The sequence below is a fragment of the Python bivittatus genome, unplaced genomic scaffold (genome assembly GCF_059951505.1).
Source record: "Python bivittatus isolate LINGU-HERP-01145 unplaced genomic scaffold, Pbiv_v1 ctg000350_np1212, whole genome shotgun sequence".
Taxonomy (NCBI): Eukaryota; Metazoa; Chordata; class Lepidosauria; order Squamata; family Pythonidae; genus Python; species Python bivittatus.
In genome coordinates, this window is record NW_028277074.1 from 40374331 (window position 1) to 40446419 (window position 72089).

At 42.0% G+C, this 72089-nt stretch overlaps 1 protein-coding gene across 2 annotated transcripts; it reads right to left on the bottom strand.

Moving 5' to 3' along the window:
* Positions 1–14427: 14427 nt before the first annotated feature.
* SHOX (SHOX homeobox) lies at positions 14428–36444 on the bottom strand. 2 transcript variants are annotated; one of them, XM_088144437.1, is made up of 5 exons: positions 36126–36444; positions 31905–32113; positions 22847–22904; positions 22680–22768; positions 14428–14673 (listed from the first exon to the last, which is right to left on the bottom strand). In XM_088144437.1, exons 1-5 carry the CDS (start codon positions 36442–36444, stop codon positions 14428–14430), a joined length of 921 nt encoding a protein of 306 aa, XP_088000563.1. The 2 variants fall into 2 exon arrangements, with proteins under 2 accessions (XP_088000563.1, XP_088000562.1); XM_088144436.1 differs by having other exon boundaries at positions 22677–22768.
* Positions 36445–72089: the final 35645 nt, after the last annotated feature.

Consider the following 72089-nt stretch of genomic DNA (forward strand, 5'->3'; position numbering starts at 1 on the left):
CATCAGATCTACAGTGGTACCATAAAGGGGAAAAAAGAAATCAAAACAAATCTGTATTAGCGTCAAAAGAGATAATATGGGAAGGAGGGGGGTAACAGCATCCATGCGTGCAGAGATCTGAGAAACCAAAGGAAAGGCATGGGGACTAATGAGAAGGGAACAGACCCCCAAAGGAAAAGGCAGACACTTATAGTCCGATCCACAAAGGAACCAGCCTACAAGGTTTGCATTCCCTGCGTGGAAGAGAAGCCAAGAAGCAGGAGAACCACCCGTCAGGTCTTGGGGTGGCTACACTCCGGACTGAGCACCAGCCTGGCTCAATTGCCAACTTCCTGCAGTCCAGATTGGAATTTCTGAAATTGGCTTAAGAAACAGCCGGGAGCAGTAACTGCAGCACAGAATTGCCCTTTGATGGGTTGTTATTTGATGGGCTTATGCACATTCTTTGTGCATTAGTCTTATTTAATAAACATCAGCTTCCCATTTGAAATTTAGCCCATGAAAGTTGCTTTTGCTCATTAGCTAAAGCTCAAATTGTACTTTGCAAATGGATTTGCAAAACTTGTAATGTGCATAAATCAATAATTGAAAGAGCATGTCCTTTTCCAACTGGGCTGCTTGTGTTTCTTATTTAAAATACAATTCAAGTAGGTTGCCATAGTTACAACGAGCTTCTGAAATAGACTTTATTCTACTGTCAACCCTTTGCATGTATACAAATAGCTAAAGAGTCCTTATTTCTTCAGCTGCTGATGGTGTTGATAGAACGACAGCATAAGATTTCATTATTATGTTACTACTTGTAAGACCACCATATGTTTAATATCTTGCTGAAAGCACAAGTAATATAATGTTTTTTGAAAACTGTGTTTAAAAACTACCAAGTACCTGTAGAAATAAGAGCTGTGATAGTCATCCTAAATGTTATCTCCATATCACAATTGTATCAATGATGTTTTCGTATGAGTGGGTTACCTATACTTTTAAAGCAATAGACTGAGTGATAGTGACTTCTGATCTCTCCAAATTATAACTTGAGATAAAGGAGGAAGAAATAACAATAATTATTTAAGTAATGGTAGCATCAGATTGCCAGTACTTAAATTCAGTTACTGGCAATATTTAAACTATTCCTCGAAATAGGCTTTTTTTTAATGCAATACCTAATGAGCTATCATCAGGGAGACAAAATTTAAGTGCGGGTAGTCCTCGTGTAGCAACCGCAGTTGGGACTGGCAGCTTGGTCATTAACTCACCTCAGCAACAAATGCCATCTTCTTATATACTGCCCATGACGTAGTATAACCACAACTAAGCACTGATCACCACATAGATGAGAGCTCATCATGCTCCTTCCTATTTAAATTATTTGTATGTATATGACTTTCTATTGCCTATCTAATAATTACAGAGAAATATATCTTTCAGTGCCCCAAGATGGTCACATTCTCCATGTCTATTTAGATATTGGCAATAACTGATGACAATGGCAAACCATAACTGCTCCATATTTCTGTTCACAGTGTTCTCTGTTCCATAAGAAATTTGGACAGAATTATATCAGGTATGTGATATTTTTGAGTACTGTACTCTTTCCAAAATGCATACCTGGTAGGTCATTGGCAATCAATCTTCCACTATGACATTGGAGAATAATGATGCAACAAAACTCACTCATCCATTCTCAGTTTTCATAAGGTCAATAAAATGCTGCGAGGTTTTTTTAAACAAAATATGCTTCTTTTCCAATGTAAGATTGGAGACATTTCGTAGCCAGTCTCTAGGTGGATGTTCCAATGCTGCTGACAAGAAGGTACAAGATTTCATGTTTATGAATCTTGGAAAGATCATATAGTATGTTTTATGCTATTATTTTTTAGCTGATGTTGTTATTTTGTTTCTTGAATTGGTGTTATTGGTATTTTATATGCTGCCCAGAGCTACATTGTCTAAGTTGGGCAGCTGGAAGGCAGGCAGGCAGGCAGGCAGGCAAGCTCATTGTTACTCTCTTAGAATGAGTAATGTTTGTTTCTGGATTGTTGCACTAAGGCCCTTTTGTCAGGATTTTGTTAATGGCAAGAAATTCTCAGAGCAGGAATGCAGAGAATGTAAATACACAACTGGCACTAATGACTCAGCATGAGAAATACAAGGTGAAAAGTCTGTTAAACAAGCCAAGCTGTTGGAAAAGAGGGAAAGTGAATTTGAACTAGGAAAGGGTAAATTTTAAATCAGCCACAATCTGCTCAGTTATTTTCATCTGTTTGAAATGGCTACCATTCTGAATTACAGTAAATATTTAGCTCCTGGTTATGTTAGGTTCAAGTCTCTGGAAAGCCTCTGCCCAGTTCATGTCTGCCTAGTTCATGCCAACAATCCTTGGGGATCCCAACACCTTTGGTATTTTTTTGTATAAATCAGAACTCAGCAAGCTCTACATTTTATCTCTGTAATTTGTCCTATCTGTTACAACTGTGGTGATTCCTTTGTTCTGAGAACAATAACATTTTCATTTTTTCTCAGGTCTCTAATGATATTTGCTTCTTCCTTGGTGATATTTGATTTTGGTGATATTAATCTTTTTAATATTTGGCAAATCTCTAAACAGACTTCCTCTGCATCAGCAGTTCAAATTGCTGTCTCCACAAATTACTTCTTCCTTCCAAATTCTCTTAGGAGCCATAGCAAAGTTTAATCCTTTAACAAATATAGAGATAAAAATGGTTGGCTTAAAAGTCTGATTACACTGTTTTTGATATCCAAATGGCATTTAATAGTCTTCTCTGTCTGAGTCTTCATTAATGTTATGCCTTTTTTTTTCTTTTGGGTAATCCTTGCCGATTCAAGTTGTTACTCCAATTAATTATAAGTTGTCTTTTGTGATGTTTTCCAACACATGTGGATTGAGTATCTAACTGAAAAGCAGATGTAAACTGCAAAGTTACTTTGAAAGTTTGTTAATATCAAATGTTTGAGATGCTGTAATCATTGCTGCTTCAGTCCATCAGCTGATCCTATCCTTATCAATGGATTTCAAATAGTATTTTATCTTAATACATTTGGTATTATATCTTGGTCTCTGCAACAAGGTAAAATGGGTTGAATTTTGGTTTCTTGGTTCCTGTATTTTGAAGTGTGTCCCTGGTATGCCACTTAAAGACCTAATGGAGCACTTGGCATGGGAAAATCATGCACCATAACTTGTTCCAGTTACACATAATTTGAGTAACTGGCAGTTTACATTGGTACCAAAATGCCCTGGCACTACCTGTGTTCCCCTAAATCACACTACATTGGCCTTAATTTGATTCCAAACTTTATTTTAAACTGCTTCATGCCAGTCCTTCAAGTTAAAGAATATTACCCTGAATTAAATATTTAATCCATGACAGAGTGTAAACTTTACCCATTCTCCCTGTTTTAAGGATGTGTGTTCGCGCAACCAATCCATTCTTGATCATCAGTGGCAGATTATTAGGGGATCTAATTGGATCTTAGGAATGGAAATATATTTCACTGACTATTTATTAGTAGACAGCATCCTCAAAACATTCTCATATACAGTACATGCTCATACTACAATGAAAGAAATACAATTTGTTTAGCCAGCTAAGACAGCAATGAATAACAGGATAGCATATGTAACAAGGGTTACATTACAGTAAAGGTTGCTAGTTAAGAAAGGCTGCTCAGTATTAAGATTTGGGTGTACAGGTTATGTACTGACCTATCTGATTCAATTTGTTCTTGCCCCCTCACATCTGCTTCAGGGGTTCTGAATATATGTAGTGCGTTTATATCACTACATCTCTTGAATGTGGCTTCATGACACCTTGATCCTAAAGGGGACTTCATAAAAAAGTTGAATAAATAAATGAATGTTATATTAAGGACTCTTTTTTCAGAATGCAGGTCAGAATGCAGCTGCTATAAGTGATGGCGAACAATTTCAAGGGAAAAATTGATGGGTCAGAGAAGATGCTAAAACACTTCATGTTCCATCCACTTCCCTCCCTATTTCTAAATGCTTTCTAGATATTTCTAGAAGAGGATGTAAGGAGCAATTGCTGCTTTCTTGCCCACTTACCACAACAACTCTTGAAACACACCACATCCCTACTTCTATAAATATTCATCAGCAGTCAGCTTTTTAAAATACAGGATATTCACAAGATTATGTGATGTTGTTTGAGCTTAACTGCAGTGGTGTGCCACTATTGCTACTGTAGGAACAATAAGAAAGTCAGAGAGAAAAATTCTTCCAGTGATGAAATAATGTGATTTTTTTAAAAAAAATTGTCAACATATAATGGCTGTCTTCTGTTATTGTATTTATTTGTATTTAATTTAATGCAAAATCTACAAGGTAAAATAGAGAGATGCCTACCCAGATTGCTTCTGGCATATGTTTTTGGAATGGAAAAGAGATTCTCGCTTAGAACAGAAAACATGAATAGATAAAATTGCAGGAATGAAAAGCCTCAAAACCAACAAGCTTCTGAAAACCAGAGGAGAAATGTAACCCTTGGCAATGGATGCTTATTTCAAAGTATAAATGAGGGCGGGAAATGACTTATTTATGTGACACAGTTTTTGTTTTAATTGTTAACATTCTTGTGATTACTCTTTTCAGCCATGCTCTTTTCCATATAATAAATGAAATGTAATGTTATTAATCAATGTGTAAATTAATTTTTCCCATAGCTACTCTTTTCCCATTTAGGCTACTCTTTATTTTAATGTTTATACCAATGAGATAGGCTTCGATATTATTACATGGAATATCTATAGATGCCATGTTAATGTTGTTATTTATCATGTTTTCTTGTTTGTTTGTTTGTTTGTTTGTTTGTTGTGTTTGTCTTCCTAGTGACTGCCTGGACAAGTCCCTGCAGTTTTCTTGGCAAGATTTTCAAAAGAGGTTTGCCTTTGCCTCCTTCCTAGAGCTGAGAGAGAGGGACTGGCCCAAGGGCACCCAGCTGGCTTTGTGCCTAAGCCTAGAACTCACAGTCTCCCAGCTTCTAGCCTGGTACCCTAACCACTTCACCAAACTGGGTCTCATTTACCATCCATCCCTACCATTTATAACAAGGGCAGACTGTTAGGATTTATTTGTTTCTTTTTGTTGAAGGCTGATTCAAATTAGAATTCCTAAGAACTGTAAAACAACAGCCAAAAAAGATCTCTGAAAATTTGACTGCATACTGTATATTTTGCATTATGTCAGATTGCCCCATAATTTCACTGAAAGAAAGTAAACATGGCAATCCAAGAGATTTCAATATATTTAGATATATTCTGATCCAGAGTGCTGCAGCCTCACTATTGATTGAGGTTGTTACTAGAAACATAAAACTTTCTTTCAACTATTTGAAAGACACTTCTCGCTAACAAGCATGCCCGGGTTTAAGATTTTCAGAAGAGGCATTTTTCCTGTGATGTGCCACAGTTGTCAGGAACAAGTACTGCTCATGACTTCATGTTCTCCCATGTCTGGCACTTGGCTCTAGTATCAGAAAATGCCATTTTTTATTAAGACGGACTTGGGCTTTAAAGCCGACTTTGCTGAAACTTGGCAAAGATTTATTCCCTATTCATTCTTTTTATTATTTAATGAAAGAATTTTCATTTATGTACCACACCAGGTGGTAACACCCACCAACCTTGGCAGGTCTTTAAAAAAGCTAAGGATAGTCCGACCACATTACTTCATGAACAAGAGACCAAAAGAAAATTCCAGGGTTATTGATTTGACTGGAAATTTAGGAGGCATCCTGGGACAAGGCAATGGCAACCATTTCTCTATTTTTGCCACGGTGAAGCCCAACTCAAGGGAGTCTCTTTATCTTTTATGGCAGAATACGGGGTTAATAAATAAATAAATAAATAAATATTTTTTCCTGGATTGTATCTATCTTATAGGATTGAAAGTATTAAACATTTAATCAGCTTTGATTAAGTAACTCAGGATTTCAAATATGAATTATGAATGGGATCTGATTCAAGTGAAAGAATATGAATTGCTTGTGGCGGTCTAGTTAATCCTCTTTGTCACTTTAACTTAATTCAGAAGCTATTTTTAGATTATTTATATGAGACAGTATTCATCTTCAAGCCTAAATCAAAAGAAACCATTCTCATTATTACATTCCCTCAGGAAATCACCTGTTTTCAGAATCTGTAAATATTAATCAAAAGATTATTATCTGGTTAAAAACACTCCCAGTGACCAACCCAAAACTTCAGTCCATTTGTCAGTTGTATGCTCTGGTGAGTTTTCAGATAAATAATTAGGAGAGACAGAGATTTTACCATGTTTTGATCTGGTTCCTGAGACAGCTGAATCCATATGATATGTTCAGTTCACACATATTTTGAAACTAAAAAGACCTCCTTGCAAAACCAGGAAAACCAGAGGACCTTACAGTGAGAAAAGCCAATTGCCCAGCCTTAATTAAACTAAGTTAATATTTTTAAATGCTGGTTTTCAAGGTTCCTAGAAACTCTGGTTCCTTGGAAGCTTCTTGACATTTTCAGTCATGGTGGCCAAACACCTCTCCCACTGCTGCTATTTCTGAGGGGAGCTATTAACTGTGTTTCTAGCATCCACTATCATATTACACGGAACCAGAAGGAGATCCAGCTGTGAGAGCAGGCCAGAACATCTGGTGACCAGGCATCCTCTCGGTGTGAAAAATAAAGTACTGTGTTGAGAATTTGGTGACCTTTAACTTTGCTACCTAAGATGAAGTTAGGTTATACCTATTCATAGATAGTATACATTTTTTTACCATTGTTCAGAGATTCTTGAATGAGAAGGGCTACCTAACATTAGAAAGTTTGAAAGCCATTATTGAATGGAATGAAAGATAGTCTTCTGAAGATGCTATTAAATTTGGCAGATTCTACCTCAGCTGTAGTATGCTGCATGCAAAGAATCTTTTAGGTATGAGTTTAGATTTCTTTTAAAAAGCATTGGAAAGAGTGTGATGTAGGGCTATCAGAACTGAGCTGCAAAATCTAGCTAACCACTAGTTGGCAGCCAAGACGAACAGAAAACTCTTAATTCTTTGCTGCCACCTAGCTGTTCAGAGTTTTGCAACCAGATATGTTAGTTTGAATGTATGTGCATAAGACACATTGAAACAAGTGTAATTTTAAAGCTGGTCTTGGAGAAGGCAAGTGACATAGTATCCTTCTACTGGGAAGTAGACTTGAAGGCTTTAATGGAATTTTCAGACATCGTGATAAATACTCTCTGAAAATTACAATTCTCAGGGTGCCTTGGGAAAATCTTTGCTGCCTTGTATTAATCTTTCCACTTCTTGTATCCCATTTCTTGTATTTCTAGTTCAATGTGTTCCTTTGGTTCTGTGGTATTTAAAAGATCGATTCACTTTATGCAGCCCTTTAGAGAGGCATTTATATTGACCTCTATATTACATCATATGCTGTGTTCCTTCCCTTTCACACAAGCACACAAGAGAAAAATAATAAACAATCTGTTTATATATTGAATGAAAAGATTCCCATTATGAAAGATTTCCTTTAGCATAATTCTTTTCAAGTTTCCCTTTAACATACTGTAGGATTACAAATATTTATAAGTTTATTCATATCTCATTTTTACAGGATGTACATTCATATGAAGTGAATCAACATAATAACACTTTGGGACTAAGATTCAATCTGTCTGATAAAGAAGCCTTCTGACATATCTCAAATTGTAAAAGGTGTCCATCTTTCTTTTTTTCTTTTAATTCCACAATAACACTGGGCCAAAAAATTAAAGAACCATTGGTTTTAGATAGGATTCCCATCACTGCCACCCCTTACAGAAATCCCTGATACATTCGTAAAATGTGTATACAGAATCAATCCAGGAAAAAAAATGATGATGTGAATCACACAGGCTGCTCCTGGTTCAGGAAAAGCAATTTCATTATAACTAATTTGAAAAATAGAAGGCATTCTCCAGTTTTTACTCAACAGAATTAAAACATTATATGCTTAGCATTTAAAAATAAATAAATAAAACATTCACCTATACTAATATTAAAAAACAAAAAATCAGCTTGCCTGTGATAATCTTTCACACATATTATAAGCTTATATTTATTAAAATACAGCATTCAATAAATACTTTTTCCAGTCCTAATTTGATATTTTCTATGTTCCTTGTCTGCTTCTTGTTAAATATACCATATTAATGATCAATGCACCTAGAATAGTTTTGATGCTCCATCTTCTGAACTTCACCACAGCTGTAAGGGTGACTTTGGATAAACAACGCAACAGTTGATATGTACTATAGATCTTGGAGTTCCCTACCCACACTGTTTTCCACATATATTTCAGAGAAATAACCCACAATTGAATGGAAAAGAGACAGAATATGTAACCAATGAGAGTTGCTTATTTTGTAGGATTTTCTCAAAGGAAGGTCACTATTACAAAGAAAAAATACATTACACACCATTGGATATATTTGAGGTAAAAGTTCACAAGAAAGGTCTAACAGCACAGTACTGCAGGCAGAATAGTTTTAAAAAGGAGGGAAAAAGTAAGACCACAATCTAACCACAATTAAATGCAGCTGATCTGATTCCAGTCTGTACTTACATCAGGGGCAGACAAAAGCAGGCCTTCATGGCCACATCTGGCCCCAAACTTCTCTATATTGCCTAGAGCTCTCTTCAGCCGCAACTGGCCAAAGTAAGCCGCATGGCTTCCCCCCATTTTGCAGTCAGAAATGCACAGAAGCTGTAGTGTACTTTCTAAAATACATGCAATGCCTCTAAAAAAGAAATCCCCCCACAAGATAAAGGGGGGAATCAGAAAATCCAGGCCCCATCCACGTGCCTGACATGGCCCTCTCACTTTGCATCACCACATCACTTACTGGAACTCCTCTTGTCCTCTTCCACCACCACCCAAAATGTTAAATGTAGCTTTCCTTCAAATGAGCATTCCACGGTCAGTCTCTCAGAGATTTTAATGGTCCCGCATGGGATAAGTATAGCATTACCACCAGTACTTGTGTCATTCTAATGCAGGATAAACGTAGGGCCCACATCGCCCTCCAGATATGGTTAGACTGCAACTCTCATCCTTCCTCACCATTGGCCATGTCTCCTTGGGCCACTAGTAGCCAGTTCTATAAGTATATAGACAGTAGATTGCCCATCCCTACTAACACACTGACAGTAGTAATCAAAAAGTGACTGTATGACTTGCTCTTATCCTGCCACCACTTGACTTTGATAGAACCAGCCAATTCACAAAGCAAATTGCAGCCTGAATGACCTGTACAGACAGTGTGCGTTTGTGTGTCCCTCAAAATTGAAGGGAGTGGGTTCTAAAGGAGCTGGAATAGTCCTGGAAACACGCATCACATTCCAGCAGAGGATTCAGACATAAACTAATTCAGCCCTAACTTACTTTGATGCAGCTGTAGTAGATCAAAGGACACGACCTGCTCAAAGGGGAGTTGCTGAAACCATCATAGCAAGAGATTCTAGAACCTTTTTAATATTCTCCATACTAGCTCAAGCTGGCAAGCTGGTAATAATTATTTAAGTAACTGAACCATTTTAAACAGGAAGAGGAGCATGTAGCAGAGTCCTCTTATATGCAGAATCATCTCACAATGTGTGTCACAGATCACTTGCTTGAAAGTTTCCTAACTGAAAAACATGGCTGCATGTGAAAAGCTATTGGGATGTGGCAGGATTCAATTAACTCTTCCATTTGTACCAGAATTCTTGTTCTAACTGTAGCAGTGACTTCAGTTCATTTCCTTGTCTAGTAATATGAGCATTTAACTTTCTTGCGCCTCTTGTGCAATGGACAAAAGACAAGAAAGAAAAAAAATATTATTATTCCTAAAACAGAAGGTGGTTAATTGTTATAATTCCATTAGCTGAAGGACACTTCCCAATCACAATTATTCCTATATTTTTTACAAATCATCTGCATTTTCGAGGCTGGCCACCAAGAAAGGAAACTGCATGTGCAATTTTTAAGCATTCTGTCTTGTCTCTTTCTTCATATATTGAGGCAAGAGAAGCTGAACCAGAATTGTCATCTATAAAAACAGATTTTTAAAAACACTAAAAATGAGCCAACGGCAGCTTATGGGTTGAAACTCAAATTAGGAATATTTAGAATAGGTCACTAAAATTAGAATTAAAGGGAATCATTACACCCTTATTTTAACAGGTCTACTTTAAGTAAATCTGGCTGTAATCCACTGTCTTCTAAATGGCGCCATTCTCTTATTTTGATCAAATAAGTTTTTAAAGCATTACAAGAATGAGAAAACTTGGAATGGAGACAATACAAGGATGAATGGACCTTCCTCAAGGAACATTATCATTTTCACACCATTTTTAACTCACAGGCATGGGGTCCTATACGATCTTTCTCCAGTCTTCATAAAAGTAGTATTTGCATTTTTGTTCCTTGTTAATCCAAAAATCATTTCAGGATGTCTTCTCTGGGAGCAGGGGAAGCCTCTCCAAAATGAATGTCAAAGAGGCATTTCACACTGGACATTTTTTTCTCACACAGAGATAACCAGAAGTTGGCAACATAATACTTGTAGATCTTAGAGCATTTGCCAAACTCACCAAAATTCATCCATTGACTGCCTCAAACTGAAGTAAAATAATATTGTTTTTTTAAAAAAGCACAAAGTACCTTGCCTCTCAAAAATGTCAAAATATGGGAACTCAGAAAAATTTTGTGAAGTCTTGCTGACATTTTGTAAGCTTTGAAAGATCTCCTCCAAGAGCTTGTGAGAGCCAAGAGTGGACCTTGTGCACACAATTCTACACCAAACTGCCACTATTTCTCAGAAGATCCAGAGTTTAAAACAAGTCTAAGCAAAGTATGGCACTCCAAACATTGCTGGACAACTCCCAGCAACCTTCACCATTGGTCATACTTGCTAAGTCTGCCCAACAACATCTCCAGGTGCTAAAGGTGGCCTTTCCTTGCTTTATAAGCAGGATATCAGTCAACTGTTAATCTTCTGGATACAGAGCTATTAAAGTTCCAATTGATTTTACTAATAAATATACCTTCACATTCAGTATCATTTGTGGTCTTAGGCAGTGGCTTCTACTGTTAGAAAGTATAAAGAAATATTAAATTATATGAAACTGTTTATATGGCATGGGTACATATTTTATGAAAATAAAGTATCAATCAAATGTAGGAAAATATTTCAAAATCTAGTAGGCCAAACAAAACATAACAGAATCTATGTTATAAGGCTAGTTATGCTAAAGAAATTATAGTGTCTAAGCATTTGCCGATTAAGAGAACTGATATGTATACAAAGAGATTTTGAAGACACAAAATAGCAAGTAAGCACAAGTCCATTTCACTTGCGCTAAGCACATGCTTTTGTGCTTTGGAAAATCTCTCCACTATATCTGATTTGAAGATATATAGAAGTCATAGAAGTCCATTAAATAATCTGAAAGTCCCATAAACCTACTGAAGGCTCTTGAACTGATTAAAAGGAAATTCAGTTCTAAAAGTACAATCAAATTCTGAGAGATGAATAACTACTATTCAAAACAGGTTCATAACAAGGCAATGTGTTAATCAAACATTACTTAAATATAACTTCCATTATGCCTATCCTAGGGTGAATTGGGTTCCACTTTAAGTGAATTGAGCATGAGCTAGAGCATGAACTTAGAGGAAATCAATATAACAGGCAGAGGACAGTGAATCTCCCATGAAATTGTGCACTGCAGTAGATTAGTTCTTTGTGGTGAATTAAAGGGAAATGATTGATTGCACTGAAATTAATTAATCCCATCTGTATTCAGAGTGGAGAAATATCTGCCATCTTGCTGTTGTTCTACAATTACATATCATAAATAATTCTCTAGTTTGCATTGGCATTGCATACAAGTTTAGAAAACATTTGCTGATAGGTTTCCATAGCTCTCTAGTAGTCTTCCCCAACCTGGTGCCCTGCAGGTGAGTTGGATTTCAACTCCCAAGAGTCTAATTTTGCTTTTGTCCAAGGCACCCAACAAATTATAATTTTGAGAGGGTTTTCATCAAGAGATCTGAAAGTTCCATTAAAGCCTTACATTAAAATTCACAGAGGAAAAATGCCATGACTTCTACTTCTCTATTGCCAGCTTTAAAACTGCAATTAACTACACTTATTTCTATGAGACTTCTGGGCATACCATATCTAGGCTTCAAATCCAGATTACCAGATGGCAACAGAGTTTTCTGTGCCTCTTTGCTGTCATCTAATGGCATCTGGATTTTTACAGCTCGAATATGGCAGTCCTACATAGATCTGTGTGCAAGATTGTGGATATATTTAATGTTACACTTTCACTATAGTCTTGGCACAAAGAGGTACTGGGGCTTTTGCAAAGAGGTAGGAAAGTCAGGTAAATGTATCTGTTCTTAAGCACATTCAAAATATAATTTACACCAAATAAATAAATGGTGAAAAAGCAACATGCCAACAATAAGACTGAATGCTCAATAGAAAATATCAACATTAGGAGCAAAATTTGAAAATACTGGACTTAAAAATTTAATATATCTTATGGACTGATAAAAATCAACAAAAGATTCAACTACTATAATTGCTTTAAAAAAGAAATACACTTGAGGGCAACAGACTAGATGATTTTATGCTGTTGAGAAGCAAGGATTCCATCAATGAAATGTTGGTATCAAATGTAGACAGCTATAGTAGTAGACAAGACCAGTGTTGGTCCCCAGATGGAGCACCGGTTACAAGTTGGTTAAAGGAATTTACATGTGAGTGAGAAACATAGGCATAATAATCCGAGCCACTTTGGTAATATAATTTCAGGAAATTTCCCTTCTTCTCTATGACTGACACTATAGATTATACTCATTAGAAAGTTCCAATGAGATTGCATTTAGTGTACCTAAAACTGGATTTATTTCTATGCATTTACACAACTCACACGCTTAATTTGTCCACCTCTATATGACATTTTCTTGGTTGTTGCTCCTTATTTTGAAACAATTTGCCAAATAATAACAATTCTAATTCTAATTATAGTAATTAAAACAGGCAGTTGAGCTTAGTTCCCAGAAATATGGGACATGAACTGAATCAAAATCATGGCAATTCCCTTTATATATGCAATTCATATTTCTTCATCATACCGTAGAAAACTCAGACTATCTAGTTTTGGTAATAAATGATCATTCTTAAGTCTGAGCACCAAGGACCAGGTAATAGTTCCTACAGAGTAGGTTACAAACAGAGTAAGAATGTGTTGCTATTTTTCCCTTTTAATCTATAATATTTACAGTATTGCACTTTACTGCACTTAATTGCATTTCACTAAAAGTAACACTGCATCAGTATTATACTTTTAAAACTGCATGTCCATCTTTCACAGATGAATCAATCCCTCTAGGTCCTGCAAGACAAGTTTTTTTTTTCCCTAGAAATCCAGACATCTGAAAATCAAAGCAAGGAAGTTAACTTGTTCTTCTGTTACAAGCATATCTGCTTGTTCAGATGGTTAATTATTACTTTGTTCATTATTATGGTTCCCATCGCTTGGATCACCTCTGATTTTTGTGTCTTTCTGTCTCTGACTTTCGTTGTTGTTGCAGCTCCTTGTGAAACATGTAGCTGGAGGGCCTGCTTTGTTCAGATTAAACTGCCTCATCTGTGATATGAAATTCTGTATTTAAATTTAAGCCACTTTTGCAGCAGCAGCTCCTTAGTTCAGGAGCAATTCATGAAATAGCTAGAACATAGTTGGCAACTAAGGAGATATGTCACTGTAATGGAGACCAGCCCCTGGGAATTGTTTCAAGCTTGGGTTTTGTTCCAGTAGAGTCTAATTTCCAGATGGTGTAGAAGTTAGGCACATGCACAAGATTGCAAAACTGACAGCAGTGAGTAGTGTTATGTTGACACAATGCTCACGTTGGCCACAGTCAAGCTCCAGTTGCCCCAACAAAGATGCCACATGATTTGGAGAATTATCCCTCTCATCTTCTCTCCTCCAAAAGTATTCTTGATTTTTCTTTTTTTAACTTGTTATTTATACCTTGAATTCAGACTCAGTATGCATCTGGTGGGAGCAGGAGAGTTTAACTGCAATCATCAGCACTAAGCACTTGGCCAAAATCAAAAAAGTAGATAGGTGAGTCCTTCAATCCTCAGATCAACTGAATAACTTCTGACATCTTGGAACAAAATAGGACGAGGAGAAAGGAGGGAGTAAAGGAGGAAAAAGCAGCCCGGTGCTGATTGTGCATCTACAAGGACTTCCAGGCCTTTCAAAATCTAGCACTCATCCTTGTCTCAGCCAAGCATGGATGACAGTTGGAGGAAAGGAAACTATTGTCCATCCTGGCAATGAAACTGCTTCCAGAAAGGAAATGTCAAAGCCCCAGGGCCTCAGCATGTTTCCGGGCCTTGAGCCTCAAGTCAGCAATACTGGAATTCTTGCTGTTGCTCTTGGCGGCTGCAGCCACAACTGCAGCTGCAGATGCAGAATCGGCCAATGAGGCAATTGGGAGTCCAAAGGGAGGGGGAGGGAACATCAAATAAGGGGCATGAGCAGCTAGGTGAGGATGGAGATGAGGGTGGGCATGGGTGACCCCCTCTAGCTGCAACTGAGCTTGGACCTGGAGGGAAAAAACAGAATCATACAGAAAATAATTAACAGGAGATATTCCAACAGAGGGACAAATGGGCGTGTCAGCCCTACAGACCAGAAAATCAACTCCAAGGAAGACTAGAACTACAATTTATTGAGAAAGGCATGGTAACAGAATCTTGCAAGTCTGATTACGCTATCCCTCCCCTTCTTATGCCCCAGTGAATCAGAGAGGCATTTGCCTGATCCACTTCCAAATACTATCTTGCTTCTCAGGGCTTAAACAATGTTTCATCCCTCTTTGCCTAGGTAACGGTTCTTGCATACTTCTGTCAAGGTCATCTCAGGGCATTACTCTGTGGCTTTGTAAATGATTACGTATTTTAGTAACTGCAATTCTGTGAAGGCTGAGCGTTCACCATTTATCTGCCTGGGGCACAGAACACAGATGTATGAGAAAAATAGCTGAGGAAACACTTCTATGGCTGAGTAAGGAATCCGCAACACTTTAATTAACTCCATATGGCACTTAGCATCATCAAACTAGTTCCTAAAAGTCCATTCTTGCACTCTGGGAATAGCTAATTCTTCAGCTTGATGTGCTAGAAGGAGAAAGAAAGACAGAGATGGGATAAGGTAGCACAAAGAGAGACAGAGTGAGGTAATGATGCAAGCTCCATGCACACCAAACCATGGATTCATCCTCTACTGCATCTAGATCCATCTGCTATTAAAATCTGGCTCCACCCATCATAAACAGCAAGTCATCTTCCAATGGTTCAAGAGCCCTTCACTGGAAAAAAAAGTTTTTCTACTTCTGCTTTAAAAATCAATAGCTGCTGGGCATGGTTTTGACAAAATAGGTGGTCTCCTTGCCAAATTGTGGTAAATTACAGCTGGGAAACTACAATCCTCTAACTCTTCATTCTGTGGCCCTCAAAACTCCCCCAAGATCATACTGATTTTTGGTGGTATTTGTAGTGATTTTTCCATAAAATAAAGAGCAAAAAAGCTGTGTTAAATCTTGTCCCTTAAACCATTCCTACAAAACAGGCTGAAAATGTTTAACTCCACCCCCTGGTGATGTCACAATACCACTGGGTATCCCTGCTGCAATCCACAGAGATCTTTTAAAAATGAAGCTTGTCCTACAGACAAAAAAGTTCACACTTACAGTAAGTGACCAAAATATCTGTAAACTAATACTCTACTGCAATAACACTATTAGTCTTTTTGATTTCACATTTTTGTTTTTATCACTAATATTCAAAAATGCACAGATAAGCAGGTACTCTCACAGATTAAAAATAAAAAGCACATAATCAAGATGTATTTATATGTTTTCTTATAACCCAGCATTTAATCTACAATTAAATTAAATTAAATTGTTGTACAATGCCATTGTCTGAATGTAGTACTCAAACTGACAGCGTGCTCTTCCTTGCTGTATTATCCTATACTGGTTACTGTAAATATCAGTTACTAAGGTTGTCCTTTTCTGGAATTACTGCAAACTAGCTTTTCCAGATAAAACCTCTTCTCCCTCTTGTTTCCCACCCCACCCCACCCGCCCAGGGTCTGGCATTTGATGTTGCCAGGCAGAGTCTTAAGGAGTTACCAGTCAATAGAGAGCATGCATCTTATGGCAAAACTAGGTTCATTTCAACAGAAGTAATATAATGATGAATTTAACCTCAGTACAAAATCTCTCATCTTCTCATTTATTGGTAGCATAATACCTTAGGTGTAGCATGTTAGGTGTTTTTACACAATAAAAACTTCAATAACAACTTCATAAAGACAGTCAAGATGAGATATAAAATATTTAGAAGTGGACAATTTATGGGATGTTTACCACAAGAGCCCATGTTGCTTCCCCCCCCCTTTTAATATACTGATTATCTCCTTTTCCTTTCCTTTCTTTTTATTCTCTAATCTGTTCCATATTCTCCTCAGATTCTTAGCTTTCTGCCTCTACTTCCTATAAAGAAGCATCCAGTTAACACTTTACTTGCAGTCAAGTAAAAGCAACAATCAATCATTTCAACACATCTTTCCTTCTCTTCCAGCTTAGCATCACTGTCATTCTGGGACACAGGGTTTAAGCAGAAGAGCTTATTTCACCTTACATATATAAACAATCCTTTTTTTCCCCCCTTTCCTGTATTCATAAAGTATCTGCAATCACATTTTTTTCAAATATGTATTTTCGGTTACATCGATAGCTGCAACATTTTTGCTTTAATATCTTTCAATATTTTGCAACCTTATTTCCACAAATGATATCCAGTTCTGGTTTAGATTTGTTAGCGTCCTTTTGTCTTTGTTTAATTTCTTCCTTTGGTTTCCTCTTCTCCTAACAAGATGGGAAATGTCTGTAACTCCAGCAACTGTTTGCTCAGTGGGGATGGTTGAAGTTATATCACTTTCAGTCCACTGAGAACAGCTAGAACATCCAGCACCAGAGCTCCTTTCAGATCCAGTTCAATCCTCCTTTCCACTGATTTCTCTGCTTTTTCACTATCTGTTTCTTCCTCTTTTTCTATGTTAACAGCGACCTCAGCTCTTTTTTTCAGTTTCTCTTTCAGGTGACTGCTAAATCCATTACCACCACTTCTGTAGTATTTCCCATTTCCTGAGCAAAAGTTGCAGCTAGCTGTTTCGCCTGCTTCGCCTGGCATTCAACTCCCTGACAGCTGTTCCCAATGGCCTTTTTTATAGTGCTCCATCTGAAGCTTTTACTAATGCCTCTGCTGGATTTTCTGCTGTTGCATCTCTATGCTTTTCAACAGTGAAAACTGCAAGCTCTTCTGTTTTCTCTTCTATCTTCTCCAAACTTCTTCATTCTTTTATTACTTCTTCTACAGAAACTTGTTTTTTACGGTGTTGTCCCCAATACTTCCTGCAGCCTCTTCTGCTATTATGGGTTTCCCCCTTCTGCCCTCTTTACAGCTCTCCCTTCTGAGTGAGTGCAAGGGATTTTTTTTTTAGTACAAACAAACATGCATATCAGGACCACGTTATCCCTTTCTCTAGTAAGTGACATGCATTAATGTTCCATTACACCTACTTCAAACCACAACATTTCCACTCCACTAACACTCTTGCCACTGGTAATTAATGAGGATCTTTGCTTCCAAGCCCTTGTAAAGTTACATGTTGGTGAGGGACAATGTTTATTCTATCCATTAATTCTAATCTTATAACAGCAAGGAAGTATCATAGTCTACCGCTCCTAAAATGTTTTCTTACCACAACTCACAGGCTCTCTTAACTTGCAATCAAACTCACCGGACCAAAACAGGTTTCTTTCTTGTGTACAGGTCTTTCAGAGTGGACTAAAAAATAACTATCTCATATCTGCCAAATCTGAATGGAAACTCCTCTCTATTCAGTACCAAATGATCCATTGTCTTCAGCAGCTCCAATTACTGAGTTTGGCCTCCTATCTTTTTTTTTTAAGATTTTTTTTAATCCGACCTTTATTGTTTTTTATAAATAACTCAAGGCAGTGAGTATACCTAATACTCCTTCCTCCTCCTATTTTCCCCACAACGACCACCCTGTGAGGTGAGTTGGGCTGAGACAGAGTAAGGCCCAAAGTCACCCAGCCAGCTTTCGTGCCTAAGGCAGGACTAAAACTCACAGTCTCCTGGTTTCTAGCCTGGTGCCTTAACCACTAGACCAAGCTGGCTTTCATTTTTAATTTTTAACTCATGGAAAATAAAATTAGTCCACATGTATTAATTCTATCTTTTCTCTGGGCTGTCAATCTCAGGCCATCTGATCATTTCTTTACAAATGTACCAACTGTTCTGTTCTCGTGAGAAATATTTATATCCTATTTTACAGGCAACTTAACTCATGCTATTCCCAACTTTCTTGTAGTCCAAAGTAAATTTATTGTTTCATACCAAGGGCAAGTTAAAGAGATAGCAGACTCACAGTACAATAGAAATTCCTGCAGGTCAAAACAGATGATGTAGCAGAGAATGATGAAATTGTCAGAAATAGAATGGAATGGTTCTGAACAGCAAGATAAATAGAGTTGTGATTTTCAGCTGCTCTGAAATTCACATTTCGGCTGTGAATGCCTGGTGACCACATCTTCTAATGGGGGATTTCCCAGGTGCCTGATTCCCTGTAGGTAACTCTGGGATCTCTTGGGATATAGTAGGGCAATCAATGCCAAGCACTGGAGGGCAGATTAAAAAGAGCTGAGTGACATATGCAGGATAAAACAAGGCACTTGGGGCAAAATGCCCAATGAGGATTGAACTCCACAAAAGAGTCCCCCGGCTTTCAGTACAAAGTTCTAATCATATCCCTGGAAAAAAAAATCAGGTCCTTTTTAAAAACATTTATATACTGTTAGTTTAAGGGCAGTATATGAAACAATTTGTTCTTCGGGAAGTTCCTGTGCAGCTAGTTGGACCTCCTTTAGTGAAACTGGAAATTAATTTCACGAAGTCCTCTGCTCCCAAATTTTATCTTTTAGTAGGTTTCTCAGCAGCTGAAGCAAAGATGGGGAGATCTTCCCCAGGCATATAAGAGGCACAGTCCTTAGGAGTCACAGTGCATTTCAGCTTTAAACAGTAACATTTCCTTTTCATGCTGACTGTGAGCCTTTACCTTCATCTCAATTCTCTTAGCCTATTTTGCCCTCTAAAATCTGGAAGATAAGGTACTTCGCAGAGTTGGAGTTTCATTTTCTTTTTTAATCAGTAACAGTCTCCTTTTTCCATACTCTCCCTCATACTGAATGTTCCGATCCTTACATTCCTTTAGTTTGCTCATTGTCCAGGATCTGGCAGTCATTTCTGTTTACATCATTTCTTTTTCTTTTTTCCTGTGTAGCTATCTACTATATATTTCTTCTTTTCCCCCCTTTGCCCCCTCATTCTCTCTTAATTATTCTGGTTCTTGCTCTTCTTTTCCTTCAGGCAAATTCTTCCTTCTGGAATTTGTATCACATTGCTTTGCTATCACACGTGCCAAAATCAAGTTCATTACTTAGGAGTTTATTTGGGGAATAAAAATGTAGAGAGTAAGGAAGATGACCTTGATGTAGATACTGTATGCAGAAGCTTGTTGCCTAAGCAAAAAGAGATGAAGCAATTTCTAAGTCCAGAATGTCCAGATAACATTCAGAAGCAGTCCAAACATCTCCCTAATTCATTGAACTATAAAAAGGAGGAGGACATACAGAACAATCAGAGTTGCAAGATTCTGTTATAATAGCCAATCTCAATAAAATTACTTTTTAGCCTTCCTATGGAATTGATTTCATGGTCTGGTCTACCTAATGGATCTGATAACAAATGAGCATTGTTTAAAACCTTGATGCCACCACTCCAAAATGATAACCACAATATAAAGACTTAATGTAAGTTTAGCTCATTTCTCACTGGTTCATCTGTAATATCATAAGAGCAGGACCGGAGATATTATATTCTTTATCTCATTGATTCAGAAGAGCAATTGGGTGTGAACAGTAAGGAATATAAGTTGTTTTTATTTAGATGTAGAGACTTCTGTGCTTATTTACAAAATAATAGTTTACTTTTTCACAAAAACTAATGGAGTCTCTTTGCTTTACTTTTAATATCTACTAACTGACTCTTTTCCTTTTCCTTCCCCCTTTTTGCTCGAATCCAGGAGCGTCCACAGAATTGAAGATTTTCATCAAATAGGGCAGCATCACACTGTTGTGAAGAAAGCTCTGTCCCTTTTGTACATGTATGCAGTGTCACAATGCACATACACAAAAGGGTCAAAGCTTGTGCTGGGAGAGCATGGAGTTTGTGTTGTGATGGCACAATGCTATTTCTGACATTTGGCTTCTCTATGCCTCCTATGCACACTTCTGCTCTAATTGTCAGTGGTCAACAGTGTTGACTCCAGGTTCTCCTAGCTTTCTACCATTACTTATAAAAGCATATCCAGTTAATTGATCCCCTGCATTTCGCTAAAGCGGCATACAGCTATTCCCCCCATTTGCTTCTTAATGGGTTTTCTCTAAAAAGAGAAATAACATAGGGACTGATATGAAAAGATAAAAATTATAAATATAACATAGGGAAGTCTAGAGTCACTCCTAAAATTCCACAAAAAATTCTACAAATAAGGCTGGATGATGATTCCATAACAGCTTATTCTGACTACCACCTTACCCTACAAGACTTTTACAAAATAGCTAAGAAAAATTGTTTCCTCAAAAAAGAGGAAGATCAAATATTCTACCACAACTTCTCTGAGGAACTAAAACAGGAAAATACAAGACAGGCTTATTTCATTCACCCACTAAATTCCTTACTGCAGAAAGCCAGAAATGATGGTACTTTTTTAATTTAAAAAAGAAGTTAAATAATAGCTTCAAAGGGAGCCAGGCAGAACTGATGTTATTATTAACAGGCTTTTTAACATTCAACAAAATCTTATGCAGAAAAAAGACCTCAAAGCAGTGATACATATAAGCTTTTTTTAAAATAAGAGGTATGAATACACTTGCTTTTAGATAGCTATCTAACTTATTGAAATTAAGAAGAGCAACAGAAGAGTAGAAGGAGATGGAAAGGAGAAATGTTAGGCGGTCAAGAATACCCGATCAGCATCCAAATGCTAACATCGCTCCCTATCTTTTCCCATTATTTTTATTTGCCCATGTCATGAGCAAAACTGGCTTCTTTGTGCTATTTGAAACCAGGGTGTTCCTTGTTCAACCAGCTCTTGCAAGTGTGCCTTAACAGAGGCTACATCTGCAATAATTGTGAAATTATTGAAGACAGAGATAACATCTTGGGATAGGGTAATGCAGGCCCTTTCCTCTCAGTATTATTAACCCAAGAATCCCCCACTGTTTCTCCTTGATTATGCTGCCCTTATCTTGTTCCACATTTTAAACAGCTTTATAGCAATCCTTTGAATTCTGGGAAGCAGCCAGTAATTCCCGATTAATCTGCCAAAGAGTATAAACTTTATCCTGTTTCCCTCCCAGAGATATTTGTATGAACAATGTAGCCTTGATCAGTCATTGACAGATTTCACAGGAGGGGGTGCCTAAATCTTCAGAGGGGGAGCACAAAACACATGCCACTAGCTACCCATCAGCCAATCAGCACCTCACTATGTGTTTCCTTTCCCCACCAGCAGAACAATATAACAAGTTAACCCAGCTAAGCGTTACTTTGATATCACAAGGGTTTAGCTATGCTAAAGATCCATCGTAAGGCACGTAAAAAAGTTTCCTTTGAGTTGAATTTGACTCCATTTGACTTCACCAAGATATCCTATCCCTGTAGTTTGCCACTGCCTTTTTCTGGAATATTTTTTCAACTTCCCAATCCTTGTACTTCCTAGAACTCTCCGATCCAAGTACTAACCAGGCCCGAACCTGCTCATCTTCCATGTCTAGACAAAACCAGCCCTACTGAAGAAATACAAACAGTGTGTGGATTTGGGAGAAGGAAGAAAAATAACCTAATCCTATTTTCCGCTTGCTGAGACTACACACTAAGGATGTCTCCTCAACAGCTGGAAAGATTGCTTGCTCTTTGCTTTCACTGTAGTAATTTGCTTTGGATGTATGCCTTTTCCAAGTGCTCAAAAGGCTGAAATTTAACAAATGCGGTACAGCAATATCTTCTCTTGGCTGGAATTTTACCTGTCGCTATTAGAAACAAAGTAAGTATTTTTGAATCAAATTGAGATGCTGGCCGCAATTAGTAACCATAAACTATAGTTACAAGACAGACACAGAGATTTAAGCACACATATTAAAAGACCTACAGAATCTTGAGGGGCTGACTTTTAAATAAATCTGCTCTACTACTCAAAACCTTCCTGAATTCGGTTTTCAAGGCCAGGGAACCAAGGCATCAGGAACTATTGGTAACGAAAGCGCCTCTGTATATGTGCAGAATACGTCCCTTTATTGCACATTCCTTCCTCCTTCCCTCCATCTGCCCAAATGCCAACTTAACAGCTGCCTTAGACAGGTCAGCCTGGAGATGAAAAGGAAGAAAAACGAGCTACCTGCTGGAAAGGCATCCTCAGGGCTCCCATGTTCACATAGGGGGCCACCCGGCAGGCGTCTAAATGGCTGGCCGTCCCCAAGATCACACCTGCAGTCAGAGACACGGGTGGGTCAGGAAAGAGCCTTCAGAAAGGTCAGCCCGCCTCCACTCCCTTCCAGGACCTACCTTTGTGCATCTGATTCTCTTGCTTTCGGCATTTGGCTCTTCTGTTCTGGAACCAAACCTGCCAAAAGGAGAGGAGATGCTAGCAATAATGAAAGCAGTCAGCAGCAGCATTGAGACGAGGGAGGTCAGCCATCAACCCACCCACCCCAAACTTTCTTAAAAGCTAGAAGACAAGGAAATGTGTGCGGCTGCAGAAAGCTAAATGCTGGGATGAGAGGAAAGAAGATCTGAAATTGTTGTTAGATGTTATAAGCAGGTGAGGACAAAGCTCTCAAATAACTTTCAGTCATTCTAATACTCAGAATAAGTTCCTGAGCACAGAATCTTTTCATTTCAATGTGCTTGTTTGATATCAAGAGAGGGTTTTTAGAAATGTCACACACAATAGAGCTCACAAGCCTAAAAGCCTGCTCATCATGGCTAAATGAAGCTCAAGAAAAAAATAATCATCACTGGTATAGGTAACATGCAACTCTATAATAGTACAATCCCATGAGGGTCTACTCATAATTAAATCCCACTGAGTTGGAGGAACATTTCAGCAGACTATTGTTCTTAAAGAAAATGCAATGGGATCTTGACTCTCCCCTCCATTTTTCCCATGTTACTCAGTTGTGAATCTACCTTCCCCAATCTGCTGCTTTTGGGAAAAAGATGGTGATATGGAAAAATTGGATGGAGCGGGGACAACTGATAGACAGTGAAGATGAATTTTTAACATATGCTGTGTTAAGAGCTAAATATCATCTAGCACTTGTAACCCAATGGCAGTATTTACAGCTGCAACATTTGTTAACAATGTTGTTTGGACCAGCAGCATTTTCAGCTTCTGAGACCCCTGAAATACTAGAACAACTCATTAAATCTTTTAAAACTAAAAAACCTACTATTTGCTTTCATAGATATTTGTTATCAATAAATCAATTTGACATGCAGATGTTAAGAGATAGTGAAATAAAGAGTCAGAGGTTTCTATATTGCCTAGACAATGGGAGTGTCTTAACTTCTATAGCAAGAATGTCAATGGACCTTAAACTATGACTTATACAACAAACAATAATATTTAGCATTTATTGGATTCCATTACATTTGTATAGAAAAAGACTACAACAGCATTTTGTTGGAGATGTAATAAGGACAATGCTTCTTTAAAATGTATGTTTGTATAATGTCCTACACTTACTAAGTTTTGGGAGAGAGTAAGTGGACCATACAAATGTGTGCAAAAAAGCTAAAATTTTCAGAGGATAATATTCTCTTGAATTACATACCTAGTACATGGAATTTGACAACTGGACAACATAAATGGATTCTCCGTGCCCTTACTATGGCCAAAAGACTGATAATGCAACACTGGAAAGATAAAAAATCCTGACATATATGGCCCCATTTATCCAATGGATTGAAGACCTGAGATGCAGAGAGATTGCCTATAGACATAGGCTTTATATAAACAAGTATAATGAAATATGGGATTCATTTATTATTATTATTATTTATTTGACTTGTCCCCGCCCATCTCCCCACAACGGGGGACTCTGGGCGGCTTACAACAAACTAAAATCGGCAATACATAATTAAAAGATTATAAAACCAAAGTTACAAAGAGAAAAATAAAAAGGCTAAAAAATCCAAGAAGCCGACAGAGGCCACACCAGGCTGCTAAGGGGCCAGCCAACCCCATTTTTGATATCCTCCCTCCCCGCCCCAGGCCAGATGGCAGAGCCAGGTCTTCAAATCCCTCCAAAAGGCCGGGAGTGAGGGGGCCTGTCTCACCTCCAGAGGCAAGATGTTCCAAAGGGTGGGGGCTACAGCAGAGAAGGCCTGCCTTCTGGACCCCGCTAATCGGAGTTCTTTTACCGTGGGGATCCGGAGCATGCCTTCTACATTTTATACAAAATACAGTAGGTTAGGAAAAAGCACAATAGTTATATAATTGTATTAAATATATATACACACACACACACTCACATATTTACATTAAATATAGAATTGTAACTTTACTGTTATGACATATTATACTTTATATTTTTATTATTTTTTCTGTTGCATCTTTTCCACTTTTCCACTTATTTTTAAGCACCTGTTATGCCAATTTTTTTGATAATGTATGTTTATCTTTGTGTTTCATTCCTTTTTTGTTTTGTTTTTTGTTTTTCTGTTATTATTAAAATTTAAAAAAAATTAAAAATGCCTCACCCCACCGCTGCAAGTGACAAAGGTCAGGTCTGGGTCACTGGGGATGATGGGATTGATAGTCCAACACATCTGTGTGGCAACCGGGTGAGGAAAGCTGCTCTCCTTACACACTGGTAGAATGTAGATTAAGGGGACCGCTTCAAACCATCCAGATGTGATTTCTTAGCGTCAGAGGACGCAGGGCATTCATCGCATAAAGTCAGCTACATCCACACCTACGTAGCTGTCCCAGTTCTGTGCTGGAATGGGCTTGGTATGCCCCCCCCCTGCCTCTCAGTGGCATCCTGAGTCTTATTATTAATAATAGAGTTACCAAAGGCGTTGGAGCAAAGCAGCACAAGACGTGGGACGGTTTTCCGCGAAAGCGCTAGAGGTGCCAATAGTTTTAGCTCCTTCCAACCGGGGAGATCCAATTAAAGAGCCTGCAGGCAGGGGAGCCGGGGGGGGGGAGGGGGATCAACGTCCCCGGCTGCAACGTGGGAAGGTTACGTCTCCGTTCCACGCCCGAATCACCGCAAGGAGGTCTTCGTTGACGCTCCTAAATAATGACCTTTCAGCGCCATAAGAAGTTGCCGTGCAAGGAGGCAGAACCGAACTCGAAACTCACTTCGCAGTCCCTCCCGCACGCGCGCCCGCTTGGAGACCAGGTCGGTTCCCAGCGAGGCCACTGCCCCTGAAGGGCGAAAGAAAGAAAGAAAGAAAGAAAGAAAGAAAGAAAGAAAGAAAGAAAGAAAGAAAGAAAGAAAGAAAGAAAGAAAGAAAGAAAGAAGCCTTTCCAACCCAGCGGCTGGCTTCTCTGAATAAAACCACCACCTTCCGTAATGTGACAATCCTATACTTGCCTACGCACGTGCTGGGAGCCCACATTTACAGGCTAAAGCACCATGGGAATTGAAATGGAAAGTTCACTGCTGTAGCAAAGATTACGCTCACGTGTGTCTTCCTTGTTAATCCGGAGCCCGGCACTCCTCTGTGGCGTGCTGCATGCTGGGATTTGTAGCTCAACATCGATGGATGCTTCCAAGCTGGGAAAACTTGAAAGGTCTCGGTCTGGATTTCAAGGATGGGGTGTAGGGCATTCCTCTGGTTGTTCCAAGTTTAACTGCAAACTACCATCCTTGTTCACTTTCCTAGAGTAGCATGGAACTGCTTGGCTAAGAGCTGTGGTTTTCTTATCATTTCAGTATCCCAAAATAGTAATGTTAACCATATGGATAATACAAACTCTTTTTTTTAGTTTGCTTTTTTTATATATACAAAGCAAATTGTGTCTTTGGCCTCAGGGCCTGAATGCTTTCTCTAGGAACTGCTATTTTATCCATCTAGTGAATTCTGGAAAGAACAGCATGACACCATTCCCCCTACTGAGAAAGGTGAATTATGTCTTCAACATTGTCATTGCTAAACTCACTGGTCTAATAGGATTTCTACTATTCTGTATGATTTGGGGTAGGTGTTTAAATTATCTAATCATTGATCTACACTCCAGTTCAGCCTTAGTCAAATGTTGGCTTATTTTGACCACCTTTCCCTGGAAGGAATCCTATGCTAAGTCTAGAAAAATGAGTCTGGTGAAGTGGAACTAATGGCAGAATAAAGGGCACTCCAATAGACCTGCACATCTGAGTTCAATTCAGTTGAAAGCACTTCTCAGAAAGTCCTTCTAGAAAAATAATTCTTATCATCATCTATTACAAGAAAGAAAAACAGGGAATAATATTACTACCATAAAGCATTCTCCTTCAACCTAGTACTCTGAGATGTGCTGGGCCAACTCCCAAGATTCCTAGCCAGGGTAGCCATCTTGTTTGAGGATTATGAAAGATGAGATCCTACATATCTGGATGGCACCAGCTTAGGGAAGGCTGATTTAAAGGCCAAGGTAGTTTTTGAGGTGTGAATCTTCTTCCTAACATACACAGAGGTACTTGAGGGACTTATTTCTGGACAGCCAGTTTGGTGTAGTGGTTAAGGTGCCAGGCTAGAACCCAGGAGACCGTGAGTTCTAGTCCTGCCTTAGGCATGAAGCCAGCTGGGAGACCTTGGGCCAGTCACTCTCTCTCAGCCCTAAGAAGGAGGCAATGGCAAACCACTTCTGAAAATCTTGCCAGGAAAAATGCAAGGATTTGTCCAATCGCCGGGAGTCAACATTGACTTGGAGACACACACACACACACAAAATCTGAAGAAACTTGAGATTGCAATTACTGAGTATGAATTCAATTCTGAATATCACATTCACCTACCTAAAAACTAATTGGAATTGCAACACTTTAGTTATCTTCTTTGGACATGCTTACCCATGATTCACTGGATCATGTTTTCTCTCAACTAAGATTTTGGGATTCCGACACACATTCCCACAGCTAGGTGGCAGCACCTAGGTAACCTTGGCTGATCAGGAAAAAGCTAAGCCAGGTGGTACCTGGTTAGTACTGTATTTAGATGGGAGAGCACTGAAAATCGCACAGCAGTAGGAAGTTACAAAAAACATTTCAGAAGAACACAAAGATGAAGCATTTCCATACCATTGCCAAGAAAACTACATAGCCATGTCCAAGTGGTTGCCAGGAGAGGAACTGGACTTGAGGAAGCCTACCTTTTTACAACCCACTGAACCATAAAGTCCTCAAACTGACTGAGTTCACATCACTCACAAATGTTGTGGTTAGCAAAGATGCAATTCTGGTTGTGATGCAAACACAGTCACTGCGAGGCACTAGGGAAAAAATTCCATCCAGTTGGTTTTCAATTGGGTCCTTAAACTTCTGCTTTAATGGGGTTGAAGAACTGAGGCTAAATCCACAATCAGTCCATATCAGGTGGGTAAGATGTAACTGTCTGTTTGACATTCTTTCTGGCTGTTGAAACAGGCATGCTTTTCCAGATTAATATTAATCCTGCTATCCCAACTGATTCATTGTATTTTATTTTAAAATTGCTGCAATCCAGAAAATCTCCCCTCCCCCCCCCCTCCTTTCTGGAAATGCCTTCTTGTGAAGCTGAGGCTGTTGTTGCATCTCAATAGCCAAGGAGTTTATTCCTTGTGCAAAATGTTTCCAACCCGGTATGAAAGGTTGCAGCCTCACTGCGAGGCCCTCCCTTTGCTCCCCTAGCCAGCCAGCCACTGCCTGTGATGGAGACAGATCGAATCTAAGACTTGAGACTGTGGCCCTTGGCCCCACCCCCTGCCGATGCCTTCCGCTTGCCAAGTTGATCATACGCTTAATTAATACTAACTGCACTTCCTACATCACATTTCGCCTCCAAGCTTTCTTCAATTGCCTTAATGATGGCCATTTACAACGGAGTAATTAGTGCAAAGAAAGGCTTCCAAAGACATTAATTATCCAGAGGTACTGGAATGGGTTTCTTAAACAGGAATTGGCCGTCTTTACACTGGAGCACGTGGGATATTCTCCCCCTTCCCCCACCACACCCCCAGTCGCCAGTACGCGAGACCTTGAATTAATGTACTGAGTGGCAGAATTAAAAAAAGAAAGGAAAAAAAAAAATCTCTGAGCGATCCTGAAACTTTTTAAACAGAAGATTTTTTGTTCTTCACTGTTTTCCCTACTCTGCCTGCCTAAAAGTCAGCACCACCGTCTCCGGCGTCCCTTGAGAAGAGGCTCCCGAAATGTTCTTCCCGGGATAGAGACGACTCCTGTCCTTGCGACGTCAAACAAACTAACATTTCGAGTCGACTCTGAACCATCGTCCCACCCCCTCCGTTGGGAAGGAATGCCATCGATTTCAATGCAACTGGGTTTCTCGTAGGCGTGTCTTGAGACTAACAGCTTTAATCAATTTCAGACCGAGTGTTTCGGATTTAACTAGATTTTGTTTTGACCGAGAGCAAAACGAACTCTCCCTTGAAATGAAAACTTCAACCACAATCATCATCATCATCAACAGCTTTGACATAAAAATAAGTGATAATATCAATCAAGATAAAATCTTGATCTTATAAAGCCAGGTCAATTAATCGGCAACTGTTGACGGACTCTCTAATTTGCTTTCACGATTAAAAAAAAAAATAGGTGGATGTGCATTTAAAATGTTGGGAAAGGGGATCCTTTGGGTTCCTTGACCAAAGAGGAAAAATAGCTAAATTCTAGAGGTTTGAGCTGACCAGCACATGGAAATGATGCGGGTCCTTCTTTCTATACATCCCAGATCAACCTGCCTTTCGCTGCTTTGGGTTAGAGGCCCGACCCCACTCACAAAGATGGTTCCTCTGGCAAGGGGGGAATCTCTAGAGCGATGGGTCTTCTGTAGCATAACCCCAGCCCTCTTGGGCCCCCTGGCCGAGCCCTGCTCTTGCCCTTGGCCCCATTTGCTTAGGCCCAGGGGCTCTGCCGAGCTCACAACGGCAGAACGCCCCTTCCCTTTTCAGCTCTGGAAGAGGCGAAGGAGAAAGTGAGGAGGAGGCATGGAAGTGATGAATTAGCCCAAACGCCAAGCCTTCATAAATCAGCCCCGGTGTGATTCCCGATCAATTCCAACTAGTCATGAATATGCTAAGTAAAGCGCAGGACAGTGTTTTAGACAGTTATTTCTTCATTAAGGATCACTCAGTGATTTCTTTCACAAATGCTCTAATCTGATTTCCTTTTGATTTCCATTAGAGACAGTGAATAATGACATTTAATTTAGCCCTGCGCCATAAAACCCAAAGATATTTGCTCGTAATTGAATTACTGCCTACCCCTCACTACGGTCTCATAACTTTCAATTATAACACTGACAGCTGGGCGATATGAGTTGCCGGTACAACACTAAAAATAAAAGGTTAATAAGGAGTAGCTACCGTAGGAGCTCCAATTTATTTGCAGCACATTTCCACACTAAATTGAAACTAGATCCTTTAACAACAAGGGACAGGCGCTATTGACTGGGATTAGAAGGCAATTCTGGAAGTACTAAAATATCTATTTTGAAGTAGGGGGGTGTCCATGTAGCCTCTTCCATTCCTTCCTTTCTTTTACCAAACATGAATAAGACCTCGATCCAGTCCTATCCAGCACATCAAACCCTGTTTATGTTTTAATTAAGGGCTGTCTCTAAAACGGTTTTCTCAGTGGCCCATTCTCTTTTCAATATTTCTTTTCTTTCTTTCAGGCTAAGCTCTTTCTGAGTGTGCAGCTTTTATGGGATTCATGTGAAAGACAGGGCAATTTTGCCGGGGGGGGGCAGTTAAAGGGAGCGGGAAGTAATATTTCAAAAACCTGCAAACACTTGGAATGCCAATTTTCCTGTAACTATGAATATCCTGTTAGGATGCTGGACTAACCACAGTAATAAACTGCTTTAAAGAAGGACTGCAGAATGTGATTACAAGTAATTTATTTTTTATAGAAAGGCTACAAGTAATTTATTTTAATGGAAACGTTATATCAAAGCACTCCCAAGAATATTATAGGAGCCTTTCTCTTGTAAAGAGCTGGAAAAGATGGCATAAAAGTTGATGTCCCCTTCAGCCAAAGTTTAATCTCTTCATTCATTTAGTTTAAGCTATTGGATCAATAGTGGGGGGCGGGAGGGGAAGAGAACTGGAGCCACTGCAACCTTTTTGATCATTTTCCCTACCACTGTTTCTTTTCCAAAACCAGCAAATCTACATGAAATATTCCATTACTTGGCTTAAAATTTTTTTTAAAAGTATCCCATTTATTTGGAGGGGGAAAATTACAAAAAAATTATTATTTTACCATCTAAACAACACTCTTTTTTTCCTCAGGACTATATGGGCATCTCTAGAGATCCAAATCTAGTCATTAGTTTAGAACACGCACAATAATATTAAATCCACAAGGAGCAAGTTGATCTGATGGAAACTAAGGAGAGTTTGAAACCAGAGCATCCTGCTGAGTTTCTCCTCAGGGTGGAGTTTCTGAGTTTCTCTTCCTCCCTCACCTCACAAAATACATGAAGAAAATTGGTTTTGTGAAAGCGTAGTAAGAACTTGCCAGGCATGATTTTTCTTTACGTGTCTTTGACTTTAAAACCTTGTGCTGTAACTCCACAGGTGATTTTATCAAAACTCCTTTCTTTACATAGTACCTGAATGAATGGGCCGAGGTTCCTAACACTGGCATTCCTTTAGCTTGGGTGGTGCTTTGTTCATCCTCTACTTCAGAAGAGGATTCTATATAAAACCATTGGGTTAACAGTTTCAGAAACAAAAGTCCAGCTAACTAATAGTAACTGATAAGTAATTACAGTTATTTGTATCTTTTTGCTGCCATCTAGTGGTCACCCGGATTTCTACTGCCCTGATATGGCAACTCCAGAGATGGAGGGAGGGAGGAATATCAGGACACAGGTCACAGATGCCTTGGCGAATTATCAGTGCATAATTCAAGCCTATTCTTAAGGATTTGGAAACGTTACATTTTAAGGGGCATTGGGGAGGGAAGAGCAGATGGGGCCCTATGAATTCATGCTCTTGTTATGCAAGTCAAATAGAGACACATTTCCCCCCGGCTCTGGATTATCTACTCCCAAAGCACCCAGCTTTCTCCGTGCCCATTGTCCCCGCCCCGCCCCGCAACAGAGCGCAAGAAAAACAAAAGAGAAAAGCAAAAGGTTCTCTTGCTCCTGCGGGGTCTACTAAATCAAGCACCTGATTGGTTAGAAGTGGGACCGAGGAGACCCCGAGCGTTCGGTGGAGACGAAAGGCTCCGAAGGGGCAAGAAACGGAGCGCAGCAGCCCAGGCTAGAATCCGCCCCCCCCCCACACACACACACGCACATCTCCCCCGCTGCCACGGCACGTGTCCTAGTGTTGTTCGTCCCGGAAACCGGTCTCTGCACTAAAGGTCCAGAACGAGGGCCGACGACGTCTCTTCCTCCTTACCTGCACCCTAGCTTCAGACAGCCCAAGCCTTTGGCTCAGCTCTTCCCTCATGAAGGCATCCGGATAGTGCGTCTCGTCGAACAGCCTCTCTAGCTCGTTCAGCTGTTCCAGGGTGAAATTCGTTCTGCTCCTCCGCTGTTTCAGTTTAGTCTGGCCGTCCTCATCTTCGGATTTCACCTCCTCCCGCTTGTCTTTGCATTCATAGATCCCTGGGGTGGGGAGAGGAAGAGGAGGAGAAAGTGGAGACTTCGCACCTGGGTATCGGAAGCCTCTTCCGAAGGAGGAGAGGGTTTCCCAGCTAATCGAACAGGTGATTGACCCCGCTAGCCCAGAATATGAAAAGGCGAGAGAGTTTCGCTCCGATACTTCGGGTGGGGTTTGGTCAATATTCGTTAATGAGTCTAAGGGAGGCTTTCCAAGGCTTCTTCTGTCGCCAAGGCGCTCCGAGGGCCTCGTGGCATTTCTTTTCTTTGACAGGAGACGGGGTGGTGGTCTACAGGCAGACATGCTGTGCAACGGGGGTACCTTAACCTTGCCATCTGCCTGTTTTAAAGAAGAAGTCGGTTACTTATTTCCAGCTCTTTCTTCGCGGGGAAATTCAAAAGACAGGCACCTCCGCCTGTCAGGGTCTCATAATGTTAGACCTGATATGAATTAACCCAGACCATATATCTCACTAATCAGGACACCGTCTGCCCTTCATGATAAACAATTCAGGGAATTGGTAACAAGAAACCAATTTAAGCTAATTCCTTACTATAAGCAACATATTTTTCCCATGCATACATAAAATCTCCTTTGCGTTTGGCGCCTATTAACTTCATGGACAGGTCCATGGAGTATTCTTAGCAAAGGTACAGAAGCAGTCTGTCAGAATGTGTTTTCAATTTCCTTGTCTAACCTACAGCCCGAGAATTTCTGGGTGGTGTCCCATCCAAGTACTAAGTGCTCTTAGGCTTGGTTTTCTGTTAAACCAGCCCAAGTCTGCTAGGTAGGAGAAATGGGTTAAGGGAGCTAGGAAGCACAGCAAAAGCTTATGAATGGGCAAACCTCCAGAGCAGGGTTATAAAGCCATTCCATAGGTTCGGCTCAAGCAAGAGCTCGGGAAAAGAATGTTAAAAAACAGGAAATGAAGCCTCCATTCACGAGGAAGTGAGGGGAAATGTCCTCAACTCCATTGGGATCTGCTGTTATACTCTTGAAACCTTGGGGGTGGCGGGAAAGGACATTCGTTTAAATATTTGAGAAACTCACCTGCTTAGAAAATAAGCACATGGGAGATGGATGGATGGCCTCCTTTATACCACTTTGTACAAATCCGTTCTGCCTGTTGTCCCCTCCCCAGAGCTATCGCCTAATGGGACGGAGTCCTCACCAGACATCAAAGGGCCTGCTACCATGAGAAACACACCAGCACACGCATAGCCCCCAGGCATCACCCCAGCGCAAGGAGCTTGTGAGGGCCACTGAGCACAGGAGGAACTGGAAAAGACCCAGGAGAACTTTGGCTGGTGCAAGGAGAAGGAATGGAGGGGGACGTCTTTTTCTACAAATTCAGGAAGAAAGAAAAATGGGTGGGTTTGAGCTGGCCAGTTGAAAAGAAAAAGTAGTCGCCCAAGGCGTTGTCATTGGTGAGAGGGCACCCTGAAAGGCCAGGCTGAGGTCGGGCCAGAGGGCACCAAAGGAAGCTGGTGGTAGGAGCGCTCTGCCCTATTTCTGTCTTGGGGAAATCATCGTGTCTCCGAAGGCATAAGGAGAGGGGCCTCCCTCTGGACTTTGGGGAGCTGCTCTGGAAAGCTCAGGGTCTGCTTTCCAGGTTCAAAATCACCTTTTCTGGAAAATGAGCGCGACTGAGGTTGGCTCCTTTTTCTAGCAATAGTTTTCTAGGATTTCTGTTCCAGCTGGCACAAAAGATGCATGCCTTAGGGATGGGTTTCAGTATAAAAGCCCCCTAAAAATGACTGCAATTGGAACTGGGCTACTGATTCCCTGGCACTTCCCCCCCCCCCCCAACTCACTTGAAATCGACACCACTGATTATAAAGCTAAAACTAAGGCCCCATTTTTCTTAGGAGACACACTGAAAAGTCATTTTGAAGAGGACTCATCTGTTGCAGCCCAAGAAAATTGTAGCTGAGATGCTTTTAAGAACTATAGCCTACTTCAATTCCCAGTCCAAACATAAAGCGGGCGGGGGGGGGGCATAGTACTGAATTAAGAAAAAATTACTTCCAGACTATCAGCGTTAGAGATAGGTTATTCCTTACCATGACCAGATCAAAGCTGTAGGAATCTAACCAACTATGGTCAGAACGCCCGGATCTTTTCCAGCCCGTCAAGTCTCGGTCCAGAGATTTTCACCGAGTTCTGTGGCACTGACTTCCAGCCCAGGATCTCCCCATTTTCCACACAGCCGCCTTTCCTGCAAGCGGGTTTGGGTGTTTTATCCACAATGTTTATTATGCTGTTGGATGGACCTTTCTTTTTCTATGAACTCCAGCTCTGTGGAGCTATGAACATTTTTCACTTCAGGATACTGACCACAGATGTTGATTTGTAGGGAGTGTGTGGGTATTGTGTGTAAACAGCAGTTTTATGGTAAACAGCACTGGGTGACTTGTGAAGGAAGTGGTAAGCAGTAAAAACACTTTCCTATAAAGATAAAGAAATATATATATATTTCCTATATATATAAAGATATATATATATAATTTGTATGTAGAACATTTTCATGATTTGATACATGTGACATACAGACTATGTGGAGATATATATTTTGGGAGGTTATACACACATGCATATGTTGTAAAACTATTTAATCTTTACAGGATTTTCTAAAAAGGGTGCTTTGAATTTGACAGCACCTGAGTATCATGGGTAATCGTTAGCACTTCATTTATATTCAGTCATTCTTGAACTGATAAACAGATAGCTAGAGATCGATCGATCTTAAAATGATTACGGTAAGACCTCTGAGAATGTAAACTATCACTTTATCCTAGAGCTAAGCTCTCTTTTAGATCATAACAGATCTAATAAACAAACAAAAAGCATAGGGCAAGTCCAGCTGATACTACGTGTGGATTTTAGTGAAAGGGTCTTTCTGACAACGATTAAACATCTGCAGGTCTGAACACATTTAGAACAGAGAAACCCCTGAAAATACAGTTGGACTTACTTTTCAACAGACATGTCAAGCTTTATCTATAAATTGCCAGATAATATCAATAATGCCAGTGCCTCGTATTGTTTTAGAAAACAAGAATGGAAAAAAAATTCTTTTAAGAAACCGGATTGCAATTTTTAAAGGAGTCATCCTTCCCTGTTCTACTTTTATTACTAAAGCATTCACCACAGAAACTGCCATAAGCCGGTGGTGCTTCCGTTTCAAACCTAGGAGATACTTGTATTTAATTCTAGCAGGTTTGCCTAGGAGCATAAGTGACATAACGCTCCGTCTAAGTGGCCGAAAAATGCTTGCTTAACTTCTTATATCGGCTTCTCTTTCCCCTTCTTTTCTGTAGACCGTATTTCAAGCGTCCTATTCTGTAGTCCTAACGCAAAAAAGCTGGATCCCTCTTTACCTCGAGAGACCCTTACAGGCCGGGGGCGAAAACAGTACAGTCTTCAGGGGAAAGGCTTGGGCATCGTCCCCATCCCAACCCCCCCCCCCCCCCCAAAGAGAGATTTGCGGAATATCCCAGGCGAGGAGGTTCCTATGCGTTTGTTCCCTTTGCCTCGCGAGCCGCCGGCCAATTCATCTTGAGTATTAGCCCTTCCCCTCCCCGCCGCAAGCTTCCCACATCTCTTTAATGCAATAATTTTAGCCATTCCACGGAGACCAGCCCCAGAACAAATTCTGCCCGCTACTCCCACTTTAAGTTGGCCGCGATGGAAAATGGGCCGCGCGGGAGCCGAAAGGGAAAGCTGCTTCCTTCTATTGTTTAAATTCGCCTAAAGAAAAGAAAGAGGAACTAGGACTGCTGAAGTTTTGAGACTGGTTTTCTTATTTGAATGGTCCTCGGTGCTGCTGCTATTATCATCATCATCATCATCATCATTATTATCGCTACTCTTATTATTACCATCCCCGACGTCCCCATCTCTATTCTACGGAAGGGACAGTTGCGTCCAAGCGGCGCCCCGGAGGAAACGCGGGATGGCCCAAGAAGACTGAGGGGCATTTGCCGGACGCCTGGGGGGTGGCGGGTTCCTCTTTACCTTCCGAGGCCCTGCTGGCGTGGTTGAAGTCCTTGAGCTTGTCCTTATCGCTGTCTCCAGGCTCTTTGAAAAGGTGGACCGGGCAGTGGGGGCTGCCCTCGGCCAGCTCCTGCAGGCTAGTGGCGTCGGAGCCGCCCAGCTCCCGAGTCCGCGCCAGCCCGCTCTCCAAAACTTCCCGGTACGTGATGGACTCCTTCTTGTGACTGCCGCCTCCGCCGCCTCCACCGCCGCCGCCGCCGCCGCCGCCGCCGCCGCCACCACTGCTGTCTTTGCTTTTCTGGTCAAAAGATTTGGAGACAAATGCCGTAAGTTCTTCCATGGCGACCCGGTCGGGAAGGGGGAGAAGCCGGGCCCTAAAAAACCTCGCCGCCACCAAACCGCCAGGCAAGCTCGTTCCACCGCCAGCGAGCCTGCTGCTGGGCTTTGCGCTACTTGGCGGATGCGGCTCCGCTCGGGAGTCCTGGCCGTGGGGTCCCTCTTGTCCAGGCTGGGTGGTGGGGGGGAGAAGCGCGCACGCGCGCCCCCGCCTATGTGTGTATATGGGGGGGTGCGCGCGCGCGCGCTCAGATGGCCCTTGCCCAGGAGCTCGACAACCAGAAGAGACTGGATCGGGGTTAGATTACTCCCGCTGTTATTTATGCCTTTCAATTTGAGATCCTACTATTTATACTGGGCTACCTCAGCCCAGCCCCCCAGCTCTCGCTGTCTCCAGCAATTACTGCCTCTTTCCGAGTCGCAGGCAGACGCCGAAGAGCGATTTCCCCCTCCTCGGGCCAGCAATTGGCTTGCTTTACGTTTCATCATGCGTTGGCGTCCCTGCACCTTGGTTTCGGGAGCCAAAGAGCAGAAAGAGGCGGGGGGAGAAAGCCAGCGAGCCCCTCCCTTCCCTCCCCCCCAAACAGGTACCTCGTGGCCGGCGTGCTTTGCCAGGGTTTGAAGGAACTCAGCCGAGGAGGGGTGTGTGGTGGGGGAGCGAAAGTCGAAGAAGACTTTATTGCCTGCAACGAGCTCGTGTGCACGTGTGGACTTATAGGAGGCGAACAAGCGGGCAGGGGAGGAAAGGCAAGACAGAAATAAGCTGATGGTTCAATCCAAAGGTAAATCCGGTCCAGCTGGAGAGATCAGTATTGTTCTGTAACTGTTGGATCTTTCTTGATTTTTGCCGTCCTTGTCGGTCTTGTCTTCCCCTTCCCCTCCCTAAATCCTCAAAATGGGGCGGTTTCGGCTGTGAGCTCCCGCCGACTTTTGGTGGGGAGACAGTTCAACGCAAGGAGAATGAGCGAGAAGAAAACGGGGGGCCACGCGATGTTTGTTTCTGTTGCCGCTCCGCTACAGGTTAGGCCAGGAGACACACACAGGCACACAGATCCACCCCGCCCTCAGGTATCGAGCGGGAGGGGGATTCCAGGATCTAAGAGAGAAAGAGCAGGATCAGCCTCCACTCTCACCTGACAAACTGCAGACGTGTTTGCCTTTGGCAGGCAATGCGAGCCAGGATGCTGCAGCCGCCCGAAGAGGAACGAGTTCCTGGTGGAAGAAGAGCCTTCCGGGGGCCGCTGGGTTTAACCAAGCGGCGGCCTGCTCCAGAAAACTTAATGGCCCAGTGCGGGTCTTGCATCCTAATCCCCCGCCCCGCAGTCAGTCCTGTTGAGATCCAGGAAACTTCCAGGCAAAGCGGATCCCAGAAGGCAACCTTCGTTTTCGGTCCCGCTTTCTTGCGCTTTCCTCTTGCGACCCCTCAATCTGCAAGAGCAACGCCCAGAGGCGGTTGAGTCGATCCCCTGTTGTCGGTCGGAGCGATCTCTACTAATCGCCCCAGGAAAGGAGGGAGATTCATCTAAGCGGGGATGAGAGGCGGGAAGGGTTTGGTTTTTGGTTGTTGGTTTCCCTCCCTGGGTTCAGCATCAGAGGGATAAGCTCAAGTCGAACAGACCCAGTCCACGCACGTGCTCCAGACCGAAGGCAGCACGGCTCCACGCTGGCTGGCGGCTCGCCTCCCACTGACTGCCCCTTCTTCCCTCTGGTTAAGGCTGAGTTCACACCCACGCTGGTCCTTAACAATGAACCCTCTTCCAATCAAGGGGTGGACTTAGGGTTCAGGGGCTGGCAGCGGCACTGCCATCGACTCCCTCGGCCCCACTCCACCTCTGAGATCTGCTCGGAGCTTTCCTCTCAGAGCCGGTGTCAGCAGAGGTGAACTAGAGCGCTCCGATTTTGCAGAGCTGCCCCACTTCAAGGGCTCCTCCAGTCACTGGGGAGAAGTGCCTCTTCTGGGTTTTTGTCTGGGAAGGTCAAGTTCTGGGGCTCGCCTTCGGGTGCCTGACTCCCTTCCCTCTCGCTTGGAAAACTCCCCACCATGCTTAAACTGCTGCTTCTCTCTGCACGTACGCTCGAAATGTCCCTACTGAATCCGCGGAACTTACTTCCGAGAAGAAACCCACTGGGAAACCCGCGGCCTGGATCCTGACAGAGCAGGAAAATCCCGCAGCGTGATCTACCTCCTCTTTATCTGCCAGAGACGGGGAGAATAGTATATTTTATTTTAGCCTTTTTACGGGAGTGCTCTCCTCTCTTTCCCTCTACACACACCCCCACACACCCACACCCCTACCCAGGCACGCTTGCACAGCGTGTTGCTCCTGAGTCCAGCGAATTCCTGAGTAAATCACCCAGGAAAACTCATTCAGTACCCATACTGTACACTTTTAGGACTGAGCCTCCCTGAGTGTGATCTGCTCCCAGATGAGTGCATATAGGATACCGGGCTAACTAATGAAGAGCACCTTCCCCCCTCCCCTTCTCCCGCTCTCCCCCTTTTCTCCGAGGGCCTTTTTTTAATTAATCCCTGATACCCACAACAGTGGCAGTCTTGGCACTTTCACCAAGGGAGAACGGAGGAGGGAGAAAAGGAGAGGAAACAATTAATAAAAGCGCTTTTTAAAAGGAGATCAATTCCGGCGTGAATTTTAAAATAATTATCTGGAGGAACTAGGATTGATCGTTTGATCTCGGTGCAGCCGGCGGGTCTCCGGGCGTTTCGGAAGAGGCTCGCCTTCTCTCGGAGTACAAGGCGGGAGACTGCCGTAGCGAACCGGGTCGTGTCTTCAGGACCGCGCCAACCGAGCGACAGTAAATCAAGCAGCTTGGAAAGCATAAAGAAGGGAGCTGATGAGAGAGCGTTTCCCACGCAGACATTTCGGAGAAGTCGCCCGGTCTGCGTAGGGCCTATTATGTGGCCAGATATGGCTTTCTTCCTCATCCAGACCGCTTCACCCACCTGCTCTGTATAGTCTATTCACTTCCTGTGTGTCTCTTGGCGGAAACTCGGGGCAGGAGTAGTTGTGATTATCTCACTTTAGCCAGCAACAACTCTGTCGGGTAGGTCAGAGACAGAGAGATCGACCCGCTGGATTTGCTTGGATTCAAGAGGAAGGAATCAGTCACGCCCCAGGTTTCACACAGAAGCAGCACGGAGGCTGCTGCAGCCCTGTGTACCTGAGACAGGTCCCAGGGAATTCAGGTTTAGGCCGAGTAAAAGCGATCGCAGAGCAAGGCACCCCCGCCATGAAACAGCACCTCTGGGCAAGTATTCTGACGTAGGCTATCTGAGCCCTGGCAGCGGCTTAAAAGCCAGATGTGAACAGAAATGCAGATCGCCCTAGGACCTGGCGGCTGGTTCTTTGGGGATATCAGTGATTTCAGAAAGTAAAAGAACAGGTGGCCATCAAACAGAGGAGAAATCATTTGTTTGGCCCCAAATTTTATTCAGTCAACCTTGTGTTGTTTTCTGAGTATTTGTTTGCGGAGCAATTCCTAGAAATATTTTTTCCCTCCTATTTTCTTTCTAGCACGGCTGCTTTTCGTCTTCGCTCTATAATTTTTTGTTTTGTTTTGCCGTCTCTTCAAATACCACCAGAAGGAATCTGAAATCCCCAATCTGGTGTTCTTTCGATGGGTTGGACCACAACTTCCATCACCCCCATCCCACTTGTTGGCTCGGAGTTACGATCCAATGAAGCTGAACAGCACCAAATTGGGAAAGGCTGGACCTCAATGAGGCGTTAGCCATCTCACCAATAGGGGGGAGAGATTCTTCCTCGTGTCTTTCCCCACCCCCTCCTAAATCACGTTCCCGGCCGCTCGCATTCTTGCAAGGGCAGTTGCGATCTTTTCCCGACCCTATCAGATGTTACAATCCTGCACCCAAGGAATAAAGTCACGTGCTTATTCGCTTCCAGCCTTGGGTCCTGGCAAAGTATGCAGATATGAAATCATCACGCCTGGGTTTCTTTCCTTCTGTACCCCAGGCGTGCTTGAAAAGTTCAAACACCCTGACAATCTTCAGTCGAAGTCTATTTCAGACAAACTGGAGGATCATTTCCCGATTAAGTTCCAAATTAATTAATCCCCCATGTTAAATCTGATCAATTACATGACAAGGATAAACCCCATTGATGCTAACAGTAGTAGAGTGTATATTTTATATTCCTTGCTAAAACTCTACGTTGTTTGATTATTTTCCTAACCACCTAGATGGGTGCTATGTGTAGAAGCATTTATTTAGCATCATCAGAAACGGGGGAAGGGTAAGCATCAAAGAAATGTGCTTCGAGATTCATCCGAAAATGTCTGTTCAAACCTTCACAGCAATAATGCCTGTGCCCCCACCAACTGCCTTGCCCGCCCACCCGATTGGACAGGAAGCTTTAACCACGGATTCCGTGCAGACATGGGTGCTAGGAACGTGTGTGTCAAAATGGTTGTCTGCGTGTTCGACACAGGTCTGATTTTTGGTAGGTGGGAGTTGTTTAAACTCAATTCTTTTGGAGACTGGGAGCCTCTGCCTTGGACATTTTCGGAGCCTGGGAAGCAGAGGGATTCTGCCGCTCCCAGCTATTCAGGCAACCTCAAAGCCCGGGGCGCGGGGAGGGGTGTGTGTGTGCATCGCTGCTTTCATATAAGGGCCTTACTGAACTCTAGCCGGGAAGCAAAACCGCTGCCATATTTTTGCTCCTGACATTTTTACGAGCATCCCATGACAAACACAGGTTTGCCTATATGCAACACAAATGCGGATTCGTTCGGAGCAGTTGATGAATTATGCCATGGTAGAGGGGGAAAGAAGGGGGCACAAAAGAAAAGAGTAAGAAAAGCCCAAACATTTGCTTTTCAGGAAGAGCGATTTTGAAACTGAATTACGGCCTGTGACCTTGATCGCCGAGTACGATGAGTGGACGTTCTCCATTTCGTCTTGCCAAGTGGATGAAATCCCTGAACCCACCTTCGGGGGGGGTGGATCTCTGCTTTGCCTAGGCCCCATCCCTCGGGGGGCTTTCCTACTCAAGGCCGGTTAAAAGGAATGGGAGTTCTGCAAGCGCTCTTTTCCCGGGATCTGTCCTTTGAGAACCATTAACTCATAGGGGCGCTGCGCGGGTAGACGCAGATGTGGAAGCAGATCAACTTAACGAGCTCGCAAACCAAGCAGTGCAGAGCTTGGGGGGGGGGGGGGAGGTTTTAAGTCAGTGGTTTTGTCTATTTCCCTCTGAAATCCGAATCAATGGGTTTTCTTTAAAGTAGTCACCAAATTCGCCCCCATTCCTTTGTTCTGATCACCTCCCACCTGATGGAGACCTTTAACAAGACTGCTTCGTGGCAACCTGTCTTGGTGACAACAGTCAAAACTCACACAGGGGCCCCACCAGATCTGGGACTGGTCGGAGAAACGCGATCAATTCCGCTCCATCTGCCTCATTCCCGTCATGAAGGCTTGAAACAATCTCTGTTTGCCTTCCTAACTCCTTAATCCGGATTTAAACATGGATCCTCCCTCCCACTATTTTTCTTAATTAAAAAACAACAACGGGGAGAGAACAACATATTAATTCCTACTATTTGAACGAATCCCTGACAGTTTGTGGAGAATACGGGCTCACACAGACGCAAGCACACGCGCGCCGTCCGCACAGAGGCGTCTCCTTCCTACAGCTGCAATGCTTCTCTGGCGGTTTTTCTGCCCCTAGATGGCAACCTCCTCCTTTGTGGGGTATCTCGGATGAGGAAGGACTTGACCTTGGCCCGGCACCTCGGATCTCTGGCCTCTTTCGGAGCTCGGCTTTTGGATCCCATGCCCCCCAAAGGCCTTCAGTCATTAGCCGCGGTGTTCCGGGTCAGAAATTTGGCAGCGGCCACAGGAGAAGGATCAACAGGCCTCTTGTAAGGGCACGAGTGGTGTGTGGTTCTGTGTGTCTACCCAGGCACACCTCAGGCTAATCATCTCGTTTCCCCTTCTTGCCTGGGAGTGTCTTAGGAAAAGGAGCCAGTTCAGTCCGCATCCCCGGCCTCCCCGAGTCTTTGCCGAGAAAAGAAATGCTCCAGTTTGGAGACGTGGGAGGCAGATGCGCGGAGGAATTGGGCGCCCTTTCTTTGAACGTGGGAACTGTGTGCGCACCACCCCGGCCGAATGGGCAGACTCCAAGGAGCTCTCAGAGATGCTTCGCCTTTGCTTGGAAATTTTCCCCAGAGAGGGCTGCTATTTCCCGCACTTCCACCCCCCCCCCCCACTCTTTCCCGAAAATCGCCTGGGAGATGTTCTGCTTGCTTAGACTCGGAAAGGGATGCCGCAAGCGAGGGCCGGCTCGGCAAGCCAACTCTGCCCTGATCCTATCCCTGTCCCACGGCCCATGCAGGGAAGCGGCGGTGAGTGGCTGGCACGCTGAGAAGCGCTCTTGCGCCCCCCTCCCCGAGGCTTCCGTCGCCCGCCGGGGAGCTGGAAACGCGGCTCAGCACTTGCGTCTCTCTCGCGCTCTCTCTGAGTGGGCTACTCGGCCTATTAAGGATCCAGCCTGGCCCTTTCTGAATTGCCTTACACGCCAACACACCTGAGTCTTGGTCTTTCTCAGAAAAACATCTTCAAGCCTCCTCAACCGGCTTCTCTCTCTAGCGCTACACACATACACACTTCATGTCCACAGCGCATCAGTCTAGCGACAATTCATTTATTAATCTGCACGCCGGCCGTGTTAATTACGATAGCCTTCCGTTTTCTCCACTAAGTTCTCATTCCTTCTTTTCTCTCTTCCTTTCTTTCCTCTTCTAGGGCGGTTAAATATTTATAAGGATCGAATCGATCAAGAGGAGATTTTTTTTTTCTTAACACATTTCATACGAGAGGGTTTTTAAAAAATAGAAAGCGAGACTCTTTTGTGCGTTTTATTGATTTCGGCTCGGGCCGCGTCTCTCGTGGAGGCGCTAATAGATTTTAATTCAAATAGGTGTCCTCAATCCTGATTATGAATGGATTAGATTGATCCACCCCGGCCACGTTGCCCATCCATAAAATGTAATAAAAAGGTGTGATTACAGCGAGGGAAATGTGTCCTCCTCCTCCTCTGGTTCCTCTCTCCTCAATCTCTCCACAGTCCAAATTAAACAATTTATTTGGGCATCATCCGATGGCCACCACAGAAGGGAAATGCAGTGGGAGGAATCAACACCGCCACGGTGACCTGGGGCTCTGGAGCCGGCAGGGGAGGCCTGGGGCTCAGTCTCCAAAGACCTGAAACGGGACTCATTTGCTCTTGCGCACTTTTTCATCGGGATTGCGCTTCATTCTGGCTGCATGGTAGTTTTTCTCTTTCTTTTTGGAACATTTCCCCCCTTATTTTCTTTCCTTTAGGAAATAACCCGATGCCTCCGGTAGCTTTTAAAGACAGCTGAGATCGTTGTGAGCTAATCTGCTGAGACCTGAGGTGACCACTAGGCAGGGCTTGCTTTGTTTGTTTTCAGGGAGAACCTAAGGACACGGGAAGAAGCCTCGAGGTTCATCCGGACCTGAATGCAAGGCGTTCTGCTGGCAAATATGAGACTGCCGGGCGCAATCCACACAAAGTGAATGGTTTGGATTTATGCTGAGGTCTCTTTGGGATTGCCTCTGGAGTTCTACATTTTCCTTCCAGGAAAAAGCAGGAAACATAGGAGGAAACTGGGAGGAGAATCACTTCACTCTGGACCATCAAAATTAGCTTTAGCCGGCACCGAAAGCACTAATTGACTAATCATTATGAACAATCAATCCATGTATTATTCTAGGGTAGTTAATGTAGCTGATTATTTGAGGAGCTGTGTGTGAAATCTCATTCATTTCTAATGGCACACCGTTTTAATTAGATTGTGAAAATCTAATTCAAGTTAAAAGGCAACCAGTTAAAAATCCTGCTAGGGGCTTCTGTCAGTCTGTGAGTATCCACATACCCATTTTGTAATCATCTTACAATACACCTGCAAAGTAGGTTCCTTTTATTCCTTTGCTTTCTTATGAGCAAAACTACTCTGTGTTCAGTTCCACAGCATGGGCTGGGATCCAACCCTGAGACCCATGAAGTGAAGAAGATACTTTAGAGCAAGTGCAGTATGTCTCTCTGGCCATAAATTTATTTCTTCACATACACTTGTGGGATGTGGAGAGAGAGTTTCCAGTGCAGGAAGCATGAGGACAATCTTGTAGTTGTATTCCCTACCCCCCTCTCAGTTTAGAAGGTGTAGCAAACCTGAAGGACCATATTATGCATCATCATCAGACCAGGAAGATTTCCACTGCACCTGAAAGTTTTAGTGTTGTTACTGAAAAGTTAAAACCAGATATTTCAGCTGATCTTGACAGTTTGGTTGGTCAGCTATCTATAATGTCCAAGGAGAAAGGGACTTTCTCCGTATGGTAATCATTTTTTCCCTGAAGATGTGAACTCCCAGCAGCTTTGGAGAAGTGGGTTCTCTTTTCCAAATACTTAGGTCAAAGGGAAATGAAATTCTCCACCCCAGTAAAGCTGAGATCTGCCCTGGGCCACAGAGGAAAGAGCCCGCACTGCCCTGTGTCATTTTCTAGCATGTGGAGGGCAAAAAGGAAAAGGAAGATTCATCAATAAGGGAAGAAAAAAAATGTCTTTCCATAGTTTGCCAGTGTTCAGAGGAATATTCTACAGGGTGGGGAAGGGAGCAATAACAAGTAAGAAAGGTCTTATAGCTAGCCTCCCCAAAGGATTTCACCAACTAGGATTCCATTCCAAGTAACTGTTACTTCCCCACTATTTTTGGAGATGATTTCAATTCATGGCTGGAGAATAGATGCTATAAAAGTTGTGCTGTATTTGTTTCTTATATCACTGACAGCTCACAAGCATGCATGATCCATTTTTAGAAAGGATGGAGGATCATGCCACTGCAGCCAGGAAGAGGAGGTGCTGAATCCCACCTGGCTAATCTGGACTGTTTCTGAAGAGGCAATTAGAGTTACTGGTGAATAAAGCAATGGTTACCTCCCTTAGGCTTCTTGCTTACTGACTTTGTTTCTCATTTGGCCCAATACAGATGGGAAGCATAAGAATGGATAAGTAACCAACTACTACCAGTTTGAAGGGCCATGAGCACGATATCATGCTAAATTAGAGGATTGAAATCATTATGTGGTGGAAGTCAGTGATGGTGGAGATGTCTTTTCATTCCTCACTTTGGGGATGGAGGTGGAGATTTTAGCACCACTGGATTTCCTGACCCTCAGTTCACCCCTTCAGGCAGACTTCCTCCTCAATCAATGAGCTAGAAAGTCAAAGGGTACAGCCTAGTTCACAAACTGTGCTAAGTTGGTTTAAACAAACCATAATCAATTGCATACAGATTTTATACAAATTATGTAGGGTTTGTTTAACCATAGTTAGCTGTATGAATGTCAGATGGCTGGGAACACCAGAAAACACAGAACCCAAACAAATCCCACTATGTTGTGTCAACCTAGACAGAGAAATCACAGCTATGAAGTTACCAGTGCCCACCTCAGAAAGTTTTACACAGCAGTAAGTCCAATGAATGTAGTAGGGCTTACTCTCAGGCAAGTGTGTCAGTCTTGCAAGGAGAAAGATCCGAGGGACCTAGTTTAGGCTTAGAAGCTAAGCAGGCTTGGACCTAATTAGTCCTTGGATGGGAGACCATGAGGAAATCCCAGACTGTGGGTTAAACTGAGAGCTTCCAAAAACATCCTGGAAGAAGTCAAGGGGAAACCGCTTCACTACTGTGACCAAGAAAACTGCATAGAAGTCTCCCTTAGCCACCAAGGGGTCAGCCCCTCTGCAGTTAGTCTTTGGGGTTTAAGCGTGTACAGGGCAGTATAGAATTTAGCCACAGGCTGACTCGAAGGCGTCCCGTGAAAACTGATGCCTCGACTTCGCTTTATTGAGACGTTTAGGATCGCCGCGAAGCGCTGGTCTCCCGCGCACCGCCAGTGGACGCGCTCGTTCCCCTTCTCTGCTCTAGAAGCAGGAATTGGAAAGGCTCGCGGGTCCTTCGGCACCACCTGCTTCTCCCGGAGTTACGTTTTGAGCTTGCTCCAGCTTCACTGGCCCTTAAATGGGTGAACCAAGACACGCCTCCCGCCCGAGGTGTGCGGAAAGGATACCCAGCGGCGACGTCCCGGCCGCGACAGCAGGGGTGCGCATCGCCCAGCCTTCGGTGAGGATCCTACCCTTGAGCGCCAGCCCCGAGCCTCGCGGCTTCTCTTGGAGTTGTGGCCCAGCAGCAAGAAGTCCGGCGGCTGGCGCGGCAAGTCCATCCGACCGCACTCTCGGCCCCGGAGGACCAGCTGCGGCCGGCGAGGGGAGGGGAGGGGAGGGGAAGCGAGGGGAGGGGGCGGGGGCGGGGCCGGGCGAGGAGGCAGCCCGGCTCGGCCCATCTGCTTTCAATCTCCCTCGGCTGGCGCAGACAATGCCGGGGGCGGCGGGGTAGCTCGGCTGGCCTCCGGCCGATCTAATTGAGAAGCCGAGATCCAGCTGCAGCCACTGGCCGGCCGGAGCTCGGGGGCAGCTCCTTTCCTCCCCTCTTCGGGGGCTTCTGGCTTCAGGCGAAGCTCAGGGCGAAAAGAACAGCTCGGCCGCAGCCAGACGGCCGCTTAGCTCAGCGCACGCGCCCCGCGGCTTCTGCAGCCCCGTTTGCCCGATCGCGGGAGAGGCTGTGCTAATGCGGAGGCTCTGGTGGGTTCGCTGAAGGAAGGTGGCTGGAGGGCTCCTTTTCCCCGAGGCGCTGGCGGCGGTTCGCGGGTTCTCCAAGCCCCTTTCTGCGAGCGAGCGAGGGGAGGAGGGAGGCCGGTCCGGCCGAAGAAGATCCCGCGCTGCGCTCCAGCCCCAGATTCAGAGGGCGACCCTCTGAGCGCTTCGAGGTGGCTTGCTTCGGCCGCCAAGGAAGTCGCCATCCCCTTGGATTAGGAAACAGCGCCCACTGTAACGTTTAATACAAGAGTGATTAAATAAGTGATTTTGGCAGAACTACCGAGACCTGGCTTTCGAGGTTTCTTGTAAACCAAAGAAAAAGCAAGACGCCCCAGCCAGCAAAGCCTGTAAGTCTTAGTTGAGCTCTCTTAGCTCTTAATCCTTCCACAGAGAAGGACTAGAGCGGGATCTTACTCGTCTGCCACAGACACATCAACACACCATCATTATTAGTATTAGAATTAGAGGTTTTTTTTTAATTTCATGCCTATTGCTATGATTATTAGTTCTACTTTTCACCATTCTTCTAAAGAGCAAAAGGCATCTCACATCCCCCTTCTCCTTCCTCTGATCATCTTCCTACTGCCCAGTCAAGTGGGACAGGCCAAAAGACAGGAGGTGGGTTTGCTTCACCCACTGAACCACAAACCGCCAGCACTTTAGCCTGACATGTTATGCTAACCAGGAAACTTGATTAAGTAAACCATTTCCCACTTAACTCTGGGTAAGCCCTAAGGTATCCAAGAGAGCAATTGTCTAGAGCCACTTCATAATCAATTAATTGCACTTATGTTTCACCCTCTCCCCCAAGATTTCAAGACAGCACACATGGTTTTCTTTTTGTTGTTTAACCCTCACAGCAACACTAAGGGAAAGATTTAGTGAGAAATAATTGGTCCCAAATCGGCAAATAGGTTCTCTGACTGAGAAGGATTCCAGTCTATATCACCAGTTCTAGTACTGCATAACATTCTAACCACAGGTGGGTGACCTCTTGCCTTGCAGATGTTTTGGACTACAACTCTCTTAGTCCCTTACCATTGCTCGAGCTGACTCAGGCTGATGTGGCCTGGGGTCCAAAAATCTGAAGAGCTCTTGTTTGTCTACCACCTGCTTTAATCACTATATCACACTGGCATAACAAACATTTAGGTGGCAAACCTCCTAGATCCTTCTGAAGTTTAACTTCCAGACATCCTATTATTGGCCATGCTGGCTGGGATGGCTGGTTCAGAAACATCTGGAGAAGCACATCTTCAGTTCACAGAAATGGCAGTTAAAGTTCTGATTACACACGCAACTATTGCATTCGGGAGAGTTCCTTATTCAGTGGATGAATCCTCATTAAGAATCCCCTTCCCCTCTTTCCAATGTTAGGAAGAACAGAATAATTTACACAGATTGAAAGGCACCCTTTTCTTGACTGAGCCTTAACTGAAAGAAAAAAAAAATGCAGGCAGGATGTATTGCTCTTGCTACTAGAAGGATGGTGGGGATCAGAAATATTTCTCAGTGGCAGTCAATCCTTCTGTTTCCAGGAAAGGATATGAAAGCACAGCCCTTCCCTGTCTTCTTTGCCCAACCTGTCCTTTTAACCATGAACAACCCATTTACACTAACCCCATGGGCCCTTGACACAAGCTTTGGAGTTTTAACATTGGGACAACAGGTTTCCTTATGTTTTTCCATGCAACTTTGATGGGTGACAAGCTATGAAAAAAGCCTGCTAGAAGTTGATTGCTACCTGTGTGTCTGGAGGGCAGCAGTACAGCCTCATGCACCACACCCATCTTTGCAGGAGGCAAAACCACCACAATAGGCATGACACACAGTTGTTATCATCCACATCACCTTCCTTCCTTCTCTTCCTTCCCTTCATGCAATTCCGCCAGGAGGTACATTTGTAGAACAGAGAGACGTCAGTGTTCATACGTGCACAAATAGTTCATAATAATCTCTGGAATAAAAAGCTTTAATTAACTGTATGAGTGGAAAGGACAGTCCACACTCCTGTGGAGCTCCAGTTCCATTGCCAGAAGGCACAGCAGCTTTTTTTGCTCCCCAAACCACCTCCAACCTTTGATTCTCCCTTTCTCATGACCCAACTGGCCCGGTTTTTAGGGTTCAGTCCTGCAGATGGTCTCTTTATGCTAGAAGCAGCAGGACTGGAAATGGCTCCTCTCCAAAGATTTTGACTGGCCTAGGTGAGAGCTCTTTGGAATGCTGGCATGGCTGCAGCATTTTGGTTCTCTGTAGAATGTTAGGCCTGGAAAATAATGATTTTGCTCAACATCCAAACCAAGTTTAAGCAAACCAGTTTGGTGGTTACCATAGCTGCTTCTTCACTTCTTGTTGCCAGAAAGAATGTTAACTATATTTCTGAAATAAATCTCAAAATGACAGAGTACTCTTTTCTTTCTTCTCCTGGGTGATAATTATTTATACAAAGCTGCTTTCAAGAGTGTGATATGATTTAAAACCCACTTAAAATAGACCTGGTTCTCACAGACTAAGCCATAGTTTTCTTAACTGAGGTTTAAGTAAACCATAATTGAGTTAACACCCATCCCTAACCCACAAATGATGTTTACATGTCAGAACTCCTGGGCTTCTACTACAGTATGCTGAAGTCAAACCAGATCACACTATAGTTTAACAATTTAGCCAGTTTAAGATTCATAAAGCAGGACTCTGTTGCTTGACATGTGAAATGGGTTTGACAGGTTGACTGACTACATAGAAGCCCATCATCTCATCTCCTAATAGGGCTTTGTCCACCTAACTAGACATGAATTTGAGATGGACTGAGCCAGAAAAAATGCTTTTAACTTCAAGGCATCCTCAGAGCCCTCTCTGAATAGCTGGAGGTGGTCTTTAACCCTTAGATATTGGAAGTGAAGGACTTTCCAAGTAGGGAGCTGGGTGAGATTTTTCAGGATTCCGGCAGCATCTGAAGAGACCTTTGCAAAGATAAACATCTTAAATCATCTTCTAAAAATACGTCATTTTTCAACTAATAACCCCTTTACACAGACAAGCATCTTAATGCACAATCACTTCACTTGTGTAGAACTGCTGCAGAAGAAGGAAAAAGTGGACATTTTCCTTTCCATTCCTGCTTTTTCGGATGAAGTAAAAACCATGATCCGAATAGGCTACCGGGTGAAGATCATCCCAGATATTCATTGAATCCATTTTTGTTTAACCCTTTCTCACTCCTTTTTCGCTGGAGTAATTTCTAGATAAGTTCCATCTTGAAGGGTGCCACATATAAGCTTCCGCTCTTTCAAGCGCAGCACCCACCAGGAACAAGAAACAACTTTCTCGGGGGGGGGGGCTGAATTCGATTTTTAAAGAAACTTAATTGTACGCTGAATTTTTCAAGATGCTCCGGGAGTTCCCTTCCCCACCCCCATACACGCATACTTGGGCATTAAGCGATTTGCTGGCTTGCCGGTTTGACCCTCCACACACACACACACATACCGGCAAATAGCTGTATTTCACAGAAGAACTAACCATTCACCAATCAATGCCACCAGACGAGGTGTAGGCATTGAATGATCTTGTTAGGGTGTTTTAGTTTTTTTAAAGCAAACTGCCTTGAAATTAGAAGGTAGGTAGTTTGAATCAGTGAGGGGCTTCTTTGCCTCGGAACTGAGTTCAACCAGGAGAGAACAGCTCTTTTCTTTTGGGGCGAGGGGTGAAGAAGTCAGCCGAACGCGGTCTTCGTATCGAAAATCTGTCCGGCTCCTTTTAGAATCGGGAATGGCGCTCAGAATTCTATTCGATCTTTTGTACCTTCTTTTCTGTCCTTTAACCCAAGGATTTCCGTACCTCTGCCAGGTGAAGGGGTGGTGCTGTTAAAAAGTTCAGGGGCGAGGCTTTTCAGAGTTGAAATTATGGCAAGTGAATGAGAACCTGAAGGGTCCTCTGGATGATAGAAGAATTAAGAAATATAAAACTCAGGCATGAAAAGGAAACCCAAGGCAATCTCTTAAGATCCCAATCCTGCTTTTTTATTGGAAGCAAGTGGTCCCATTCGTTCTGGGGGATCCTGAGTTCCCTTGGAACTGTATTTTTAGGAACTGAGGAGAGGGGCTGACCAGTTTTCCACCGGTATACTATTAGTTAGGTGTATGGATCTATTCAGAGGAAAGGACCACTAAGTACAATATAGGATTGGATCTCTCTCCTTCTCTTCGGGGTGGAGAAGATTTAAAGAAGCCGGTTCTTGTCTGGGTAGGAATAGGTTCCACTGAGCATAGGGGGGCTTCCTTCCAAGTCAATCTGCCAAAGGTGGTGGAAGTAAGCTTTATTAGATTCAATGAAGCTTACTTCTGTGAGAAGCCGCATCATTTGGGTCATGGAACTTTATGGAGCTCTTGCGCACAACGGTGAGTGAAATAAGAGAAACAGCACTTCATGTTCGTGAAGTCTTGACACCAGGCGTGGGAGCACCCCTCAAGTCCTGAGTCGTTCCGGGTCTCATTGCCCTGGAATATTAGTTAACAGGATAGATTTTTTGGCTCTTAGATTATCCTACAGCCAGCTGCTACTCTAATTTTTAGCCAGGATGCCCCGGAGTTCTCCATCTCCTGCTTGCCTAAAAGTGCTAGAGGGATTGGAATTAAGCGATGGATCCCCCTATTTTAACCAGGCAAACCTTCTGCCACTTTAAGTCAGCTGATCTTGGAGTTCAGAAAGGAAGATTCACCACTATTAGGACAGAAAATGTTTCCAAAAGACTTCTTAATGCAAACAGTCGAATACTGTAGGAGATTTTTAGCCTGTCCTACTGGGGGTGGCTTCTGCTTTGTCTATTTCCTTGGAGGATTGACTAGGAAGAATTTGCCTATATAAAAAACTGGGCTGGCCGGGGTTGGATGAGATTAGGGAGTACAACCCGTTCCTGTGCACAATCCCAATGCAATCCTATCCATATCTATTCAAAAGCCCCAGTGAACTGAATGCGATTTATGCACTGGTGAATGGGTTTGGGAGTTATCCGAAGGTGCATCTAGGATCAGGTTCTTGTGGTGCATCCTATGCTTAGTAACTCAGAAGTAAGAGCAAATAGATTCAACGAACCTGGCTTCCTCACCAGTATGATTGTTAGGATGGTAGCCTTTATTACTTTATAATCCTCATCACGTTACTAGTAAAATATTGACCACTGAAGTTTAGTACTGCTTATGAAATATCTAGACTCTTTTTAAGAGAGAATATAATTTTAATCGAGGTGTCTCCCTGAATATTATTTTCTGATCCATACTGCACTGAAATAAAATGGAATTTCTTCTCATTAAGTCGGAATTCAATTTGGACAGGGTGAAAGGGGCAGCAGGTTTGAAGAAATCATGCCACTGGATTTATTTATTTATTTTATATAAATTTCCTTTTCTCTTTCAGAAAAGAAAGTGAGGATTCTAGGTCCAAAATTTACAAAATTCTAAACCCGTCCCAGTTCTCTCTTCTTTTTAGCCTCAAACACATGGGGACAACCGCCCTGATCAACTTCAGATAAGTCTCATTAAAAGCAACAGACCTTAGTTACATCACAGCTTTGCCCCCATTGATTCCAATGCCCTATTGCGTTCCACTGATTCAATTAAATATCACTTCCATGTCAATAAATAAGGAACCTTGCTTATCATTACTACATTCTTGTAGGCAGAAATATGTTCACCTCTATACATTAGGTTTTCCATGCTAATAAAGAATTGCTGTCTTTAGATATATTGAACAATTATTAGTCTTAGACGCTGGTTATGCTGGCCGAGGGTGCTATACTAGGCTGTTATATCTCATTGCCAAAATCCAGACAGCCAGTAGTAATTGTTAAACATTTGATCTTGGACAAGTAATTACTTCCGAGTAGACACTGCTTCTATAGTTAGAGCTGCATTGCCAGAATAGCAATTCTGAAACACTTTTGAGATATTTTATATATTTAAAAAATGCTCTGCTCATCTACTTCATATCCATATAGAACATAAACATCTTACACTTCATTGAAATGTATTTCCTAGTTAAGGATTGCAATAGTCTTTTTTTTTTTGAACTACAATCAAGCCTGCAGAGTCGTTGGCATTCAGGTCTGCCCGGAGTATCTCCCCGCCTCCAGGCCTTTGCTTTACAACAGGGTTCCTCAACCTTGGCAACTTTAAGACGGGTGGACTTCAACTCCCAGAATTCCCCAGCCAGCAAGCAAGGTTGCCGAGGTTGAGGAACCCAGCTTTACAATCTCTAGGATAGCAAGTACGCAACAGCGTTGGGACTCGAAAAGCAAGAGCGCGGTTTCAATCCGATTCAAACGTGGGGCTTCGTCGCCCTGCGCCTAGCGAGTTCCACGCGTGGCCATCCGGGCCGCCGCCAGGTGTTCGTGGGCACAATGGCATCGATCCGCCTCCGCCGCGAGACGCTCCCTGGGAAACGCCGGGCGAATTTTTCTCCAAATGCCTTTGCCGGCGAATGAACCGAGGAAGCTCGCCGGCTCTTCCAGGGCAGCCGAAGGACCTCTCCCCGAGCAGGCTTTTGGAGGGCAGTCGCTGGAAAGTGCCCCGGGCCACTTTCTCTTGAGGCCTCCCTCGTTTCAAAATGCCCCCGAAATGCCTCTGCTCGTGATGGAAACTCCGTCTCGTCGCCTTTCCCAAAGGTCCCGCTGCCCTTCTCCTTCCGGGGCCTGGCGGCGGAGAGCTTCGCCTCGCGTTCCTGGGGTGGCGCTGCGGTTTGCCAGTGCCTAATCCGGGGGGGATGAAAAGTGGGGGTTTCCCTCTAATTCCTCACCCGGGAGCGTGAAATGCGGATAAGAGCTGGACAGGTGAGCAGAGGTGGGGAGTGCCGCCTGTTCCACGACTTCCTCACTATTAAGTGAAAGCACTATTACAGCTCTGTTGCCAGTCCCAAAATTCCCATCCCTGTCAATGTTTTGGTGAGAGTGCCAGTTTGTTTATTGATTTACAGGGTTTATAGGTGCCCCGGACAACTCTCCAAATCCATAATTTGGGATTAAGAACTGAGTGCTCCTATAAAGCAAAGGTGAGTGGCTGTCTCCCATGGCTTTGCTGCCAGTCTCTTCTGGGGTGTCACCAGCCAGCAGGGAAAAGTGGGACACTCCAGGATGAGAGGAGGGTATAACTTCAGGAGTTTTCTAGGTTGGTTTGCTTGCTCCTCCTCTTGCACCCCATTTGGACACCTCCCACTTGAAAATAAAGTGACATAAACACAGGCACCAAAGCAAAATAGCCTTGGTGAGGAGGGAGACAAACTGTCCTGATTGTACAACTAGCAAGATCCTGTACAGCAGAACAACATAAATTGACCTGTGTTTTTCTTCAGGGGCAAGTGATTGAAACTGACAAATACAAGGAAACTGGCATATAAGCCAAAAGCCCAGTTGTTTCTACCTGCCCAATCCAGTCTGGCAGGATGGGCATGCGCCAGGCCCCGTTGGCTGAGGAATGCCAGTTGGTGGGGCCCAGGAGATGTGCCTTTTCTGCCATAGCACCCGCCCCATGGAACATTCCCCCTCTGGAGGTCAGGATGGCCCCAGCTCTGCTGGCCTTTCGTAAGACCGTAACAACCTGGTTCTGGGCCTGGGGCCCTGAGTGGATGAAGGGTCCCATCTCCTGACTCTGCTAGCAGCTGTCGGTTGTGACACCTTCCTAGGTGTATTTTAATTTTTGAATTTGTGGTTGGAATTGTTTTTAATTTAATATTGTTTGCTATTTTAATTTATTTTAATTTGTTTTAATATTGTTTGCTATCCAGAGTCATTTATTGAGATGGGCAGCCATACAAATTGAATGAATGAATGAATGAATGAATGAAATAAAATATTTCATTATTTTATGGACACTGCAACGAGGAAAAGCAAAAGTTGAAGACTTCTCTTCTCTTCTCTTCTCTTCTCTTCTCTTCTCTTCTCTTCTCTTCTCTTCTCTTCTCTTCTCTTCTCTTCTCTTCTCTTCTCTTCTCTTCTCAGTACTATTCTTCTAAAGATGAAGAGTACTGTTAAAATGGCATTGTACAACATGTCCCCCTGCTCTTCCCCAATGAAATAGCCAAGCTTTCTTCTCCTCTTCCTTGTTGGTTTCAAGGGTATGGAGGAGAAAGGTGGTAGGAAACACAGCACTAATGGAGAGAGAAACCTCTGGAATAGAAAAGGCCATCGTGGAGACTCTATTGTGACCAAAAGGGGAGGTTACTCACACCTCCCAAAGTCTCTTGTCTTTTTGTTTATTCACATTGAACTTGCATCTACCACATATGTATCTACTAGCCATTTGCCATTGCACGAAGGCTGGCATATGAAACTAGATTCTCCCTCTGCTTTCCAGTATGCCTATTTTCTTTCTACATTTCCTGGGATACATCAAATAGCTGAGAGTCTCTGACTTAGGCTCTGCGTTTTCATCACATATAGTGCATTTCCCTGGAGAACTAGATCAAGCACGTCCCTGTTTTTTCTTTACTGTGTTCCCTGCTGGCAGTTTAAAGCAGAGATGTGATGTCATGATAATCCAAATGTGTCCCCTTGGTCACACAAACAGCTTTCATCTCCTCTCAGCTCCTGATTTAAACTGTTTTGATGTCATAACCTCATGTAAATAAACCATTAATATAGTTTCTCCCCCCACCCCAGGTAGGTAGCTGTGAAACTCAGAAAACTCAATTTTGTATCAAAATTATGCTCCTACTACTACTAACAATGCCAGTAATCACACAAAGAGTATTAAATTTTGTTTCATGCACACTGTTGCCAACAACATTGGAGGGACATGTCCCTAAAATCACCAGGAGCCAAACTCAACTTTAAGGTAGTGATGATGTTCAGTAGTTGATTTGCTTCCAATCAACATCACTTCACCAGGCTTGTCTGCCAATAACTCCTTATAGGAGTGCTTGTAAACTCCTGCTTGTGTCATCAGTGATAGCATTTAGCGATCTTGTCTCCTCTCAGCCTGTTTTTGAAATCTCTTTGATTTTTCCAGGCATCAAGCTCTTCTTGACATTTTTTTTTTTTTTTTGTCTGCGCTCAGTCATTGCTGACCCTGCAGTGACTGCTTGGACGAGTCCTTGCAGTTTTCAAGGCAATTGTTTTTCAGAAGTGGTTTGCCAGAGCCTCCTTCCTAGAGCAGAGCCCAGCTGGCGAGCGCAGGAGGCGGGGTTTCCGTTGCTTCGCGCCCTTTTTGGGCGCGCAGTTTTTTTTTTGCGCTTACTGGCAACTGCTCCCAACTCCTTTTTGCAAGGCGCCGCCAGCATTTTTCCTCCCACCAGAGTGAGAGTACCCATTTATCTACTCATGTGAGTTTTCGACCTGTTGGGTTGACAGGAACTGGGGAGGAAACAGGAGCTCACCCTGTTTAACACGAAGGCTGGACTCGAACCGCTGAAGCGTCAACCATTTCTGGCCGGCAACTTTCAGCGTCATTAAGCCGCTGCGCCACCATGTCCCCCTCTTCTTGACATAAGCTGTCCCAAATATTTAAACTTTGGCTTTGTTATTGGTGTGTCTGGTTTTGCTTCATTGTGCACTGAACAATTTGTTCTTTTCCGGTCTCAAGAATTCTCATTTCCTCCAGCACCACAATCCAAATATATCAGTTTGTCTTCATTCCACCTTCCTGATGGTCCAGCTTTACCTTTGCAGATATATTCTATACATGTGTGTGTATTTTTCTTTAATTCAAATGAATGGTGAATATATAATTTGTAGGAATTTGGGAGTTAGAAGCAAAATCTGTTAGGAATGAATCTTATTTAAATTAGATTTCTTATATCTTAGGTGTTGGGGCTTTTTTTTTTTAATTGTACAGCAGTTGGAAACAAACAGTATAGGTTAGAGAACAGGAGTGCAGAGCATGTAAGTGTCCAAGCATCCAATTTTACTAAAACTCTCAGCAGCTCCAGCCAGTTAATAGTGATCTTGACAAAAATAGTTGAAAAAAAGACCAAGGCTAAGACACATTTACAAACAGAGGAATCCATACCAAGTCACAGTGATGCCTAGATGACAACCTGTGTGTTGTGACATCATCACACAAAGGATGCAATTATGTACCTGATACAAGTGTGTAAGCTGCATCATTTCTGTGATGATGCAATAACCCATATGTCACCACTTGCCCCCTCTACAAATGCCCAAGCTTACAAATATTACTGCATTTAAATTTTTTATCTCTGTAACCAGGACTAACCTATTTGAAAAGCAAAGAAGTTCCCTCCTCCATGGCAATATCTTTGGCAGTGGAAAGGTTAAAGAACAAGGCGGGCTGAAGGTACACACAATGCTATCCCCTACCATGCAGAGACAAACTCTAATACAGTGTTTTGGTTCTTAGTATCAAAGTCATAGTTTGGTAATGCTTTAGACCAGTGTTTCTCAACCTTAGCAACTTTAAGATATGTGGACTTCAACTTCCAGAATTCCCCAACCAGCTGCTTTAGACTATATTTGTACTGTCCTGTATTATGATGCATCCTGTATTGCTCTTATTAATAACACTTTATAAACTGCCAAAGTTTAAACGTTGAACTTAAGAACATCAAAAATGAATAATAATTCATAACATGTCCAAAGAGACAGGGTGAAGACTTTTAAAAAATGAGTGAAGGCATTAGCTGCCTTGACTCAGCAGGAAGTGAACTCCAAGGAGCCGAGGCCAGTGCAAAAGAGGCTCAAACCTCATTGCTGGCGATGGTAGGCATATCTCTTTAGATGACCTCAGTGAGTGGGGAGGGGGAGGCAGAGCATACTGAAAGTATTATTGCAGGTAAGCTGGACCCAGGGTTTAAAGCACCCTGTATCTTTGTCCGAAACCAAATTATCCAGAAACAAGTATGTTCCCTTGAAGATCTCTACTGAAAATTCAAGATCCCAAATACAAGAAATAGTAGCTTCTTATCTACATGTAACTTTGCTGTCATTTTGGCAGCTACCCACAGAGACTGAGTCAAAAGGTTCCAGGCAAATGGTCAAAGAATTATTAGGGTCAGTAAAAAACCCTTTGTAAGCCATGCTGGCAGCTCACAAAAGCTGAAGAGCTGGATGTAAGCAGGAATGAAAGTTATATTACATTGTCTGGGGTAGTCAAAATGGTGGCCATGATCTCAATCAAAACCCCACCCCTTTTTAATGTCACATCTGATCACATGGTTGTGGCCCCCTTGTTTAGATACTAGAGATTTATGATATCTTTTGCAATAATGTGCAATTATTTGAAAAACTAAAGGCTGAATAGGAAGTACAATAACCATAGCTGCAGACTAATCTGTTTCGCATACACACAAACTCAATAAATACCAAGCCAAATTCAATAAAGACCAAGTCAGTACCTCCTATTCATCTTTCTTTATACATGTTTTCTACAGTAAATGTACTTCTTCGGGTGTAACTCTTCACACAAACAGCTTTCCTCATAGTTAAGAGCTCATACAATTAATTTGGTGATAATCCTGTTGTTACAATGCCAATGGGTTCAAAAGAATTGTGCAAACATGAGCTCAGGGCTAAAACTGGATTGTAACAGACTCATAACAATTTTTGACTTATATAGTTTTGGTATGCTAAAAACATCCAGTCCAGATCCATCTACATAATGTGATAATGCTGAAGCGAATGGATGTAATCCTCAAACATGACATTAAATGCAATTTTCAAGGTCACATTATTGTTTAGTATGACTTGGGCTGCTTTTGAGAACATTTTGAGAATAATGATCCAAGTTGAACATGCTACAACCTTATTGAACACTCATTCAAGACAAAGGAAGGGTCAGGCGTGTTGGACTTTTGGTGAGTACCCCAATGACTTCTTCCTTTCTCTAGCACACCATTTGCTGACAATGTAACTAGAGTGGATGTCTCTTTTGATTGTTGATTTTGGAGTTTATTTTATAAAGACTGTTCACAGTCCAAGAGTGGGTTAGGAAAGGCCCAGCATGATAATTTATTGATAGATCTAGGTACACCTAACTCAGGTGTGAATTATATTCATTGTCACAGATGACAATTGTGTTTACTGTAGGTAGTTTTCCACATAATATTCTTCTGGATGCAATATATGTTGATAATGTTGTTACTGAATGCAAAATAATCGTAGTCCCATCAAGTGCAGTGGCAAGCTGAGTTTGGTTCTAGTGACATTGTTTTAGGTCCACTCTTGGCTGTGAAAGCTGAGTAACTTTGAGCCAGGTGCTATCTGTCATGCCAATCTACTTCACAGGCAATGGTGCTCGTGACAAATCATAAAGACATCAAAATGACACATGTACAATATCCTCAAGGAACACGATGATTACATACCTGTGTCACAATGTCTGGTAATGCACGTGCAGCACATTTGTGATTGTGCCCTTCCTCATGGATGTTACAGGGAAAGAATGGAGATGGGAGTGCTATATAGATTCCCTTGAGCTCTTGGAAGAAAGCTAGGACAGAACTAGATAAATAAAACAAGGGAGGACACACACACACACACAAAAAACCCTTCCCCATCTTCAGGTGAAAGATGCTGAAGATTATTCAAAACAGCCTTCCTTATTGTGAGGCAGTTGTGTGAGGTTATAACCAATTAGTAATTATATTCACAGAAATGTTGCTTCTGTGGTTGCTGAACATAAACCAAATACAACAGAGATGTTGCCCCAAATAGCAAGAAATTGGATGCCATCTATGGTACACCATTGTCATGTATTCTTCTATCCAGAAGATCTTTTAAGCTTCATTTGTTCTAGGGGCATCCATGGGAAGAGAGGGAAGGTTCCAAGAAGACAAGATGGTGACAATGACCAAACAATTAAAGCCCTACTCCTCTTGTACATGCATTTTATGCTTGATGCAGGTAACAAGGAATGGGGCTTTGACACACACACACACAGATATTCCCAATTTGTCCATAAACTATGACAAGAAAAAGACCTCTATGACATCCAAAATGGATGAGATAGGTACCGTTTTTCTCAGATGCCAAGAGATTTGCATGCAGATTGTATATACTCCAAATGTCAAAAACACTGATCATGTCAGACAGCGATTGATTATCAAGGACAAGAAGGATATACATATGCTACTGTCAACAAGGATGCTTGAGGTCCAACCCTTCAGCTCCAAGTTTTGTGTGTGTGATAATCAATAGACAAAATGGCTACAAGCTAGTCAAACTCTTAAGAGACCTCTTTCCCTCTAAATGTACTTCTGACTAGGAGGAATCCCTTATTCTGTGAAATCAAATACAGACTCTCATGATTCACCTGTTTCAAGAATGATGTGAAATGATCTGCTCCCTGAGGCTGCCATTTTAGCTAATGATTTGCTTATACTCTTTATGTGCCCATGATACCAGATGCTGACTTTGTTTTGTAAACTTTGTACCTTCACATTATTGAACGTGATAGTTCGTACACAACTGGTGCTTATTTTTCCATTTGGACGTACACGCTATTTCTAACATGTGCTTTATATCTTGTACCTTCTTGAAGGGATCTGGCTGTGTTTCCTCTTTACGGTGGTAACTCTGTCAATAACAGTCCAATTTGGGCATTCCATGCATCAAATTACGGGAAAACAGTTGGCTGGCCTGTATGTAAATGAGCTTAAAATAGCTTTGTGGGACGATGAAAATGATTCAGCAGGTAGAATCTATTTGTTTCTTTGGACCATTATTTCTAATGATTTGGTTGCTCAAGTCTGGATAAGTTAAATACTTTCGGACAGTGTCATGCCCCTGGCTTATGAATCACGTTCAGATGAGAACAAGATGGGCATCTTCTAAGACTAAACACTGAAAAGCCAGGCCCGAGCATCAGTAGTGAGGCGAGTTCCCTTATTTTCACCTGGGATCCAGGTCAGGAACCATTGTCCCAACCACATAGCCTGGGGGAAACTGCTACCTCGATAAGAGAGCCAGTGGATACAGAAACAAAGAACTGCAAATATGGAGAGGGTATATGCAAATATGGAAAGGTCTAGAGTAATCTTGGAAATAGGCTGATGCTCCTGAACAGCCAGGCTTTTGTAACCAGAACTGATTGGAGATTGGGACTGTAATGACTTAGTCTCCCCCACAGAACCTAGCTTGGCATCCACCCTAATGCTGTTTCAGAAAATGGTCAAAACTCAACTTTTTAAAGAACTTACGGAGGATGATAATGTTGTAATATCTGTAGTTTGTGATGTTGACTGTTTCATGAGTTTTATCTTTATGTTGTTTATTGCTTTTTATGTCTTTGTTATGTTAACTGCCAGACATCTTTGCTGATTATGGTAGTATGCAAAAGTAATAAAACAATTTAATAAACTTCCTGTGCATAAGGGCCAAGCAGAACGTAGCATGGTGCAGGAACATCTCTTATAACAGCCCATCCTTGTGTGCTCTGGGTCTTACTACAGGTTATGAGGATTTCTTTGGAAACCTTAACCCTTGCCTGAAACTAATGAAGTTCACTGCTTCGCCCATGAATAGAACCTCTCGCTTCATTTAGACTAAAGCTGGAAATGGGTTATAGCTTTGTTTAATTATTTTCACTGCTACTACCGCTTTTCATTCCTGAGCTATTTACAATTTAACTCAAGCCTGGTAGGCCAGAGCAGAGTGAAAGCCCTATTGCTATGTTTGGAAATACAGTTCTCGCCATCATTTGGGGGTATAGTCAGGTTGGGCCACATTCCAAAGAACGGCCCCTCATAAAAAATGGGCAGCGCCAGAACAAGAAACGGGTGGAACTAGGCAAGTTAGATTTGATTTAATTATGTTATATAATTAAGGTGCATATATTTAATAATTTGTCCTCTTCTGTCACATTGAAAGTTATACTTTGGAAACAGCTTTTGAAGGGACTCTGGGCGCCATGCTCAAGGCTTTGGGAGACCACACACAACCCTTGCATCAAGGTTGCATGGTAGTATGTATATATACTATCTAGTGCATGCTGGCTGGGGAATTTGGGGAGTTGAAGTCCATACATCTTAAAGTTGCTGAGCTTGAGAAACACTGATCTAGTGTATAGTATATGTGACAAACTCAGTTCTTTTTTCTGTTCTTTGTTTGCTGCAATAATTTTTACAAAGCTACGCTAAGGAGTAGTACCAGACGTTGAACATAACATTCCGAATCAGTTTAAAAGCAACATGAATCCCCACTGCTTTTGTCATCCTACGATAAATGAATTGGCACCACTGCTTAATTTTTAAACTTCTTCTAAAATGCTTTTGCATATTTGCTGGCATAATAGAGTGATGCAGGTTGGGGCCCACCCCGAAGGGACCCTACTCTGCAAGCTCCTCCTTTACAGGCCTGCATTGTGACACACTGTGGGATGGGGCTTGCATAATGACATCGCTGCACATGGCCCTACGCTGCGGAAGGACGTCACATTCCTTGCTTGCTGGCAAAAATTTACCAGTAATTGCATCTACCAGTTGAGAGGAGACTAGCTGCAATCATGTGCTGCTGGCCTGTTTTTTTTGCTCACAAGGAATAATTAAAGCACTTTTTAAAATGTCCTCTGCTTCAATTTAAAAAAAATAAAATTGGGGAATCAAGTTATGTCAGTTTCACTGGCTATAATATGGATGTCCATAGAGTGATTAAAATAACTGAAGGAAAAGATTCACAATCTGAGTTAAAGATCTATATATGATATTCTAGAACTGCAAATACTGAGCTGAAGTAAATCTTGCCAACACAACAAAACATATGTTAAAGTCTCAGTTTCCCCTGCAAAACAAGGACAAGTCCAGTCTCCATAGGAATATAACAATGTCTGCCTTCTAAGACTGCTGATAAGAAACAGGAAGGTGAGCTGCCTGAGAGAGGAACTTGAAGAGATCCTCTCAACCGGTAGTTTAGAAATCAGACATTTACCAGGAAAAGGCTTTGGTAACACTCTTAATTGGAGCAGCTATTGGTTCATGTTCTAACTTTAGTCTGCTGGAATCTGTTCAATCCAAATTCCTTAATTCTATATTTAGTACTCCCAAATGCATTTCCAGTGCAGCTAGAAGCAGTGCTGATCTGAGCAGAGACAAGAGTCGGGATAGTAATATTTAAATCGTGGCTTAAACTTATCTGTCAGCCCCCTGGGCTGCTCTACTCTTTTTTCAGTGATATTTTCCAATCCACCTGGAAGAAATCCCGCAAGCAAAATCTCCTTTCATGTGGCCTTTCCCAGACCATTTTATGGAACCTTGGTTGGTCTCTGACTAAAAATCTGATTGCCCAAAGATTGAAATTGAGCTGCAGTATAATTTGAACTGACTGCCCAGTTTTTGTAGGTTACCAAAAACAATCCAAGAGGTATGGCTCTCTAGATTTACTCCCTGACCTACTCAAACTACTGTTGGACTTTTAACATGGCTTACTGCATGACCTTCCTTCTGTTCTTTCACAGGGGAGATACGGCCAACCTTCCATGGCTCACTGTGTCTGTCCTTGTGGCAAACAGGAGGTAGAATCAATGGCACGTTTTTTTTTTTAATATTGCAGGTTTTATGTGACGTTGCATCAAAATCTTATTCTTCCCCTTCTAGCAGCAATCCCTGGACAGTCAGACAGTTTCTATGTTAAATTTTTGCTTGCTGATAAGGAGACAACCTACAATGTTGCAAAGTGTGTTATCTAGCTTCAAGGCTTTGGCAGGGGATCCATAGTAAGATTTAAGATGGGTTATTGTATATGCTTTTTGTATTTGTCTATTTTCACTCTCCCCCCCCCCTTTTATTTCTGTTTTATTTGCTGGCTAAAGGCCGGAATAAGTAGAATTGATTGAACATGAATTAATTGTGTAGAATCTACCATATTTTCCCTTCAAAATAGGCCTCAAAATGACAAGTAATGTTTTGCACTTAGATCACCAGATTCTGGAACAACTGCACTGTACTGAGTGATGCCAACAATATTTGCCAACAATCTCTGGGGGAGATGGGTGGCATATAAATTTAATTAATAAATAAATATTTTTTATTCTGTAGAATTCTAAAGAAAATTATATACGTATGCATGTATCCATGTTTGCAACTTTTAAAATTATGTGCTTTTCCAGGGAGGAATAAATAAAGGACTTTTTAATGTATGTACACATACCCACATATACATACACATAGAGAGATTGATTGTTTTTAGGAATTACAGCAGCTCATTGTCTAAACAGTACATTTAAACTTCAGCTCAGAGGACTGATGCAATGGACCAAATTTGTGTTCAGACTTCATCCTTAAAATAATAGGCAAATCTGTTTTCAAAGTCTGTCCAGGTAATTGAGGTAATTAATGTAATTTGCATCAGTGTGCAACATTTACATAATTATATAATTGACACTTTTACATCAGATGGATTGATACATATTTTACATAAGTTGCATAGCACATATGACATAGATTGATGTAAATGATGTAATTACACAAATCACTTAAATTACATCAATTTGAATTTAACAGACATTGGGATTTAACCGGCACCTTTCCCCCTCTAATGGTCCATTAAATTGAGGTTTTACTGTATTTATGCAACAGAGCAGTCAACCCAACAGTATGTTCAGTGATGATTATTTCCATAAAAGTGTGCAGAAGATTATAATCTTACAGTGTAATTTTACTCAGATTTGAGCACCACTCAGTTCACTAGGACATATCCCAGGTAAAACTAAAGTACTGCTGCCTTAACTAGAATATTAATTAATTGAAGCTTTTTGTAGATTAATGGTAAAGGAAAACTTTAATCAATAATCAAAGATATTATGTAGGGGGACTATTTTGGTTTTCTTATGTTAGTGTAAAAAGAAATTAAAAAAATATTAAATAATTTGGTTTTTTAAAAAAATCTCAGAAAAGATTTGACATTCATGTTTTGATAAAGCTGCAAATTGATTTAAATATATTGGAGAATTTTATCAACTAATTAATCCATAAAAATTATTTAATTGGCTGGAACGTCCATTAGCAACTTCTGTGTACCTATTAGATAAAGTTAACCTATATTAGCTGAAACATTTACCAGAGAAGAACCATTCCTTGAAATGTCCTATCTTTCTGTTTCCTTCTCATGGCTAGAATCCAAATTATTAAATATATTATGACATCTGCGCATACATTTGAAAAGGTTACAAAAATAAACCATGTGCATTTTTAAAAATGAGAAAATAGTAAACTTGAAATCAGTAACTTTATCCATGCAAGTATTTTGGTAACTCTGTATTTAGTTTTTACGGTTGTTGTTTTACCATATCTTTCTAGCAAAAGTTTAATTGAAGATTAGCAGCCATTATGGATTACATTTTAATTGCACAATCAAAATCAGATTATTCACACTCCATTTATGCCAACAAAGTTTAGGGTATTTTTCAGCTAAATAGCAGGAGACAGTCCATGTGCTCTGTTTAAATTATTCAGCACAAATACATTTAAATCTTGTAAAATAGGTTAATTCATAGCTACCTTTGCTTTGCCGCTTAGGATAAGAAAATGACCTCTATAATAATAAAAACTCCTCATGCACTGCTTCTACTTCAGTTGCCAACTTGCCACTAAGGACCTGATTAGCTATAAATTTATGGGAATCTGCAATAACGGGTGTTTGTCTCCTGATAATGTTTTCTGACACATTTCAGGAGACTCAGCTGATCTGTGTTAGAGATCAGTGTACAGAATCTGCAGTTTATACAGGCAAGACATAGAAAGAAGGTCCATGTGAGACCTTTAACTATAGAAAAGCACATAAGGAAAATGGTTTCCATAGAAACATGCCCCAAAGCTGTCGTTAGTATAGGAAAAATAGTTTTATGATTATTTCAATGAAGTCTCATCTTTTTGTTTTCAATACCAGGTAAATAAAATACACACAAGGCAAGTAGAATATGAAAATGGTGCGTGGAACATGGCCCACAGCGCAGTTCTAGCAACTTGCATCATTGTCTTCCATCAAGAATTCCATTAGCTCACAGATACTTTCCAGAATGGTGACCGTGTCGTTTGCTTGTAGCCAAAACCAAAAGATTTCCTGGCACCTTACGGATCATCAGATTTACTAAGTAAATCTTGGTTGCATCAAGATCAACACTGGGGAGCAGATGTTTTGTCTATAAGGGTCTGTAAGTATGTCCTCTGACCCATCACCCCCACTTGACATTCAGTCTTGGGAATTAAAAATGTTGCCTATACCATGCTCAATTTCAGACACTCTGTTGATGTGCCCATCTCTTTTTAAAAGAAATGTATCAACATTTCCTAGAAGGTCAGAATCCTTTCATTTCTCTAGTAGCTTTGCAATTTGCATTGGTAACCCATCCCCACAAGTTGCTTGGAATGAGAGACCTGAAACAATTCCACAGACCCTCCACCATCTCTTGGATGGGTTATGTTGAGCAAAAGTGTGCCAGACAACATAGCAGGTATTTAAACTCATATTTCCACTATTCAAGGTCATTTTTTTCCAATATTTTTTTTTCTATCAGGATTTATTGCTCTACAAGAATTTTCCATCAGAATCTACTATATTACTCTGGGTACCTGCAGCACTTAAACGGAAATTTGATAAACTCAGTGGTGGCATAAAGATATAATACCTATTCTAATTGGTCAGTTTTCTTCCTTAAGCAAACCTCCCTTTGTAGAGACAAGACAGTATTTTCTCACATCCTTTAGTTTTGTTGGGACTTCAGTTGTCACTGTTCCTAGCTAGCATGGCCAATTCTGAGAGCGGAATGGGGATTACACATTCTGGGGGTGAAAGCAGGTTGTGTGGATTGATAATTTTTTACAAAGTCTTTAGTTTAAAAGAAAATGAGACTTGTACTGATCATAACTGCCAATCTTTCTATTATGGTTATTTTAAGATCCTTACCTAGGCTGATCACTGAGGATTAGTAGAGAGAGAGAGGTTATTTTAACATGCCACTGTCCATGGGTGACAGGAAGGTAAATACAAATGTTCCTATATAACCTTTCCTTACATAGGTACAGTGCATTTGGAAAGTATTGAGACTCCCTTCCCTTTTTTCAATTTTGTTATGTTGCAGCCTGATAGTTCAAATTCATTTTCTGCTCATTAATCTACACTCAGTACCCCATAATGACAACGTGAAAACAGAATTTTAGAAATGTCTGTAAATTTATTAAAAAGAAAAAACTGAAATATCACATTGGCATAAGTATTCAAACCCTTTACTCAATACTTTGTTGAAGCACCTTTGGCAGCAATTACAGCCTCGAGTCTTTTTCAGTATGATGCGACAAGCTTTGCACACCTGGATTGGGGGATTTTCTGCCATTCTTTGCAAATCCTCTCAAGCTCAGTCAGGTTGGATGGGGACCTTCAGCGGACAGTCATTTTCAGCTCTCTCCAGAGATGTTCAATAGGGTTCAAGTCAGGATTCTGGCTGGGCCACTCTAGGACATTCACAGTTGTCCCTAAGCCATTCCTGTGTTGTCTTGGCTGTGTGCTTAGGATCGTTGTCATGTTGGAAGGTGAACCTTTGGCCCAGTCTGAGGTCCTGAGCACTGTGGAACAGGTTTTCATTGAGGATATCTCTGTCCTTTGCTCCATTCAGCTTCCCCTCAACCCTGACCAGTCTCCCAGTCCCTGCTGCTGAAAAACACCCCCACAGCATGATGCTGCCACCACACTTCACTGTTGGGATGGTATTGGGCAGGTGATGAGCGGTGCCTGGTTTCCTCCAGACATAACATTTAGAATTGAGGCCAAACAGTTCAATCTTGGTTTCATCAGACCAGAGAATCTTGTTCCTCACAGTCTGAGAGTCCTTCAGGTGCTTTTTTGCAAACTCCAAGCGGGCTTTCATGTGTTTTGCACTGAGGAGAGGCTTCCATCTAGCCACTCTGCCAGAAAGCCCAGATCGGTGGAGGGCTGCAGTGATGGTTGTCCTTCTGGAACTTTGTCCCATCTCCACACAGGATCTCTGAAGCTCAGTCAGAGTGACCATCGGGTTCTTGGTCACCTTTCTTACTATGGCTCTTCTCCCCTGATTGCTCAGGTTGGCCAGGCAACTAGCTCTTGGAAGAGTCCTGGTTGGGCTCAACTTCTTCCATTTGAGAATTATGGAGGCCACTATGCTCTTGGGAAACTTCAGTGCAGCAGAAATGTTTTTGTAGCCTTCCCCAGATCTGTGCCTTGCAGTAATCCTGTCTCTGAGCTCTGCAGGCAGTTCCTTTGACCTCATGGCTTTTGCTCTGATACAGTATGCATTGTCAGCTGTGAGGCCTTCTATAGAGAGGTGTGTGCCTTTCCAAATCATGTCCAATCAATTTAATTTACCACAGGTGGATTCCAATCAAGGTGTAGAAACAGCTCAGCAATGATCAAGAGGCACCTGAACTAAATTTCAAGTGTTGTTGCAAAGGGTCTGAATACTTATGCCAATGTGATATTTCAGTTTTTCCTTTTTAATAAATTTACAGACATTTCTAAAATTCTGTTTTCACTTTGTCATTATGGGGTACTGAGTGTAGATTAATGAGAAAAAAATGAATTTGAACGATTGTAGTATCACCCTGCAACATAACAAAATTGAAAAAAGCGAAGGGGGTCTGAATACTTTCTGAATGCACTGTATATAATTGTGGTACTGCATTATTTCAGGCAGTTACTGAAATGTATATTTTGGTATGAAGTGTATTTCCTTTAAGAAGATTTAAATTTAATTGCTTCACACTGTTACAGTGCTCATTGTGGCTAACAGCAATTAAAAACAAAAACATATGGTGGCGAACTATAACTACCGTCTTTAACCTGATTTCCTCCAGGTATGGTAGATTTTCAACACCTATAAAGCTGCTGACTTTAGAATGATGCTGAATGGGGAATTATCTGAGCTGAACTCCAGAACATTTGTAGGATACACAGTTGGGGAAGTATCATTAAACAAGCCACAGTTGAAACAGAAAAAGGTAGCTTTTTGGAAAGAGCAACAATGAATTGCTTATTAATACCTCTTTTTTTCATGTAAATTCAAAGAAAAAGCATCTCCACCAAGCCAGAAGTCCTGAAGAAAGATGATGATGAACTAAGTAGTAACTAAGTCCTTACTTATAGCTTGTTCACAGCATACAGCTTGTTCACAGGCTACAGTAAAGTGTTTCTTCTTTGTACTTCATTCCTGGTGGATATAAATCTAAATGTGTTGCATCTTTTCAGTCTTGAATCTTGGTCACAGTGTGAAGAATGCCCTGAGTATTAACTAATATAAGTGATGCCTGCCCAGAAGATTATTACTGTCAAAACATTTGGAATACAGTCTATGAAACCTAAATGAGCTTGGTAAGATTAACCTAATTTCCTTTAAGGAAGATGTATTTCCAATGGGCTCAGGACCCTAATTAATTACTGTGGTTAATTATTAAATCAGTACATATAAGTTTGGATTCAAAATGAAAATACTAATGATCCCATGTGAGTTTCAGTGCTGATGGCACTTTGCCTTTTTTAAAAAAATCATTTAGCCAATATATTCAAGAAGTTTCTTACAAGCAAATTATTTTAAATTTTAATAAATAGATACTTAATGTATATCCTTACAATATCTCTATTAATAACTAAAGCAAAACATTCTGGTACCATATTTCTCTATTGGAAAAGAACTTTGATAATCCTACAGATTGGGTCTGTGTGATGCATTTAACCCATGGTCAAACAAACCATGATTTGTGGAGTCCTTGGTGCTCTCTAAGCTTGGTGATTTGCTTGCAGACATTTCATTATCTGACTAGGTAACATCATTAGGCTCATCAGTGCAAATAAAACCATGATTTATTTGTTCATGGGTTAAATGCATCACACAGACCCAATCTACAGTATATGATTATCAAACGTCCCTTCCCTTCCATAGTTTACTGAATTAACCTGATTTCCTGAGATCATGTGACATACAGAACTTTAAATTAATCACATCAGCTCAATTTCCACAATGCACAAGCTAAAATGGGGTTGGTGAGCCACAGAGATGACTTACTCAGTTTAATGGAAATGGTATCTTCTTTTATACAATGGCACGAATGTATCCCTCTGTTATCTCCCTCACCTCCAAAACAAATCCACAGAGTCTCTAAGAAAGGAGAGTTGGAGCTATACAATGGCCAAAAAATGTGGTAGATCAGTCCTACTATTAGGTAGAATGAAATAACCACTTCAGGTTACTCTGAAAAGGGAACAAATAATTACATTTTTATTATGTAATTTACCCCAGGAAAGAGGAGAACACTTGTGGAATTTTCTGTCTGAATTACCATTATAAGTTGACTAAAGGTAGATACTAATGTTGAAAAGGCATGGGACTCCACTAACTAAAGTTTGTACCTTAGATGACAAACGTTGGCCCTAGACATTTTGTTATCAATTAACATTCTTGTTGTTCTTTTTCCTCTTTCAGTCTAATGCAGGGCATAGAATTGTTCTCAGGATATATGAGGGTTAGGAAAAAGAAAATCTTATATGTTTGCCTGATCAACTTGGAGAAATGGCAGGTTAAAAATGTAATCAATAAAATAATAGTCAGATTTCCCTCTCCCTTTAATTTTATCATTTCTTTCTGTTGTTGTGAGGTGCCAGGAAAGACACCAAGTTAACTTGGTAATGTACCTATTGTCTTTGTCACTATTGCTGTTGCTATTCTATCTCCCCTGCTAGGCTGGTAAACAAAATAGCAGGAACAGTCTAGGACCATAATGAAAATCTATGACCCTCCAGATGTTGCTGAACTACGGTTCCTATTAGCATGGTCAGCAGTGAAGGATGTTGAGAATTGCATTGCAACAATATTTGGATTGTCTTAGCTCATAGATCCTTAAATGGCAATGATCCTCAGATGGCTCTTGGATCTACCTCACAACTGGAATTGGAAATGTCTATTTCAATCTGATAGTAACTTACTTCGACTGTGTTGCTTCTGTATTCTGTGCTAACATTTCCCAACTTTGTGCCTGCAGATGTGTTGAAGTTCAATTCCCTTAAATATCAGTCAGCACAATCCTGTTGGCTGAAGATGATAAGTGTAGTTTTTGTCAGGTTCAGCCCATAGAACTCCCCAAGACAGTGCAGATACAGTTCTGTTGTATTTGTTAGCTTCTACCTCAAGACAGAAATCTCTCCAGACCAAATCTAACTTCCCAAGCGAGCAAGCCAAAACACTGTGAATTCCTTAAGGTAGTGCCAGTCTCATCATCTTAAACTTTCCACACTCCTGTTGGGGGCTAAGGGAATGCTTATCTCCCCAAGCGGGGCCTTCATCCAACCATTCCTTTACAGTTTTATACATCCAGAGAGCACCAAGAGATCAGTGAAACCACTGCTCTACATTGCTTAACTTCCTCTGTGGGGTTTTCAGATTTTTTTTGTTTTTTGTTTTGGTGGTAATGCAACTGGAAAACTGTTACACACTGAAGGGAAGTTTGCTTTGACCTCTCTTCTGGGCAGAGTATCCCTCTAGGGAGGCTTAATGAAGAATGAATACCGGGATATCTTCAAGAGTAGTAATAGCAAAGAGGCAGAGATGCTGTGAGGTAGAAGGTGAGGTCTAGATGATGTGGGCAACTGTCAAAGCCCTGCTTCTTTGTTACAGTCAGTGGAGCTTTGATTGTGTGGTTGTTAACCCCTCCTCCAGCAGGTGCCCTGGAAAGGGAGAGGAAATGAGGGGCCAGGCTGTCAAAATAAGGCCATGGCTTTGAAATTTCTATGTGACTAACTTGGGGAGAACGATTCCCAAGGAGGAATTATTCCTCCAACTGGACAACATGCAAAACCTTTGCAGAAAATAGTAGGAGCCAATATTTCTTTGCAAAGAGCTTTGTGGGTTGGAACAGCTGTGGCTTTTTAGGGAAATGTTAATAGTTACAGTCTGCAGACAATTCACTACGGAAACAGAGGAATTCCCCAAGCAAATTGGCGATTGGGAATTGTTTGCTGACTTCAGTGTAATGAGATTGA

What these genes read in the sequence shown, in the direction of transcription:
- SHOX (XM_088144436.1), bottom strand. Translation starts at nt 36,444, where the DNA reads ATGGAAGAACTTACGGCATTTGTCTCCAAATCTTTTGACCAGAAAAGC. An exon ending in CGCCAGCAGGGCCTCGGAAG is followed by an intron (nt 32,114 to 36,125) that starts GTAAAGAGGAAC and finishes TCCCCACCCCAG; the next exon opens with GGATCTATGAATGCAAAGAC. An exon ending in AGAGAATCAGATGCACAAAG is followed by an intron (nt 22,769 to 22,846) that starts GTAGGTCCTGGA and finishes CTCTGACTGCAG; the next exon opens with GTGTGATCTTGGGGACGGCC.